Below are 70,599 nucleotides of genomic sequence, written 5' to 3' on the forward strand. Positions count from 1 at the left end.
CTACCTCCGTTTCAGAAAGTTCTTTACAGTTACTATTTGCACGGACTCCAATGCAATATTTAACTACTATTATATCCAATTTCCTATGTGAAAAAAATATAAAAAGTTGATATTCTGAAAATACATAATGAGACCAATCTAACAAGATATTACATGTAAAGTTTTGATGTATATAATAGTGAGAATTTACGGTCAAAGTTTTCATATTTTGGACACATATTCCTAAGCGTAAAGAACTTTTAGAAACGGAGGAAGTATAAAATAACGGGGCATTACAATCTATCCCCTTCAAAAAGTTTCGTCCCAAAACTAAATTTTAGAAAAATATAAGATATTACAAATTCGGTCTCTTTGATCAATCTTCTGAGAGCTAGCACAAAACTGAAATCCTTGAAATTAGGGGTGTTGGTTCATGGTATAATTGTTATTAGCGGCCTTATTCCAGATTTAGCTGTAAGCACTGCATTGTTGACTATGTACTCCAAACTAGGCAACTTAAAGAATGCGAGTTTGGTTCATGGTATAACTAGGAAATGCCTGAAAAGGATCATAACTATTGAGCTGAAGTACTTGAATGGCAGAAGCAAATCCATGAAAATGGCATTAGAAATGGCTTAGATAATCAAGTTTCAGTTCAGAATTCTTTGATGGATATGTATAGTAAATGTGATAATAGTTTAGAAGCTGCCAAAAAGGTGTTTGACTTGGTAATGGAGAAGACCGAGGTTTCTTGGAGTTCAATGATTAAAGAATTTGTAATCCATGAACGATATTTCAATGCTCTGTGTCTATTTACCAGAATGAAAAATGATGGATTTTCAGCTGATCCTTCAACAATTGTGAGTGTTTTACCTGCTTGTGTGAATGTTGGTGCATTGTTGAATGCTGGTGCATTAGAACAGGTGAAATATATTCATGCTTGCACCATCAAACACGGTCTGCTCTTTGTACCTTCTGTTAATATTGTTTGAGAGCTAGTATAAAATAAATTCTTTGAGGTTTTAATTTCATGATCATTTGATTGTTATGAACCTTTAATCTAAACCTCTTCTATCAAAACTTTGGTGATGCTCGTAGCCTTTCTTTGACTCAACACAATAGCAGGGGTATTTCATGCATAATATCATACCTCATGGATATTTGGTGTAATATGTTTTACTCCCTCTGTATTTATTTAAGGGATACACTTGTCTTTTCCGACCGTATTTATTTAAGAGATACATTTGTCATTTTTAGTAACTTATCAACCCCACCATCTAATTAAATAATATCTACACCTCACCCCCACCCCCACCCCCACCCCCACTCCCTAAAATGATATGGTCCCCACTTGTTTTTCTTATTAAATATCTACTCAACCCCACTTGTTTTATTACTTTATTCCATTCAATTCTTCTTCTTAATACCCGTGCCCGGCCAAGTGTATCTCTTTAATAAATACGGAGGGAGTGACTAATTAACTGACTAACGAAGAGTTGACGTCCGTCAAACAAAATGGCATTTTGATATATTATTGCATACGTCAGGGGTATTTGGCGCATTCTAGAAAGTTTAGGGGTATTTTGTGCATTAAGCCAAACCTCAAGGGCATTTCATAAAAAATCTGTAATAATAATAATAATAATAGTAATAATAATAATAATAATAATAATAATAATAATAATAATAATAATAATGGGCATGTACTGGTGTTTCTAAGCTCTACTTTGCTTTGCGTACTTGTCCTCCTGGTATCTTTGAGGCGGCTCAACGCTCTTTCGATGAGGCTCTTCGTTCTTCTTTGGAGCGTATTGTTACTGCTTCAGGGCTTGGCTTTGGTGATTGGCAGTGGCGACTTGCCACCTTACCTTTTTCCTTTGGCGGACTTGGTGTCTATTCCGCAGGTGATGTTCGTCATTATGCTTTTCTTGCTTCTCGTTTGCAGTCTTCTGATTTGCAGTCACAGCTTCTACGGCATGCTGGTATTGTTGGTCCTGGTTGAGCATTTGAGGATGCGTTGAGTCTATATAATAGAACGGTGGAGTATGACATCCTGAGTAACCCTAGTGAGGTCGCTGCCCCTAAACTCATGAAGTAACTGGCAGATATATACTTCACAAAGGTTACTGCATCTGCAGAATCCACCTTCTCTTTATCTTCTCGACAGTTGGCGTTGTGGAAGTCGCAGCAGGGAGATCACACCTCTGCTTGGCTTCGTGCGGTCCCCATATCAGGTTTGGGACAAACGATGAATGCTAAAGCTTACCGATGTGTGTTGTGTTACCGGTTGGGGGTTCCTTTGTTCTCTGTTACGGCGTCATGTTCTGCTTGTTCCAGGATCTTTGCGGGAGACATCTTCGGTGATCATGCGGTGTCATGTGCCGGCATCGTGGGTATTAAACATCGGCATAATGTGGTTCGGGATACCCTTGTTGACGTTTGTTATCGCTCTGGGATTTCAGCGCAGAAAGAGGTTGATGTTGGTCTATCTGGAGGGAACGATGGGGCACTCCGACCATCAGACGTGTTGCTCTACTCTTGGGATCGTGGTTGTGATGTGTGTGTCGACTTGACGGGATCATCCCCTTTGACACAATCTGGGTTGGCTGGATTTGTCCCGGGCCGGGTTGTGGCTGATGCGGCTATTCGGAAACGGGCCAAATACGAAGCACGTTGTAGGGCCGTTGGTTATGGCTTTCTTCCGTTCTCTTTCTCTTCTTTGGGGGAGCTGGATAAGGATGTTGTAGTGTTGCTGAAGCGGATCCAGAAGTTTTCTATGACTCGGGACATTGGGGCTCGTGCTGCTGCTCATATTTTCACCAGGATAGGCTTTGCTATAGCCAGAGGAGTGGGGGCCCAGATTGTATCTCGGCTTCCCACTAACTATTTGTAAATTATTTGACTTTGTTGGCATTTGATTTATAATAATAATAATAATAATAATAATAATAATAATAATAATAATAATAATAATAATAATAATAATAATAATAATAATAATAATAATAATAATAATAATAATAATAATAATAAGAATAATAATAATAATAATAATAATAATAATAATAATAATAATTTTTTAATTGGAACCGTTATAGAGAACCTTATTGGAACTTGTAAGGCCTTATAGGACCTTATTGGAACCTATAAGGTCATGTTCTTTTGAGTTGAACTGAGCTGAACGAAACTGAACTAAATACTCTCCAACTGAACTGAATGCTCCTGAACTGAACTGAATACTCTCCAACTGGGAACTTGCTTCGTTTAAAAGCACGTTTGGTCTGTCTGGGAAATCACCAAGAGGAAGGATTAGACTATAATGAGACATTTGCTCCAGTGACAAAAATGGCGACGGTCCGTACTTTTTTGGCAGTAGCAGCAGTTAAGAAATGGGAGGTACACCAAGTGGAAGTTCATAACGCTTTCTTACATGGTGAATTAGAGGAAGAAATTTACATAAAGATACCTCCAGGATTCCAGAAGGATAACTCAGATAAAGTTTGTAGAATGAGAAAGTCGTTATATGGCTTGAAACAAGCTCCTAGATGTTGGCTTGAGAAGCTATCTACGGCCCTGAAGACATACGGCTTTAAGCAATCATATTATGATTATTCTTTGTTTACTCTCTCCAAAGGTACGTTACAATTGAATGCTCATTTATGTTGATGACATTATTATCGCCGGAAATAATACATTCGCCTTGGAGAGTTTCAAGGCATATTTGAGTGAATGCTTTAAAATGAAGGATCTGGGGGCTCTGAAATGTTTTCTAGGGCTTGAGGTGGCTCGTAGTAGTCATAGATTTTATGTCTGTCAGATAAAATACGCTCTGGATATTATTTCAGAAACTGGACTGTTGGGTGCGAAGCCTGCCGATTTTCCGATGGAGCAAAATCATAAACTGACCTTGGCAGAAGGACCGGAGTTGGTAGACGGGGAGAAGTATCGGCGATTGATTGGTCGTTTGATCTACTTAGCAGTCACGAGGCCAGATTTAGCATATTCCGTATATATTCTGACACAATTTATGCAGAACCCGAAAGAGGAACATTGGGAGGCAGCTTTGCAAGTTGTAAGGTACTTGAAGAAGTGTCAGGGTCAAGGAATACTCCTTCGTTCTGACAGTGCGTTGCAGTTAGAAGGTTGGTGTGATTCAGATTGGGCGAGTTGCCCTTTGACTCGTCGTTCGTTGACTGGTTGGTTTGTGTTGCTTGGTTTTTCTCCTGTGTCCTGGAAGACCAAGAAACAACATACTGTTTCCCGTTCCTATGCAGAAGCAGAATATCGTTCGATGGCAGCATTGACATGTGAGTTGAAGTGGTTGAAGCAACTACTATGTGATTTGGGTGTAGCGCACAAGCAAGGTATGAGTATGTTTTGTGATAGTCAGTCTGCATTACATATTGCACAGAATCCGGTGTTTCATGAGAGGACGAAACACATTGAGGCAGACTGTCATTTTATTCGTGATGGGATTAAGGAGGGATTATTTGTCCGTCGTACGTGTCGACGAAGGTACAATTAGCAGATATATTCACAAAAGCGTTGGGAAAGACACAATTTGAGTTTTTTCTTGACAAGATGGGCATTCGAGACCTTCATGCTCCACCTTGAGGGGGATGATACGATAATATATACGGAGTAACCGATAGCGTATTATGTTAATATTGTAATATTCTTTATTATTGTAATATTCTAGATATACGGAGTACCTAAATTGTCTTCCCAATGTAATATATATACGGAGTAAATTAATGAGAAGAGCAGAGATTGCACGTTATTTGTCAATGCTCCTGAACTGAACTGAAACTGAAATTACGCAAAAAAGAACAAGATCTAAGACCCTGTTATAACTTATAGGACCTTACTTCACCTATAGGAACTTATCTAAACTTATAGGATCTGAAACTTACACGTATTTAAATAAGGTCCTAGAGAACACAGCATGTCTATTGCAAAACCGTAGAAGGCATTAGCGTTATACTGTAATTCAAAGGATTATTATTTATTCGTAGCAAAAGAAAGATGATGGATTATTCGAACAACAGTAAACAAAAATAGAGCGATTGTGGTAAATGGTAATTTCTTGAACAGTGCCATTGTTGAAACAAAAATAGATTAACTGGAATTAACGCGAGGTGAAACCAACAAATGACATCAATTTGTGTAGTAAAAATCTCAAAGATTATCCTCTGGTATGTTAAAATTCTCATCAAAGACTAGTAAACTGAAACTTTCCCAAAAATATTATCTAAAATCAGTCGATCCAGGTTGGATATTGTAGTACGTACTACGACAAAAAGAGAAACTATAGTTACAGATCCCCCCAAAACAAAACAATTGAAGCATTTGAAATGTTGAACACATACGAGGTCACTGAGTAACCTCGTCTACCTGAGCCACCATCTCTGAATGACAGAAAGGGGTGTGTTAAGGAAGGGTGCATAGCGATGAATGGCAGGGGAGACGCTCCTTCCAATCTTAGTCCATACACTTTGGTGATAACCAGCAGTAACAGGGGCGTGATACATGAGCTTTAACAGCTGCATACAAAATTCAGGCACATTGTTAGCTTCCATTACATACATATGTGAAGGGCTATCGCAGCCACGCATTTCAAAGTTACCAAATATTCTACAATTACACAACTTCACAAAAACGACAAAGTTATGTAATATACCTGCCAATACATGAAAATTTGGATGAAGTTGCGCTGCCATCTGCAAGGGTAACAAACAAGAAGGTTATTGGTCGATGGAATAAAATGGAAGAGAGAACGGAGAGATTTGACAAGGGGAAGAGTGATGGAAAGAAAAGTTAACTTACGAGAATAAGGAGATGATGAGAAGAAAACCAAGTCCAACTTCAGCATGTGAGGACAAAATGCTGAGGGTGGTAGCATTAGATTCCACCCATACACAAAGCTCTTCCAAGTATTTTCTGTTCAGTAACAGCAGAGGTTAAGTCATAAGGCCTCACCCAAAAAACAATCTCTTCTTCAACTCTTTCAGAAAACGCCATAATCTACTAAAAAAGGTCTGCTCCAGGAATACTTGAAAGGGAGGACTAAAAGCAGTTTAAGTGATGAATGGAAAGTAAGTTACACCAAACCTTAGTACATACAATAATCTATAAAACCAAGCCGACCACGATGTTTCCTTGATGAAGGCTACTGTTTTAGTAGTTTGGGTAAAGCTCCAATGAAGCTGTTATCACTTTTCAAAATGCGAACACAAAAGCTTAAGCAAATCCCAACTTGCCATGACCCCACAATGTAACAATGGTGGTCCAAAAGAAAGCCTTGCACCAAATCTAAAAAGGCAAAAACGAAGACTTCGACCATAACCTCGGTTAATCCTCAACATCAACTAATTAAATCGTGCTTCTGCTCAAATAAGGGCTCAATCAATCAAACAGTGAAACCAACAATCCATCAGCAGGTCACCTATTGCTACAGAGCCTAAACTAGACTTTAAACTCTGAAATCTAGATCAGCAAGACTCAGTGCCAATTTAAATGAAGCTGCTTGGTTGTAGCCAAATAGCCAATCAAACTAAGACGTTTCAGATAAGTAGCATGCATTTTATGAATCAAGTGTGAAGAATCTGAAGATGAGAATCCCCTACCTGTATAAGGTAGAACTACTGAAATTACGCCTTAGAAACTTGGCAACATGCTCTAGGGATCGGCAGAGAATAGGAATCAAAGCAACTGCAAGAGATTTTGACATTAGCAAGTCATCAAAACCATAATAGTGAAATACACGTGTGCATTACCTATCAAACAATAGACTGATACTCACATCTGAGGCAAATGTTCGATGTGACAAACATGAGGGAGTAGATAAAGTAGATAAAATCCTTCGTCGCAAGTATTGACTGCAACCACATTTGAACAGCCTGCATATTCCAAGCTCTAGGGGTCTGCACAAAAAAACATAGTGGTTAAAAAGCAGAGTAGTCAACCAGATAGAGGTAATGAGAGGAAACTAAAATGTGCTTACCCCATATAGTGAGTACAGGGAATATAATGACGAACACGCAGTGCCCAATAAAGATAGGCGATAAGCCCTGTTTGAAAGATTTGCAGGAATGAGGGGAAAGACTGAAAGTACAGCCAACACAAACACCTGCACCGAAAAGGTAAAAAGTTTTTTACACCATCAAATAGACACTGCATTTAGTAATGGTTTAAGCTTCAAGTCAGACAGGAAAGTACGCGTAAAAGGAAGATAATAGAGTTATCTTTCTTAAACAAAATACAAATGGTTCCATAGTTACAAATGTCATAACAAATTACCAAAAAAAAGTTGCAACTATATACTACCTCCGTTTCGCAATGTTCTACTACTGAGTCTTGTTCTATGAAAGTTTGAGAAAAGTGGTGGGTGTGGGAAAAAGGTGGATAAAGTAAGAAAGAGAATATAAAAAGGTGGGTAGATGTAAGGAAAAGGTGGGTAAATAAGAGATAACGAGTAGAAAGGTGTAAATATTGTGAGGAAATGGGGAAAGATGGTAAAAGGTGTTTACCAAAATTAGAATAAAGTAGAAGTGAGTAGAACTTTATAAAACACCCGAAAACAGAAAGTGAGTAGAATATTACGAAACGGAGGGAGTAGTATTTTGCTAACTTCTATTTCTAGTATCATGGACCGGCATATAAAAAGGAGTCGCAGCCATGGATTCATGGAACCACATAAATATAAAAATGATTAACCTAACATCTAAGAAAAGTGATTGTCTGTAGTTTATCTCTTTCAAAATTTGACTTGGGAAGGGGAGAAAATAACACAGATTGCTAACAAGAAGCAGCCTGATGAGGCTAACTGGCTATACACAAGGTACACACATTTTACAGGTCTTTGACTAATTTGCATACCCAAGCATTCACAGAAAATTGTATGGTCTGCTTATCCCAGCGCATTGCAGTCGGAGCTGGACCAGGAGTGGGAGTTGTTGATGTTCCAGATCCAGAGGTTCTAGTACTAGTACCTGAAAAAAGGATGTCCCTATCGATGTAATTACAGTATTTTTGACAGCTGTGAAGTAACTACAAGTACTTCACTTCAATGGCATACCTGAGCTACGAGATCTTGTTTGATCACTTGTAGGCGTTGATGTTGACGAAGAAGATGATGTTTGCCTTGCTGGCTGAGAGGAACCAGTTGAAGACATTGGCTCAACAATAAGACCAGGGTCCTAAGAATTCAGTGGCATCCAAATAACATCAAGATTGGGTTAATGGAAAAGGTAAATAAAGTGTAACAGAGAAAAGAAACAAGATGCAGGAAACATGACAGATTTTTCATCCCAAAAACAGACATATAACAGGGGATAGAAAGAAAATAATAATAGGGGAGCCAACTATGTCCTTCACATTTCTATAATGCAGAAGTTGGACAAAGCACCAAAGAGTCACAGACAACAAAAACTCATCATGTTTCTTTCATACAGTTGGTACAATAATTCCACAGAATGTGATTCAATTTGAGAGAGTCTGCCTCTTCATTAATAGGGTCCGTCATAACGCAAAGAAAAAAAAAACATAACTGTATTCTCCTTGTTAGTCTATCCAAACCCTTGCTTGAAACAAAATTTAATTTCAAAATGAAAAAGAAACTTTAGCACCCAGTCACATTGGCACATTGCCAAGATCAAACACCTGACCACTCCACCTTTTACCCCCAAAAGGAAGAAAGACTATCAAGCTTCAACTTCCGTCGTCAAAGCAAAAAGGATATACATTGACAGCTAGATTATCCACATGGGTAGCTCCTTAAAGCATGCGCTTCAACGATATCAAACCAAGAGATTGGGTCTCCAATGGTTCTAGAAAGTTACAAATGATAATGGCTTATAAATCACAAGAAACCCGCATCGTATTTATAGGGAACCTATTCAATTCCCTGTAAATTGGTGAAGTCTTTAATGTGATTAATGGCTGTACTTCATGCATTCAGGCTGCACGTAGCGAATGTCAAGCCCAGAAACAAAGAAGAAAGTAGCAAAACAGCCAATCTTTTTGATGGCCCAAAAGTGGACTCTAACTATGCAACTAAGATATGGCATGATAAAATAAGACAACAAGAAAGGCATTTCGATAACTATTCTAGCACTGCCTTATTGTTACACTGTGTCATACTTCGAGGCTCGTTTCAACATACTTCGTATTTCTTTTCATTATTCTACATACCCTATCTTCACTATGCAAATTTGACTTCTGTCAGGAAAGCTTCAATATCGGTACCACTTTTAGGCGCATTTTCCAGGTCTATGCCAACAAAACAAGTCTCTATTGCAGGTTCAGGAAACATGCACCGAACAAACAATTGAATGCATTTCACCACCATGTCAACTATGATTACCAGAAAGTTTCCAGCTGAATATGATGTTATCATCAAGTGGTCGATTTGAACATGGACAAACATGAAAATGAACTGTCTTTGTAGTTCAAGATTAATGAGGACATACATAGCTGAAACTGGATCGCAAGTAAAGGATATACAAATTCCACAATAGGCAAACCCAAACAATGAAAATAAGCAAGAAGCTTTGCCCCATAGAAGGAAATAATCAAATAACTTCATCAAAAGCAGCTCACAAGTCGATATCGAAGTCTGCTATTAACACTCTTAAGGGAAATTGTGTGTAACTAAATAGCACATACAAGCAATTTTGTGCCCAGTCTCAGGCTCCACGTATCATTTTAATTACCCGACGTGGACTCTAACTACGCAACTAAGATACGGAAAGACAGAATAAGACAACATGAAAGCCATTTCAATAATTATCCTTTGCACTGCCTCATACTTTGATACTCATTTTAACATATTGTCGAGAAAGCTTCAATATTGGTTCCAATCTTCAGGCGCATTTTCTATGTCTATGCCAAATTGCCAACAAATTCAGATATTTTTTACAGGCTCAGGAAACAAGCATGAATTGATGCGCCCAATGAATAATTGCCAACCATGATTACCAGGAAATTTGCAATTGATTATGATGTTATCATTAGGTGGTTGATTCAAAAATGGTTAAACGTGAAAACTAACTTTTCTTTGTGATTCAAGTGTTAATGAGGACATACATCACTTAAAATAGATCAAAAATAAAGGATATACAAATTCCACAATAGGCAAATCCAAACAGTGCCAAAATCAATAAACTTTCCCCCATAGAAGGAAATAATCAAGTAACTTCATTGAAAGCAGCTCACAAGTGGATATCGAAGTTTGCTATAACACTCTTGAACTGTGTGTAATTAAACAACACATGCTCCGTACAACAATATTTGTACCCAAACTCTAGACAATAATACAAGGTATACAATCAAAGGTTTCCTAAAACCCTTAATTCTCCCAACTCCCACCAATTGAATATTTAGAAACGCCATTAGATAAAATAAAACATGCAAACCACCACCAAAGTAAAAACTAAAGATCACGTATAATCAAAATCGAACTACAAAATAAAATTGCAGTGTATCCTTCAAATCCAAGCAAAGGCAAATTGAACCTAAGTACGAAATTCTGAAAACCCCCAACAACCAAAACCCTCAAAATCAGCAAAACCACAACTAAAAATATCAAATTGGAAATTACCCACATGCTATAAACTAAACTAATTAAAAGTTGAACATAGAATTCCGAATCAAAAGCAGCAAATTACAAACAAAAAAAAATTGAAATTGAGAAAGGGTAAATACGATGTAACGCTGGTAGAATTTGCGCTTGAAGTGATCAACGACATCAGAACGAGAAGCCATATTAGGAGGGATGAGAATGTTGGACCAATAATCAGCCCATTTTGGGTCCTTCTCATATTCGTATGCAGCTGCTGCGATTCTTTTCATCTTCTGCGCATCGACACTTCCATCTTCTTCTCCCATTGTTTCAGATTTGGTTTGAGTTTTTGGTGATGTTGTGCGACTGAATTTGTGCTGTTCAGTTGACTCACGCCCCTCTCTTCTGCTTTTCCTTCCCAATTTGAGGATTGATGGAAAGAAGAGATGGAAAGAGAAGTATGAAGTATCTGAATCTGATTTCCGAGCAACTTTAATGGGCCTTTACTCGTCTTACGAACTAGTACGAAGTTACGAGTCTTGTCACAAAGTTAAAAATGGGCATGGGCTGTGTTCCAAAATCGTACCTCGGGTTGAGTCCGCGTGGAGTGGGGTTGTATATTTCCGGTGTATGGAATGCCCGCTAGGCTACGTGTCATACCCTGAAGAATAGGGCTTTCTGAGCCCACATGTCCATCGTGCCATGTCATGTTGTGTCTACTCGTCAAAGTTATGGATGTCGATTAAAGTCTTTTAGTCAGTTAAAGTCTTAGGATGGTGCCTAATTCGGAGAGGATGAGATTGTATCTCGTTTATACCATTGTCCTTGTAGCTCTCCGTGCACAAACAAAAAGTGTCATATCCAAATTTCATTTACTTTGTCGTGTGGAATAATACTTCAATGTGTTTTTTTTTTAAAGTGACTTGCGCACATCCGACACGCACACTATGTTCCATGTCTTGCACTCAGTGTGTCCCTGTTGTGCCTTTTCTATTGTTGGTTGTGACGTGTCTCGTTTCTTTAATTATAAGTCTTTTGTGCTAAACCATTAAGGTATGAGTTTAGTGTTTAAGACCAAAGGCATATGTAAAATAGATCAGTGATTCATATCCCCTCCCCCCATTTGTAATTTATATTTCCCATTTTCCCGTATGCTAGTTCGCATCCCAAAAGAAAATTAAAAATATTATGCTAAGCACTAGATGCACATTTTAGAGTGGGAAAGTTTTATAGCAAACATGTCGAACGAAGCAGAGCTTATTTTAGATTATGAGTTTTTTAGATAATTTAACAACACAAATAAACAAGCCAAAATTATTACTCCCTTCGTCCCTTAATACTCGACCTATTTTGACCGGACACGCTTGCCAATGCACAACTTTGACCACCAATTTCTTTAACTGCATATTATAAAAAACTTATGAAAATATATATTAAGAAGAAGCCAACAATATATTACGGAGTATATACTAACATTTGTTTTCATATACTATAAATAAAATAGGGTCAAAGTAAATTATGTGAATAGTGCAAAAAGTCAAAACGGGTCGAGTATATTAAGAGGAAAATAAGTTCAGATAAGTTAATTTCAGTCAAAAACAAATGAACTAAACAAGGTCATGTTCTTTTGATATTTAATTGGATGAACAGGGCTGAATGGAGCTGAAATAAAAGGAAATATAATAAATATATAATGAATAAATAATAAATAATACAGATAATTTAATTTCAGTCAAAATCAAGTGAACCAACACAAAGGTCGTGTTCTTCTGAGATTTAATTGGCTGAACTGGACTGAATGAAGCTGAAATGAATGAAACTAAATTAATAAATATATAATGAATAATAAAATACGTACTAATAAATAATAAACAATACTCCGTACTTAGTAACTAATAAATAATAAATAATACTAATTCAATAATACAATAATAAATTAAATAGTAAATAATAAATAATTGATTATTCTAATAAATAAATAATAAGAAGTAGTAGTAATTAACTAATTATTAATTAACAATTAGTAATTCATAATAATAAATAATATTTAATAAATAATAATAATAATAATAATAATAATAATAATAAAAATAATAAGTACATAAAGATGAATATTGCAATATAATAATAGCAATTTTTAATATTATAATAAATAATAATAAATAAGATAATAAGATTATTAAGACGAAGATGAATACAAAGCCGTTCATTTGAACTGGACTGAATGGAGTTGAACTGGACTGGATGAAGCTGAACTGGACTAATTGAGCTGAAACTATGTCATAAAGAACATGTCCAAAGTCTAAATCAACATAAGTTGACGGGGAAATGAGGGTTTGGCTAGTCTGGTTGAAATCTCTGCTATACATTTATCTTGTATTTTATACAAATTAGTGTTTGGCCAGGGCGTTGCCCCGGTTTACTACTTTATTTAATAATCATTTATTGTGCTGTGTATGTTATACACTTGGATGTTCCAAGTTATACGTATTTATGTGAAATGAAGATCATATTTAATGGTTGGCTAAGATGGTAAGATATCAACTTTTCTTGTGACTGGTCCCATGTTCAAATCTTAATGGAAGAAATTTTCAATGAATGTTATATGTGATACATAATCTTTGTTAAGGAGATGACGTGACATTTTCTAGTGATAAGAGAGTTGTACGTCACATGGTACATTATATTATGAGAGATGCTTTTTAATGTATTATTATATATATCACCATGAAATAATCAACCCAATTAAAATGTCCCCATATGCAATCAAATGTGGTATATTGATTATTGACAAAGAATATGGTTTTTAAACAACTCAAATCAATTCTTCGATAAAAAGAAGTCATACGACATCTACGAAAAGATCTGAATCTATCAAATATATAACAAATCGAATCAGATAAAACTCATTTTTAGCAAAAACTATGATCGTTGAATGTCGAACATCTCCTTTACGGCTTTACCCGCTTTCACGTTGTTGTTTGATATAACCTTCAATGGAGGGGTCTTTCGATCTATTGTAATTTTGAAATTGAATAAAATTTTGATTCAATTGATTGAGACGTAGAACTGATATCTATTGCGACACCACACAAATCTCCATCGACAAAACATTTTTTCCTGCAAAATTAAATAAATCTTTTCCCTTAAATGAGACAAAAAACAATAATCTTTTGAGGAAGAAAAATTCGTCACACGAAAAGAAAAAAAGTTAAAACATATTACACTTGTTTACCTCACAATTTTTGAACTGGGACATTTAAACCATCAACCATGATGAGTACTCCGAGGAAGCATATTCCCATGTCTGATATGTTTTTACAAAAATATATCAGCCAACGAAACGACAAAATAGACTAAAGACTAACTCTAAAGGACAAAATTATTTTTTTGGAAAAATGCTATCGGTTTTTGAAAAATGGCATCGATTTAAGAAAAATGACATCGTTTTTGAAAAATGGCATCTGTCTTGATGTTTGTCTTATCCCTATTTCGTCGTTTGTGGGGTAAGATGTATTTGCTAAATACATCTCTGAGATGAGCCTCTCCGCCCTCTAAGTACTCCAATACTTAGACAATTGACATGCAATAAAAAATTAAAGAGCAATTGTCAAATCATACATGTTATTTCTTGAGGGCGGCCATATCAGATATGTTTTTACAAAAACATATCACCCCACTAAACGACAAAATAGGTATAAGACAAGCATTAAAACATGTGCCATTTTCAAAGAACAAATGCCATTTTTCAAAAACATATGCCATTTTGGAAAAATGAATGCAATGTTTCAAAAACAGATGCCATTTTTAAAAAACGGATTTTATTTTTCAAAAAAAAAAGATTTTGTCCTTTAGCGTTTGTCTTTAGCCTATTTTGTCGTTTAGTGGGGTGATATGTTTTTGTAAAAACATATTTGAGATGGATTTATACTAGCTTCCTCGTTATTTCTTAACAGTAGACAATAGGAAAATGCTTCCATTTTTCATGTAGAATGATAATTCAGGTTAGTCGATGCTTATTGCTCAATAGGAAAATATAATTAGGCATCTATCTTGTTTTAGAGTTATTAATCTATTACATCGTACTAAAACAAACACAAGGAATAAGTATAACACATGTTACTTCCCGGTGTAAATTTTTCCCGCCGAAACTATTTTCCTAAAAAACTCTCTATTTATTTATTATTTTATTTTCTATCCTTTTTTATTTAATGTTTATGTATGAAAAAAAAAATTTGTTTATGTACATGGAAATAATATATGTCACATAATAACAGTTTTCTGAAAATGATTTTTGGTATTCAGTCAAACGTTATATTAATATTTTGGTGAATTAGCATATCAAGCATATAAAATATGCATAGTAATAGGAGAAAATTGCAAACTCCGTATTAAATGATTAAATGAGTACGTCTAACATTTATTAATTATGAGGGAGATAAATATTTTAGTCAAATAATTTTAAAATATCCGTGCATACACGAGATTTAATCCAGTTTAAATAAATATTTCTGTTAAAGTGTTAATGGAAGTTAAACTCACCTTGAAATTTGTGAGATTTCAACGTTCTGCCCCTCCTCCATAACCCAAACAATAATAAATAAATAAATAAAAACCTGTGGTATCTTTTAAATTAGGTACATTTTTCTATTTGTGTTCATTTATGGGACCTTTTAACTCATTTGTTGTGTGAGAATAATATACACTTTATATGTTATAATCTATCCTTGTAAACAATATACATCAACTAATAAAACTTTCTCTCGTATACGAAGTCACTAATGTATTTTTTTTTTTAATGCAGAAATAGGAAATATATTACCAACTGAGGATTAAACCTCAAAGTTTAGGGTCATACATAGAAGCCAACAAGGGAAGGGTACCATCACAAAAACCAATATTGGTACCATTCTCAAATTAAGACCAGGCTTACAAAAGTTATAATATAAACAAACCAAAAAAAAAGGATGTTAGTTCCATTGACATTCTTCTTTATATACTGCAACCCGAGACTAACCAAGCTAGACAGTCGAAGCTTCCTCAGTAACCATCTCCATCTCGTAGTCATGAACTAAAGAAGTTGGAGGTTGAAAGTGGTATATCTTCATTGATTTCATCTTTCTCCCAATCTCCGCAAGACCATGAGCAATCTTATTAGCATCTCTCTTCACGTGGAGAATAATAACCACCCAGTTTCTCTGGAAAAGAGAGGTAATGTCCGTGATGATCGAAGAGAGATGATGATCCTTGTAGCTTTGAGGATGATTCAGCATGAACTTTAGAGCTTCAGCATCAGTTTCCAACTCCAGGTGGGTCATCTTCCTTTCCCAGGCGATAAGGAGACCCTCTTTGATAGCAGTGAGCTCAGCAGCAGCAGCACCTATACTGCTGAAATGGGAAGAAAATCCAATTTGCCATATTCCTTTGCTGCATCTAATGACTCCTCCACCCCCAGCATTGTTAATATCTAACCAAGAACCATCAGTATTGAGTTTGAAGAACTGCTTCTGAGGAGGGGCCCAAATTCTGACTGCAGTAGAACTATTCCTGATGACTGGGTCTTTAGACTGAACAATATTGTTAGTAAAGTTGAGATCGGCCCAGAATTTATTATAAAAAGTTAAGCAGTTTTCCATTTTTTGATTGAAAACTGCATTATTCCTATAGGACCAAATGTGCCATATAGCCATAGTAAACACCATTTGCCATTCAGTACACCCACTTAAATTGAAAGAAATCCAATCATGCCAGTTTAAAGAGTAAAAAGACTGTAAATTCAGATCAAAAGAGGAAGAGTGGTATTGGAAAATCATAGACCAGAACATGGAAGAACTATGGCAAGTTCTGAAAAGGTGAATATTATCTTCAGTAGAATTACAGCATCGAATACAAATAGGGTCAAAATTAGAAATTTTGTGAGAAAGAGTTAGGGCAACAGGGAGAATAGAATGACAGACATTCCACAAAAGCATTTTGTACTTGTATGGCACACTAATTTTCCACAGTTTTTTCCAGTTGACATTAATCAAACATTGACTGAGGTCAGAGTTAGAGGAGGAGTGATAAGCAGATTTAATGGTGAAAGAGCCCTTATTATCAAGTCTCCAACTGATAGAGTCAACACAATCAGTAAGAGTAGGAAGGGGGGTAGCTTTGATAAGATTACAAATACAAGGAGGAAGCAGGTGTTCTACTCTAGACAAATCCCATTGTTTATTAGAGATGATATGAGAAACTCTTAAGTGAGCTATGGAATCAGGAATAACAATGTTAGGAAGAAGATAAATAGGGCAGTCACCCACCCAATGGTGGTACCAAAGAGAGGTATCTTTCCCATCCCCAATCCTTATAATAATTCCTTTTTTTAGAATCTCTCTTCCTTTGAGGATATCCTTCCAGATGATAGAAGAATTAGGGTTAGAGAGACAGTCCAAAAAATTAGAAGTTTTAAGGTATCTAGAAGTAAGGATTTTAACCCAAAGTTTGTCAGGTTGAGTAAGAATTTTCCACCCTAATTTAGCCATAAAGGAAAGGTTCCATCTTTTTAAATCTCTAATACCTAGACCCCCTTTATTAATAGGATCACACACCCTATTCCAGTTGGTTCTAGGCACATATCTAGATCTATCCACTCTGTTCCAGAGGAACCTTTTACATTTGCTTTCAAGATCTTGAATCATAGTGACAGGGAGCACAGAAGTTTGCATCACATAAAGAGGATAAGCATTAAGAACAGACTTAATGAGGGTGCATCTGCCAGCCATATTCAAGAGTTTTGCTTGCCAACCCCTAATTTTGCTAGAAGTTTTGTCTAAAAGATTGAAGAAGTCAGCTTTCTTAAGTCTAGTAGGAGAGATAGTACAACCTAGATATTTCCCAAAGGTGGTAGTGTCTTTGAAGGTGCACTCATTCCTAATATTACAACGAACATTATGATTCATTTTTTTAGGAAAAATAAGAGAAGATTTAGAGAAGTTAACTTGTAAACCTGACATTTGGCCAAAAGAATGAAGAGTCTCAAGCATCGTTTTCATGTTAGAAATGGTGGCAGACCCAAAGAGGAACACATCATCAGCATAAAACAGGTGAGAGATAGACACATCCTTAGACAGTTTAAGAGGTTTCCAATTTTTATTATGAACATTATTTTCTATCATGTGAGATAATCTTTCAAGGCAAAGAACAAAAATATATGGGGATAAGGGGTCACCTTGCCTAATCCCTCTTGTAGGAAGAAAACTATCTGTTATTTGACCATTCCAAAGAACAGAAATAGAAGAGGTAGTGATACAACTCATGATTAATTTGATCATGGAAGAAGGGAGATTAAACCAATGGAGAGTGTCATGAATAAAACTCCATTCAATACTATCAAAGGCTTTACTTAAATCAATCTTAAGGGCCATACATTTTGATTTAAAACTGGCCTTATTAAAAATATGAGCAATTTCTTTGATGATAATCACATTTTCATCAATGGTTCTATTCATGACAAAGCTTGACTGCAAGGGGCTGATAAGATTGGGGAGCAGGGGCTTAAGTCTATTTGAAATAATTTTAGTAATCAGTTTATAAATAGAATTACAAAGCCCAATAGGCCTGAATTCTTTCATACAACAAGGAATATTAGTTTTAGGAATCAGGCAAAGATAGGAATTATTAATGTTATGGGGAATAGTACTTGAAGTAAAACATCTTTGCACAAAAGGAGTGATAGAAACATTTAAATCATTCCAAAACTTTTGGAAGAAAAGAGGCTGTAAACCATCAGGTCCTGGGCTTTTAATAGGGTTCATTTGGAATAAAACATCTTTAATTTCCTCAGCAGAAGGGCAGCTATTTAAAAAACTAACATCAGAACTAGGAATAATAAATAACGAATTGGGAATCTGCATGATTCTAGGGCTAGAAAAGTGAGAGGAAGTAAAAACCTTAATAAAATAATCTCTAGCCATAGATTTCAACATGTTCTGGTCATGAATCCAAGTATCATCATCATTTTTTAAACAAAGAATTTTACTTCTAGACTTTTTAACTTTAGCAATAGTATGAAAGTATTTAGTATTCCAATCAGCATACTTTCTCCAATTCAACCCAGCTTTTTGAGCCCAAATGATTCTTTCTTTCTGATAAATATTTTTAAGTTCAAAAAGAAGTTTCTTTTCAAGGTCAAAAATGAACTGGGAAAAACGTTTAGCCAAACTAATTTGACAACCATCAATTCTTTTCAGCAGATAAGATTTTTGTTTTCTTAAATTCCCAAAAATGTTGGTGTTCCAACTCTGGATAGAACTCAGAAAATTATTGCGGCCAGCTATAAAATTCATATCAGCAGCTGTCCAATTACTAAGAAAATAATCCTTAAAAGCTTCATGAGAAAGACATAGTTCTTTGCATCTAAAGGGAAAGGGACCAGCTAATTTTTCAGGAAAAATATTGACTAAAAGGGGACAGTGATCAGAATAGATTTTAGGTAAATGTAATACCTGAGTATGAGGATAAGTGTTAATCCAGCTTGGATTAGCAAGAGCCCTGTCCAAACGTTCACAAATCAAATCCATGCCTTCACGAGCATTGCTCCAGGTGAACGGGTTCCCATTGAACCCAAGATCAACCAAAGACGCAGCATCAGCAAGCACATTAAGGTCAGCACATTGACTTCCCACAAACCTTCTTCCCCCAGACTTTTCAGCTTGACTTGTCACCTCATTAAGATCTCCTAAAACTAACCAAGGGGTAGTAGGAGGAGGGAGAGAGGATTTTAGGTCTGCCCACAGCTCATGTCTCTTAGTGCTAGTGCTTGGGGCATAAACACCAGTAATAAGAACTTCAGGTTGAGATGGGTTGAGTTTAAACAGGGCATGAAAGTAATTAGGGGTTTTTTCAGTGTGCATGATAAGAGAAACAACATGAGGATTATAGAACATCCAAAGCCCACCCATTCTGCCTTCAGCTGGCACAACCAAGACTTTATCAAAACCTAAGTGTTTAGCCACACAATTGGCTCTGTCTTCATTATTTTTAGTTTCAAGTAGAATGAAAATGGATGGTTTGTGATTGTTAATGACATCCCAAGCATAAGGAATAAACTCATTCTTAGTAGCACCTCTAATATTCCAAATTACAATCTTCATATTAAGGTCAGGAAAAGAAGAAGGGGTGAAACCTGAAACTTTGAGATCATTGACTGGAATCCATGGAAAGAATCCCTCCCAGTCTTTCCACTTCGGTAGCATCTCCATCAGCACAATGTCCTTCATCTTGAGGGGTGACACCATTGCCTGTATCTCCTTCTCCCCTCCATTGATCACTCCCCAGTAATGGAGTTCTAGCTTGACACCCACTACCCCTTTTTGGATCGAGTAAGTTGTCGTATGGTTTGCTAGACGTTCTAAGTCTAGTTCTACTGGATTTGACTCCAATGCATAGTCTGCTGGGTTTCTTGGAGGTGGAATGAATGGTTGTGGAAGAAGAGCGGGTGGAGTAGGTTGAATTGGTTGTTTCAGGGAAAGGTTGGTTGGTGGGTTGGTCAAGTTGGAGGATCGTGTTTGGAACTCCTGAAGACGGAGAAGAGAACTGTGCATTAATGCAATCTTTTGTGGAGTAGGAGGTGTTTCTATCGATGCCCATGGGAGTCGGAGCGTCGGCGCTGATGAGCTTCTTGGTGGAATGAATGGGTTGGCTGTCGGGTCGAGAGGTTTGGTTCTTCGAGTTATCGGTTTCTGCAGGTTGTAAGGAGAGAATGGAAGTCGAAACATTAGGGAAGTTCTGGAGTTCCCCGCATTGTGATTCTCCAAGTTGTTGAAGTTGGTCGGAGTTGATGGTGGAGACAGTGGGGGTGGAGTTGCTGCATTGATGGGTGATGGGGATGAAAGCGGTGGGGGTGATGATGGAGTTGGGGGGCGAGCTTTGGCTCTCCTTGATGCTCGTTGCTTGCGAAGGCGAGGGAATTGGGGTTTTCTCTCCATGGTTGTTTTTTTCATTGAGTTGTTGGGAAGACAGGGAAGAGGAGAAGACAGTGATTGAAGTTTTTCCAGGATTATTTGAAGGCGAAGATGAAGTGGTAGTGGAAGGGGCACCGGCTGAATTGGCCATTGTAGGTGATGCAACGTGGCTTTGTAAAACTGGGGATTGAAAAGTTGGAGCTGAAGATGAAGGGTTTTCGTTCTCTTGCTCAGAAGAGAGATTTAATGAGGGATTTTGATCATTCCCAAGATTTTTTTCCCCAATTGCAGTAAAGGCAACTTCCTTTTCCATAATATTTTTCTCTGAATTTTCATTTTCCAGAATCTGCCAATGATTTCCTTTCCATGGAACTTTCGATTTATTTTTGTCTTTGTTTTTGTTGGGTTGAGGGATCAATGAGTTAGATTTAGTTTGGGTTATCGTGTTTTTTGGCTGGGTAGGTTTGTTGGGCCTTGGGCCTCTCTTATTTATCACTGTAGTCCTGTAATCCCCCGTAATTTTATACATTTCATTTATATATTTTACCGTATATTTAATATATTTAAATAAGAATTTATGAATTTTGGAAATAAATATATAATTAACATATATTTATTTATTACATATTAATATTTTCAACGATTTACGAAATCGAAAATGATTTTAGAATTTTAAGTAGAAAAGAATTTGAATTACGAAAATTGATTGAATTTAGAAAACGATCCTATTCAGTTTTGGATTCGAATCATAAAAGCTAAATCCTAATTCTAGCCCACTTGGGAAAGCCCAATATTAAAACCCAAAACTCAAACCCTCCCTTTACTCTAATTCACGTAAAACAAAAATAAAAAAAATAAACAAAGCCAAAACCCCATTTGAACTTCACGTGAAAACGCAAAAGAGAAAAAAAAAAAAAAAAGAAGCAAAACCTATCTCTCATTCAAACTCACGTAAACTAGCAAACCCTCAAACCTTGGTACTCTCTGCCCAGCCGCCAGCCACCATACACCCGCCGGACCTCCACCGTCCTCGTCACAGCCGGTAAGCTCTTCTCCGTCGTCCTTCCTTTTCTCTTTCGTTCCCCTTTTCTTTTCGTTCTTCTTTCTTCGTTTTCACCCCTCCTCACGTGATTATGCTTGAACCTCGCACAGCCCCAGCCGCCGACCACCTACCGCCGCCGCGACCGCCAGCTGCACGGTAACCTTCTTCTTCTCCTTCGTTCTTCTTCCTTTCTCTTTCGTTCGTCTCTTGCAACTTCGCTACCCTTCTCACGATCTTTTTCGCTCTTGCTCTCCTCGCTCGTTTTGGTTTTTGCGCAGCAGCAACCGAGTCGCGCCACCCTCTCCTTGCTGTCGCCGAGCAGTGCTGCCGCCTCCGGCCGCGCCTCACCGCCTGCCGCCGTCGTCCTCTCTCGTCGGTTAACTCTTAAAACCCAAAGCTAATCTTTTTATATCATATGTATTAATTTAAATATTGTTGGAGTGAATTAAAATTATGATTTTTAAGATTTATTTACTTATTTCAGATTTTAATATTTTATGATTAAATTATTAATTTTCAGATTTCATACATTGATTGAAACGAGAATTTAAATTAGTTAAAGCGGGAATTCTAAGTTTTTAATGATGTTGGATCATGGTAGAATGATTTGGAATGATTAAAACTATTATTTTTATATTCTAAGCGTGGTAATTTGGTGTTGGGGAAGTTTTTAAACAAATTTATATGCTTGAAATTTAAAGTACGATGTTTGCAAAGAATTTTCAACGGATTTCAATCACTAATTCAATAATTATGATGCTAAGAAATCAAATACTCAAGTTTTGATATTGGGGAAAGTTCTAAATATGTTTAGGATGTATTTAGAATGCTTTGTTATTGTTGTGAATGTTTAGAAGTTGATTGTGAATCCTTGTTGGTTGTTTTAGGCGGAGAATTCTCCTTAGGCGACTTTTGAATTATTAAAGTGGTCTTGCAGTTTGTTTACACAAGGTACGTACATACCTGTGTGCTTGGAATGTGTGCTAATTGTTGAAACCATGTTGAATTATTGATGAACTTGGTTATGTTGATGTTGTTGATGAACTTAGTCAGGTTGAAATTGCATGTTTGATACTGTTGGATGAACATATTAAACCTTTATTGCATATTGAGGATTATAACATGTTAGTATGGAAGATTGTTGCAAACATGTTTGATTGGGAACACTAGATTATTTAGTATATAATTCAGATCAGTTAATTGTTGTTCCCTTTTTAGCTTTTCACTACTTTATGAGGGCGGAGGACCTTATTTAGTAAGTTGAAACCTTATACCCATATTCAGGGGTTGATCAGTATTAAAGAAAAGATTGGAGTTAATTGGAATGAGTCTTGTTTGATGCCTTTGTGGTCACTTACTCAATTCCAAGATAAAAACAGTTATAAATAAATGTGAGTTGCATGCCTTATGTGATTGTTGAGTCATAACAGGGTGTCAATTTGTAAATCATGTAAAGTGAAACTGAGTAGCAATAGCTTTAGACTGTGCACGTCTAAAGTGACGGACAAACAGGAGTTGGGGTTCATGGTGGTAGCCCATGGCCTTTCATTCGGACCGGATTGATCACCGCGTCCTATTTTCAGTCAAACGTTCCTCGATATCGCAGGTCACTGAGGTTACGGAGTCGCGCCCGTACCTCGCTTAGCTAGAAAACTCGGTCCATTGCCTATTTCAATTAAAATAATATTATTGTTATAAAAGTCTAGTCCAGTCTAGCCTAGTCTAGTTAAGTATGGTCGTCAGATTATCATGCTTTGTCTGCCCTTAATTATGTTTAATAGTATCATGTTAGGATTATTATTGTTTTAGTATGTAGTACTCAGCTTTGCTGATTACGTGCTTTGTTTGTGTATGTTGATCATGGCTATGCCTTATTGATCCTGTGATGACCCAACTTTGGTGAGCAGTCTCTAAGGATCAATAAGCGTTGCCCATCTACAGGTTTGAAGATGATGCATCATTGGGATCGGGATTAGAGAGCTTGTAGTTATATTTGTTTTATTAAGTGATTTGGGTTGTTAACTTATATTTGAAAGTTGTCGTACTATTCGTATTTCCTTATTTCCGTTAATTGGTTTTGGACTTAGTATGTAATCGATTATTTATGAACCTAAAAGTTAGTTTTATGTTTTCCGCTGCAAAATTCTGAATAAGCCGTACGTTTTCACACGGGCGATAATGCCTTAATAATTCTCTATAGTTATATTTATAAAAGGGTTGTTTTAGAAAAAGGGAATTGTCGGGGTGTTACAAAGTGGTATCTAGAAGCTAAGGTTTTACTTAACAATTTTTTAGGCGCCTAACTATCTAGTTATTTAAAATAAACTTCTTAAAAATCGAGCTTCTACGTATTATAGTGTTCAAAAATTGGTACTTTTTTTTCGGGGGCCGATTTCCTTTTATCTTGTTTGAAAGTATATAATATTTCTTATTTAAGTTCAGAATTAACTTATTTATTCGAAACTTTTCGTTTATGTGAATTAAGTACGTTTTTCGTTATTTTCGAAATTAAATTAAATATATTCGGAAAAAAAAAAAAAAAAAAAATCTTATTCCTTAAGTATATTTATTCGTTTAATAAAAAAAAAAAAAATTCTTATTAATTATTCGTTTGAAAATAAAAATAATAATAAAATTTCTTTATTTTATTTATTCGTTTATTATTAATTCGTTTAATAAACTTTTTCTTACTAATCGTTCTTGTTTTATTCTTTAAATTCTTCAATGTTTGACCTATTATGATTTATTATGAGAGATGGGTAATATAGGAAAGGGCATATAGGATAGAATTATATGTGCATTAGTAGTTAATTGCTAGCATAAGAAGTTGATTGCTATGTGCATATGTTAAATGTTTAAGTGTTGCATGTAAATGTGCATAAAAATTGTTTGATTACACCAAACTTATTGTTTTATTGAATTCTGATTATGCTTTGGTTGGGAAATCGTTAGTAAGATCTTAAGTTGTTTGTTTCATGAATAAAACGCTTCTTTCCAAGTACACCAACATAGGATCCTTTGAGAAGATCGACGAATACTGAGGATCTAGATTTCACTTCACAAATTTCCAAAGAAAGAACAGATAGACAAGATGCCTTAAACATTTGAAGTTGTAATAGTTAGTTTGTTCTTAAATGTTTTGGAGAATAAGTAGCAAAGCTACAACAGTTTAAAGTTAAAGCAATAAGAGTTTGAGTTATTCTTTATTCTTTTCAAGGATGTATTAAACCTTTATAGAATTAGCAATAAAAGTTAAGGCATTCGTTTCCAATGTGAGAATTCCATAATTCGCCAACAATAGTTTATGTTTATGCCATAGAACTTTTAATTTTATTTTGAGGACATGTGTGTTGTGGATATTTAGGATTGTTATTAACATTCTTTTGAGGAATAGAGTTAGATCATTGATTATCCAAAGGATCAAGAGTTTATTTTGGGCACGCAAAGAGAATGTTTTCTTCTTTTATTCTGCCTTATTATTCGTGATGATTGAATTTGTTCCTTGTTTCTCAGTTGAATGTCATGTATGCGAATATCATTCATAAATGATTGTTTATGTATGTGAATTCTGGATGCTGGTGTGATATTACATTGCTAGGATAATGTTAAGTGAAGTTTTCGAACGTAAAATAGAATATATTACGTACAGGTCGCGCTTTAGGATGGCCAACAATAATGACCTAGCTGCTGCTATTCGCCTCTTGGCGGAAAAACTAGCTCAGGAAAGAACTGAGCGCCCCGATTCTGCAGGGGACATGTTTGAAAGGTTTGCGAAAGTTAAGCCACCATACTTCAAGGGGCAAGCAGACCCGACCTTCCTAGAAAACTGGATTAGGGAGTTTGAAAAACTATTTTGGGCGGTAAATTGTCCTGAAAATATGAAAGTAGGCCAAGCTGTCCTTTACCTAAAAGATGAGGCCGATCTATGGTGGAAAGAGAATGGAACTAGGCTAAGTGTTGTTGAAGGATTTAATTGGGACTCATTTGTCGTTGCGTTGAGGGAAAAGTTTTATCCTCCTTTCATAACAAAACGAAAAGCGCAGGAATTCATAAACCTGGGGATGGGGAGTATGACCATCGCTGAATATTATAGCAAATTTATAGCGCTGTCGGAGTTTGCACCTGAGGTTGTAGCCACAGAAGAGATAAAGGCTCAGAGGTTTGAGCAAGGGTTGACCGATGAGATCCAGTTAGGATTAGGTGGAGAAACCCTTACACCTTTAGATAATGTGTATGAGAGAACCGCTCATATTTATGGTTTTCAGTCCATAAGGGACAAGAAAAATGTTGTTGGAAAGAAAAGAAAAGTGTTTAATGTCCGGGAAAACCAAGGGAATTTCAAAAAGAATATGAATGAGAATAGGAATGGGAAAGGAAATGGAAATTATCGAGGAGGAAACAGTCAGGGGCACAACAATAGGAGTCAATCCGTGAGAATGTATCACTGCAAGAGGTGCAACAATAATCACCCTGGTAAGAATTGCAAAGGAGAATTAGTGACCTGCAACTATTGTCAGAAAAGGGGGCATAGGGAGTATGAGTGCTTCACTAAGCACAGAAAGGAACAAAATAGTAGTGGAGATGGGAACCAAGTGAGATTTAACCAGTCTGGAGGTCAAAATTCAAAGCCTGGAGGGGCACAAAACAATCAAGAGAACTATAATAAACCTGCAAATGATAACAACAACCAGAATAAGGCTCCAGGAAAACCGTTCATGATGACTAGAAATGAAGCTGAACATTCTGCAGACGTAGTTCATGGTACTTTTTCTATTAACTCCGTGCTAGTTAAAACATTATTTGATTCGGGAGCAACCTATTCTTTCGTTTTGTCATATGTTATTAAGAGTCTGAAGTTAGTAGATTTTGAAATGATTGATTTACCTGTTAGTATACCTACTGGTGTAACCTTAAGGTGTACCAAGTTATTTAAGAACTTTCCTTTGAAGATAAAAGATTGCGTTTCTGACTTGATAGAGTTTAATGGGAAACCTAGATGTAATTCTGGGAATGGATTGGCCAAGTTTTTACAAGGCTAAGGTAGATTGTGAAATTCCGAAAGTAAGTTTAAGGAACCCTATGGGAAGGTTGACCTCATGTGAATGTTTTGAGAAGTCCAAGAACCTTTAAGTGATTTCTATAATGCAAGTGAGGAAATTGATGAATAGAGAGTGTGAACTATTTTTCTGTATTGTGCTAGATGTGAGTAAAGAAGTTGGAGTGAAGATCGAGGATGTTCCCATGGTGAATGAATTCGTTGGTGTGTTTCCGAGTGAAATTGCGAGTACGTCACCAGCTAGAGCCCTTGAGTTCACAATAGAGTTGAATCCCGGACCGACACCTATACCCAGAGCACTTGATAGAATGACACCTCCTGGAATGAGTGAATTGAAGACATAGTTTCAAGAATTGTTCGATGAGGGGTATATTAGGCCTAATGCATCACCACGAAGAGCCCTGGTGTTGTTTATTAAGAAGAAAGATGAGAGTGTGAGATTGGGTATCGATTTTAGGGAGCTAAGCAATGCAACCATCAAGACCAAGCATCCTTTGCCTAGGATAGATGACATATTGGATCAATTGAATTGGACGAGTGTGTTCTCGAAGACTGATTTGCGTTTAAAGTACCACCAATTGAGAATAGCTGATAAGGGCCTAAGACCTCATTAGGATTCGTCATTGTCATTATGGGTTTAGAGTAACGTCTTTTGGGTTAACCAATGCACCTGCATTAATTATGGATTTGATGAATGAGATTTTCTACGAATTCCGAATTTAGTTCGTTATGATGTTATTGATGATATCCCTATTTATGCATAGAATGAGAAAGAGCATGACAAACACTTGAGGATTACTTGGAGACGCCTAGGAAAAATCTAGTTTTATTAAATGAAGTATACAAATCTTGAAGTCATATGTGTATAGTGACACCGACGGAAAAGTTAAGGACTAAATTAATTGAGAACTATGTTACGTAAGGGATTAAATTTAAGAGAAGATTTGAGTGGTCCAGGATCGTTAGAATCATTGTTGTCTGGAAAAGATGAAAAGAAATATATGAATTGGTGCAAGAGCTAAGAGTTAAGCCCAAAAGTTATACACCCATGAAAAGTGTAATGAGGTTCGGTAACAACGAAAAGTTGAACAGAAGGAGTTTATATAGATCATGCTAAGATTCAAGCTGTGAGTGAGTGACCTACTCCAAAGAACGTGTCTGATACTTGAAGTTTTCTAAGCCTAGATGACCATTATAGGAGGTTGTGAAAAACTTTTTGAAGAGAACAAAACCATTGACCAACTTGTTGAAAGAGGAATCGAAATTCGAGTGGAGTGAGAAATGTGAGAAAGCTTTCTAGATTTTAAAAGAGCGTTTGACCTCCGCACCTTTTGTCGCGTCAATTGAAACTTTATGAAACCAATTACCCTACCCATGACCTAAAGCTAGCTGCTAGTGCGTTTGTTTTGAAGATTTAAAGACATTATCTTTATGGGAAAACATTTGAGATTCTTACCGACCATAAAAGTCTGAAACATTGGCAAAAAGGTCTAGTGAATCTTGGGGATGACATTGAAAATGAGTACTACTTTCCACCCTGCGATTGATGGACAACTGAGATTACTAACGGAATATATGTTGAAAGCTTGTGTTATTGACTTTAAGGGTAATTGGAAAAATCACCTAGGTTCGATTGAATTTTCGTGCATCAATGGTTACCATGCAAGCATTACGATGTCACATGTTGAGGCATTGTATGGAAAGAATTGTAGAAGTCTTACTTATTAGAATGAGATTAGTGAGAATATTGTATTGAGGACATAATTCGTTGAGGAAGAAATACCCAAAGTTATTCCCTGAGATGAGTTACGAGGGCGTAACTCGTTTTCTTTAAGAGGGGTAGAATGCGATAGAAATTCGCGCTTTTTACCTATTTTTATAGTATTTTTATGCATTTTATGCTTATTTTTAGCAACTTATATATGTTGATGCAAGTAAATAGATTCTCCGCATAAGAAAATGTGTTTTTGAGTATTACAAGTAACTCTTAGTTGGCAAAATAATGCACAAGAGTGGCACAAAGTACTTCTACAATAAGAATAAGTTGAAAAGTTTGGAAAAATACGTGAATTTTCGTGTCAAGTTTCGGGGCGAAACTTCTTTTAAGAGGGGTAGATTGTAATCCCCCGTAATTTTATACATTTCATTTATATATTTTACCGTATATTTAATATATTTAAATAAGAATTTATGAATTTTGGAAATAAATATATAATTAACATATATTTATTTATTACATATTAATATTTTCAACGATTTACGAAATCGAAAATGATTTTAGAATTTTAAGTAGAAAAGAATTTGAATTACGAAAATTGATTGAATTTAGAAAACGATCCTATTCAGTTTTGGATTCGAATCATAAAAGCTAAATCCTAATTCTAGCCCACTTGGGAAAGCCCAATATTAAAACCCAAAACTCAAACCCTCCCTTTACTCTAATTCACGTAAAACAAAAATAAAAAAAATAAACAAAGCCAAAACCCCATTTGAACTTCACGTGAAAACGCAAAAGAGAAAAAAAAAAAAGAAGCAAAACCTATCTCTCATTCAAACTCACGTAAACTAGCAAACCCTCAAACCTTGGTACTCTCTGCCCAGCCGCCAGCCACCATACACCCGCCGGACCTCCACCGTCCTCGTCACAGCCGGTAAGCTCTTCTCCGTCGTCCTTCCTTTTCTCTTTCGTTCCCCTTTTCTTTTCGTTCTTCTTTCTTCGTTTTCACCCCTCCTCACGTGATTATGCTTGAACCTCGCACAGCCCCAGCCGCCGACCACCTACCGCCGCCGCGACCGCCAGCTGCACGGTAACCTTCTTCTTCTCCTTCGTTCTTCTTCCTTTCTCTTTCGTTCGTCTCTTGCAGCTTCGCTACCCTTCTCACGATCTTTTTCGCTCTTGCTCTCCTCGCTCGTTTTGGTTTTTGCGCAGCAGCAACCGAGTCGCGCCACCCTCTCCTTGCTGTCGCCGAGCAGTGCTGCCGCCTCCGGCCGCGCCTCACCGCCTGCCGCCGTCGTCCTCTCTCGTCGGTTAACTCTTAAAACCCAAAGCTAATCTTTTTATATCATATGTATTAATTTAAATATTGTTGGAGTGAATTAAAATTATGATTTTTAAGATTTATTTACTTATTTCAGATTTTAATATTTTATGATTAAATTATTAATTTTCAGATTTCATACATTGATTGAAACGAGAATTTAAATTAGTTAAAGCGGGAATTCTAAGTTTTTAATGATGTTGGATCATGGTAGAATGATTTGGAATGATTAAAACTATTATTTTTATATTCTAAGCGTGGTAATTTGGTGTTGGGGAAGTTTTTAAACAAATTTATATGCTTGAAATTTAAAGTACGATGTTTGCAAAGAATTTTCAACGGATTTCAATCACTAATTCAATAATTATGATGCTAAGAAATCAAATACTCAAGTTTTGATATTGGGGAAAGTTCTAAATATGTTTAGGATGTATTTAGAATGCTTTGTTATTGTTGTGAATGTTTAGAAGTTGATTGTGAATCCTTGTTGGTTGTTTTAGGCGGAGAATTCTCCTTAGGCGACTTTTGAATTATTAAAGTGGTCTTGCAGTTTGTTTACACAAGGTACGTACATACCTGTGTGCTTGGAATGTGTGCTAATTGTTGAAACCATGTTGAATTATTGATGAACTTGGTTATGTTGATGTTGTTGATGAACTTAGTCAGGTTGAAATTGCATGTTTGATACTGTTGGATGAACATATTAAACCTTTATTGCATATTGAGGATTATAACATGTTAGTATGGAAGATTGTTGCAAACATGTTTGATTGGGAACACTAGATTATTTAGTATATAATTCAGATCAGTTAATTGTTGTTCCCTTTTTAGCTTTTCACTACTTTATGAGGGCGGAGGATCTTATTTAGTAAGTTGAAACCTTATACCCATATTCAGGGGTTGATCAGTATTAAAGAAAAGATTGGAGTTAATTGGAATGAGTCTTGTTTGATGCCTTTGTGGTCACTTACTCAATTCCAAGATAAAAACAGTTATAAATAAATGTGAGTTGCATGCCTTATGTGATTGTTGAGTCATAACAGGGTGTCAATTTGTAAATCATGTAAAGTGAAACTGAGTAGCAATAGCTTTAGACTGTGCACGTCTAAAGTGACGGACAAACAGGAGTTGGGGTTCATGGTGGTAGCCCATGGCCTTTCATTCGGACCGGATTGATCACCGCGTCCTATTTTCAGTCAAACGTTCCTCGATATCGCAGGTCACTGAGGTTACGGAGTCGCGCCCGTACCTCGCTTAGCTAGAAAACTCGGTCCATTGCCTATTTCAATTAAAATAATATTATTGTTATAAAAGTCTAGTCCAGTCTAGCCTAGTCTAGTTAAGTATGGTCGTCAGATTATCATGCTTTGTCTGCCCTTAATTATGTTTAATAGTATCATGTTAGGATTATTATTGTTTTAGTATGTAGTACTCAGCTTTGCTGATTACGTGCTTTGTTTGTGTGTGTTGATCATGGCTATGCCTTATTGATCCTGTGATGACCCAACTTTGGTGAGCAGTCTCTAAGGATCAATAAGCGTTGCCCATCTACAGGTTTGAAGATGATGCATCATTGGGATCGGGATTAGAGAGCTTGTAGTTATATTTGTTTTATTAAGTGATTTGGGTTGTTAACTTATATTTGAAAGTTGTCGTACTATTCGTATTTCCTTATTTCCGTTAATTGGTTTTGGACTTAGTATGTAATCGATTATTTATGAACCTAAAAGTTAGTTTTATGTTTTCCGCTGCAAAATTCTGAATAAGCCGTACGTTTTCACACGGGCGATAATGCCTTAATAATTCTCTATAGTTATATTTATAAAAGGGTTGTTTTAGAAAAAGGGAATTGTCGGGGTGTTACAAGTCCATGGACCATAAGATTCAATGTTTTGCTTAGATAAATCCAACAAGGCAACAGAAGAGGAATTGGGTTGACTTGTTGACATAAGGCACGTGGGTTTGTTAATGGTTGGTGGGGCCTGGTTTGTAGTGGAATTTTCGGTGGATTGAACTTCAGAAGGTGGGCTTGAAACATGCAGCATCAAATTAGGAAAAGGCGGTTTAGGATTAGGATTAATTGGGTTAAGTAGACACTTATCTTTTAAGTGTCCAATCTTCCCACAGGAGAAACAAAGAGAATGAATATTTTCATATTCAATTTTCTGCCACTGATTCCCAACCCATACCTTTGAAACAAGAGGAAAATTGAGATCAATAACCTGACAAACTCTAGCATACCTTGCGCGGGTTAGATGGTCCGTCGCATAAACGACCCGAATTGGTTGGCCAGCCTTTTTTGCGATTTCAAAAAGAGCTTGTTTATCATAATATTCCACTGGAAGTTCTGGAAATCGAATCCAAACTGTCATCGAGTCGAATGGATTCATTGAAGGCCTAAAGTTAGGTTTCCATTTAGTTATCATCAGGTAATGGTCAAGAACAAACCATGGACCTCCCAAGAGTGCCTTATCATAATCATCCTGGAGTGAGAATCTAAAAAGATACACATTTTGGCCAAGATCTATGACCTCCAAACCTCCTTTTGGCCTCCACATAATTCTTACTCTTTGAGTAATAAAGGAAGGACGAACTGATATTCCTAGGCATTTACCCATAAGAGTGAGTTTCCAGGGTTGTCTAAGCTTGTTCAAAGTATCTCTTGGGAATTGAACAGCTTTAGAGATGTCAGGAGGATCAACATCTTGATCTTCCCATTCCAGAGAAGTGATTTGAATTTTTTTTTTTTTTTTTGCTTCCTCGAACCATTGTGAATTTCCTGCTACTGCTTCTTTAAAAGACACAGGAAGCAAGGCAGGGGATGAGTGAGGTTGTTGGGCATCATGATCGATCATATTAACGTCGTTAATTTGTTGATCCTCACTAGGATCATGACCCATGTCGATTGTCGTTGCTGCTTGATTTGTTTCCATACTGAAAGACGAAGCTTGAAATGTGAACGAAATGGACGGGCACCTGCAAAACAAGAAGGAAAAAACATAAAAGAAATTGGAGAAGGAAACCCCTCCTTGAACCTAAGAAGACCCCTAGAGGCCTTCTCGCCAGAGGCGAGAAGGATAATCTCCAGTAATCAGACTTAGATCAAGAGAGAAGGTAGAGAAAAGATTTTAGAGAGAGAAAACATCATTTTTAACTTTAGCCTTTCTCTTTCTTGTCACTAATGTATTTGGGGTGGACAATGTTTTTTCATGAAATGCCCCTGAGGTTTGCAATAATGCACCAAATACCCCTGCGCGTTTCAAAATTCATAGAATACCCCTATTTTTTCTAAACTGTTCATCAAATACCCCTATTATGACTTTCCGTTAGTCCTCCGTTAAGTCATGTTTATAATTCACCAAATACACCTATTTATAAACTTTTTGCATAATATACATCTATTTATAAAGTTTTTTGCACCAAACACCCAAACAGCTTATACCATTAATAAATGAATTTGAAGCCCAAAATTAAAGATCAATACATCTGGAAATTGAAGAACAAAACCCATAATATTTTTTTTGGTAAATAAGGCAAATTTTATTACCAAAATGGTAGAAACCAGTTAAGAACAAACCCAAATAACAAGGAAACAAACAGCAAGGGGAGCACAACCGCATCCCTAACTAAAACACAAAAAAACTCATTGACTTCTCGGGTTTATGCCTCAAAACTAACAACAAATGAGCCAGGTCCAATTCGGACCTCGAACAACCCCTCCTTAACCCAATCAACTTAAAATAATCCACATTGCCTGTCTCCCCCATTGCAATCCTCTGCTTCAATTGCTGAATTTTCGAACCCAGAGAACAAAGCCGGCCCGGAATTTCTCTATACGGAACCGCCCTCGGTTTCCACACTGGGCCCGGTGGTTTACGGTCTCTTAAAATAGAATTATAAATCAACTTCACATGTTCAAGATCATGAACAGAATCAGTAATACACCCAATGAACTCAAACAACCCGGCCCGTGATTGTAGGGCCACGGTTGAGGTCGGTTCCAATGCAAGGGCCCGGTTTAAGTCAGCAATACTCTCAGCAGTCCGGCCCGCTGATTTATAAGCAGAGGCCCGGTGAAGGTAAGACTCCGCAAGAAACGCCTGTGGGGCCGGGCGGCGACCCTCTAATATCTTGGAAAAGTGTCTAATCGCCTCCGTGAAGAGGCCGGCATCTAAAGCGGCAAGGGCGGCGGCACGGCGGCGGAGGAGGAGCACCCTCGATTTAGTTATGTATTCTCTCTTAATTGTTGCGCTACCCTCTATGTTCTCTACTCTATCTATTTTTGTTCTCCGTCCTTCGTCATCGGCTTAAACCTCCCCTTCTTCATCAAACTTCAATTCACGATTTCAATTCACTAGAAAATTTGGGTTCGATTATTTGGGGATTTGAGTTAGCAATTGATGTTTGATGAAGATGGTTTAAAGAAGGAAAAATTGTGGTTGGGTTCACCATTTTGATACCCAGGAAAAAGAGATGTGAGATTGAGAGGAGAGAGGAGGGTGAGGGGAGAAGAAAAACGATGAAGAAGAAGAAGAGGGACGAGTATTTAAGAAGGGCCAGAAACAACAGAGGAGATGAGAGGAGAGAGAAGAAATAAGATTTTTTTTTTTTTTTTTAAAAGTTAAAATGTAGAATATTGGGTGAATAAGGGCATAAACGTAAATTAACGTTAACGGAGTACTAACGGCCGTTAAATCCAAGGGCATTTGGTGCACTTTAAGTTTAAATAGGGGTATTCTATGAATTTTGAAACGCGCAGGGGTATTTGGTGCATTATTGCAAACCTCAGGGGCATTTCATGAAAAAACCGTTAGATTTTTGTATTGGTTATATACTTATATTTACAGTATTATCCGATTATCTCTATTACATCCAATATAACATATAACAAATTTTATGTTTGAAATGAATAAATCATTCACACCCATTTTGTTCTTTTGCTTTCATGATTTTGATATTTTGACATGGAAAAGAAACCACCCACTTACAAAAGAACACAAAGCTTCCACATTGGGCCCACCTCCACATGCCCCCACACTAACGGACAAACCAACCGAATACGAGAGTGTTACCGGTTTTACGAAATTAGTTGGGCCCACATACAGGCATACAGCTCAAACAAGATTCGTTCTTTCTCTTTATATCGATCGATCCACCCACTTTCTCCATTCTCTCTGCTTCAACCATGGAGAACGATACGGCGTCGTTGCAGGTGTCGGAAGAAGTTTCCTTTTTGGGCAATAATAGAACAACTACCTTAAAGGAAGAAGAGAGAGAAAGTATTGAAATGGGTACCAGCGTCGACCGGGAACCGGAAATTACCAGTCCTCGCCGGAGAATTCCCGGTCAAGGGATCCAATCTACGACCGGACAGTCGTCGTTTCGAAGGGATTTTGAGCATGCTGCTGCTGAGACTTACCTGATGTCCGGATTTGCCTTCAAACTTCTTAGCTATCTTGGGTAATTTTTTTTTAATTACTATTTAGGATTTGATGAATTGTTTGAAGTCGTTTTTGTTTAGGTTATTAGATTATGTTTTATTGATCATTTTGAATTTGTGGAGTACTATGTTGGAATGTCCGGAAAGCATAATAGTCATAAATGAAATGTCCGACAAACGGTTGTCATCCTTTTCAAAATAGTAATGGTTAGAACATTGTTAAGAGTATTATTTAGTAGAGGGTTTGTGACCATGGACTCCACAATTAGTTATAGTATGCTGGTCTACTTGTAGGATAGAATTTTCGGAAAACTCAAGAGTTGGGTAACTTTTCGAATATGTGATTGGTTTGAGGGTAGGTTGATGGGGGTACTCATGTGAAGTACATACTACATAGTAGTTTTATTTTTTGTTGTGTATTGGGACTAAGTAGACAACTGTTGTTTGTTATTTGTTAGAAGTAGTAAGGAGTAGGAAGTAAGGTTATGTGCCTATGAGTTTAATGAGTATATGTCTTCCAGTGAACTTTCTTGGTGTGAAGTGAATGAATGGAGGAAGGGTAACTCGGGTAGGATACACACACACCAGGCTATGGTTTTGGGTTGGCATATGTAATCCTTTGTACTTTGGAGAATATGGAAATGGTGTCTCCAGAGAGAAAATATGAAAGCTGTACCTAAAACTGTAAATGTAGTGAAGATAGTGTTCAAGTGAGTGACTGGCGACAAGACTTAATATGATGGGGACTCGTGAATGGTGTGGTAAAGAATGAAATTTTGAAGGGTTAAATGGTGATTCGTAATTATGAGAGCCGGAACAAGAACACAGAAGAGAGTTCTATATAAGGAAACTATCACCTCACATCTTATTCACCTTTAGCTTCTTGAGAAGCTGCCTTCTAATTGTTTGGCCGTGATAGGTTGTTTCTAGCCTTTCGGTTTCAGATTACTTTCGCGAGCTTGTATGACTTTTATGTTATTGACGTGGATGTTTGAATTGAAGTTTGAGTTAGACTTTCTTATTTGGGAGTTATTTTGGTTTCTAATCATTTGCTCATTCAGGGTAGGTTACCGCTGGATTACTGGATTACTTGCACTTCTCTGTTACGCCATGCTACTTTTACCTGGTTTCCTTCAGGGTAAGATGATTGTTATGAGTAAATGCAACAATCTGATGTTTTTAGTAAATTGAAAGTTGTTTTCAATTGTCAGGCATAGTATATATTAGGGGCATATGGACAATTCATATCAAACAATACTAACAATACACCAATTTGAGATACTAACTACTTTGTATAAGCCTAAGTATTATCAAAGTTGGAAAAAAAAAGTACCTTAACTGTCTGTGACTGTGCAGAGCTGATCAATTAGCATATACATGCTCTTTTAGCATTTACCTTCAGCTCATAGTTTTTATTCTTAACCTTGTGATTGACCATTGTTTTGTTTATTTATATAAGTGTTGCAATAAACTTCAATAAATCTTCGTGCAGTTGCCTATTATTATTACTTTTCAAGCCAAGTACATAGGAGTATCATTTATGGAGATCAACCAAGAAATAGGTATGTCTTCACTTTATATTGTTGCTATTATTGGTTTTGAGGAGTGTGCCAACAAATTTAATAATATCGTTACATGGAAATACCTTGTGCAGTATGCTCAACTAAGAAAAATGAATTAGGACTAATATGCATAATTACCATTTATCCTACTTATTTCTTACTAATATGTTACTAAATGATTGTAATTGTCACTATGCTATGCAGGTTAGACCTTTATTTGCCGATGGATCCTCATGGAAAGAAGCCGGTTGTGATATTTGTAACAGGTGGAGCCTGGATTATTGGGTGAGTTATGTGTCAAGAACTCACTTTGAGTTATTGTTATTATTAGTTTTGTTTACAGGAAAAAGACATTTCCGTAGTTTGTCTTAGTAATAACAACATTAGTTGACTGTATCAGTAAAAAGTTTAGGAGTCAAAACTGCAGAGGCACATGAAGTTTGTTCTTATTGATTGCTCTGGAGTTATTGTCTAACAAAGAACTGGATCCTTGAAAAAAAAAAGGGTTTACAAGCTCTATTATACATCTATTTTGACGAGTAGGAACATTGGGAGTTGGGACTCTGCTATAAGTTGGCTTTCTTTTATGCTCTGGTTGAACCATTCAAGCTAGTCTCCAGTTATTACTGGTTGAGGAATGTGTGTCTTCTTTCCTGACAATTCCTCCTTCTCTTTGTCAGTTTCTCCTTTTGCTGGGTTGTTTCCTTGGAATTGGGTAATTGGAACAAGGTCTAGGGCCTCAACAGCTCTACCTTGTTACTGTTATAAGCTGTTCATGATATTTTGAGACGCAACATGTTGTTGCCAACAACTTAAAATGTATCACTCTAATTATGACTACGTATGTTCTTATTCTCTGGAAATGAGAAGTTTACCCCTTTTCAATCATAGTCGTCGTGGTTCATGTATGTACGAGCATTTGTGTTGTGAGTGTTTTCAAGGATTTGGTAAGAGTAAGTAGTAGTTATGTCACGATGCATTCATGGCCATTTTGTGGAGTTATTGTCTAACAAAGAACTGGATCCTTGAAAAGAAAAATTATGTTTACAAGCTCTATTATGCTTCTACTTTTACGAGTAGGAACATGGGAGTTGGGACTCTGCTATAAGTTGGCTTTCTTTTATGCTCTGGTTGAACCGTTCAAGCTAGTCTCCAGTTATTACTCCTCCTTCTCGTTGTCAATTTCTCCTTTTTCTGGGTTGTTTCCTTGGAATTGGGGAATCGGAGCAAGGTCTAGGGCCTCAACAGCTCAACCATGTTACTCTTTTAAGCTGTTCATGATATTTTGAGACACAAAATGTTGTTGCAATAACTTAAAATGAAACTTCTAGCCTAATTATGTACTACGTATGTTCTTATTATATGGAAAAAATGAGAACTTTATGCCTTTTCAATTATAGTCATTGTGGTTCATGTATGTACGAGCATTTGTATTGTGAGTGTTTTCGAGGATTTGGTAAGAGTAAGTAGTAGTTATTTCACGATGCATTCATGGCCATTTTGTGGTGTGTGTGGTTGGAGCTAAATCTCTGATCTTTCACGTGTTTCTTTGTCTTCTGATTAGTTGTGGGACAAAGTTAGTTTTATGACGGGCTAAGGGGGCGGGGGGTTTTCTGGGGAAATTCAAAGGAACTGGTTGATCTGTAATTTACTTTTAGAAGACAGCTTGTCCTCTTTTGCTTGTACTCCTTTTCTGGAGGTGCTATAATAGTACTTTTTTCTTATAAAAAAAATTGTTGCTTTAACTTGTGAGTGCAACCCCTTGGATTTCTGACTCGAATTTCCAGCAATGTGGTGGCATTGACTAATTATAAATACATCAGTAATGTTGTCAAGATTGAACAATTTTTTCCGTTGTGTATAATTTTGTCTTTTGTTGGTCATGCTGATTTAGATACAAAGCATGGGGTTCCCTTCTTGGGCTACAATTGGCGGAGAGAGACATCATAGTGGCCTGCCTTGACTATAGGTAAGGATTATATGCATATCCATATATCTTTTGTGTGATGAAAGACACTGATTTATTCTGCCAATTTGGTATTCAATTCAGGTTGATTGAGCTGTATATATTACTAAGATAGTTCACAAAGGAGAAGTGGAAACAATAGAAAGGCCTATTTTTCGTGTGTGTGTGTGTGTGTGTGTGTGTGTGTGTGTGTGTGTGTGTGTGTGTGTGTGTGTGTGTGTGTGTGTGTGTGTGTGTGTGTGTGTGTGTGTGTTTGTTTGTTTGTGTTTCTTTTCTTCCCCCTGTGTGTAAATGTCCACGTAAAATGATTAGCGAGGCATTCTTACCACCAAACTGTTCATGCAGAAACTTTCCTCAAGGAACCGTCAGTGACATGATCAAAGATGTTTCTCAGGGTATCTCATTTGTGTGTAATAATATTGCCGCTGTTGGAGGGGATCCTGACAGGTAGTTGACTTATAACTTCAATTCAAGTTTTGCTTCTTGTCATATTGTTGATGATTTCTGCCTTATTTGGGTATAGAGTTTATCTTATTGGGCAATCAGCTGGTGCACATTTATCAACATGTGCTCTCCTGGAGCAGGCTACCAGAGAGTCACAAGGAGAGAGCTGTTTTTGGAGTGTCTCACAGATAAAAGCTTATTTTTCTTTATCTGGCGGGTATGCAATTATCTAAAATTTTCAATCTTGTCACTCTATTTCGTTGAATTCCGAAGTAATTTAATACTTCTGCACCGTTTTCTCTCGAAAGACTTACATTTGCTTATCATATACTTCCAATGTTTTGCTTCTCATCTTCCATTAACTTAGCCTTGGAACCTCCCTGTGGATTTTTTTTTTTTTTGGCAAATAAAGTTATTTTATTACCAAAAGGAGAGGGCTAGTAAAAGAACTAGCACAGTGTTAGGCACAAGCCACCAGAACACCAAAACAACAAGCACAAAGCTAAACACTAGCAAAAAAGGACACCTCTAACACAAACTCAGCATAGCAGCTTCTGACTGTCAGTGGCATTACAAGCCACCCTAAACTGGATATCATGCACTAACTCAGCAGGGCTTCTGCATTGTTGGTTAAACACCATCTCATTTCTCTGAAGCCAAATGTCATAAACACTTTCAGAGAAGAACATCAACAGCAATTTATATCTATCACCAGTTCTTTTAGTAGCTTTCAATATCCAAGCAAGTTCCTGATCAAATGGAGCATGATTTCTGTGAAACTGCAACTGTTGAAGGATCTTTCCCCACACAGCAGCAGAATATGAGCACTCAAAAAATAGGTGACCAGTAGATTCAGGCATGGTTGAGCAAAGTGGACAACTGTTAGCAGTGACAATCTTCCAAGCTAGCAGCCTATCTCTGGTGGGAAGTCTGTTCCACAGTGCAAGCCAAGTGATAAACACACTCTTAGGGGAAGCTTTATTATTACAGACCACTCTTTTCCAGGGAACTTTGTCATGAACACCAAGGAGATGTTTATACATCAATTTAATGGAGAATTTCCCTTTCTGCACAACAGCATCCCATCCACCAACATAATCAATCAGAGTGTGAGAATCCAGAATCTTCCTCAGTGACCAAGAGATTGTAGTTGGCCATTGAGTGGAAAGAGGCCTGTTTTTAATGTAATAGGTGTGAACCCATCTGCTCCACAATCTGTCTTTTTGTGAGTTAGAGCCCAAAGCAGCTTAGACACAGCAGCTTTATTCCATAACCCCATTTCCTTAAGGTTCCACCCACCAGCACTTCTAGGAAGACAAAGAGAGTGCCATGCCACCAGGGATCTTTTGGAAGGATCAGTAAGACCAGTCCAAAGGAAAATCCTACAGAAGTTCTGGATTTCCTTTAACACTTTCTTAGGTAAAATAAAGATTTGACACCAGAAAGCTTGCAAACTAAGCAAGATTGCTTGAACCAACTGAAGTCTACCAGCATAAGAGAGATGCCTAGCTGTCCAAGACTTAGCTCTAGCCACCACCTTGTCAATCAAAGTTCTGCATTGGTTATAAACCATTTTTTTAGTAGAGAGTGGAACACCAAGATACCTAAAGGGGAATTGCCCCTCTGGAATATGAACTGCATCAAGAATAACAGCTTTGGTAGCAGCAGAAACCCCACCAATGTAAATGTTACTCTTGTCCAAATTAGCTTCAAGACCTGAAGCTCTTGAAAAATTATTGAAAGCAGCAAAAAGCATCTCAACTGACAGAGTATCAGCTCTTGAGAATATAAGAAGATCATCAGCAAACATCAAGTGTGTAAGGGCCAACTTCTCACACTTAGGGTGGAAATTGAAATCTGACAAATTCTGCAGCTGTTGTAAGTGTCTTGTAAGATATTCCATACCAATAGCAAAGAGAAATGGAGACATTGGATCACCCTGTCTCAATCCCTTCTTTGCTCTGAAGGGTTGTGATGGCTTCCCATTGATCAAAATGCTATAAGAAACAGTAGAGATACAGGTGAAAACCCATCTCACAAAGCACACAGGAAACCCAAGTTCCACCATAACACTTTTCAGATAAGACCACTCAATGGAATCATAAGCTTTCTTCAAATCCACCTTTATGAGACACCTTGGAGAGATGTGAGTTCCGGTATAACCTTTGATCAGCTCAATTGCTAGGAGAATATTATCAGAGATTTGCCTGCCAGGAATAAAGCCAGATTGAGCTTCATTCACAACATCACCAATAACACTCTGCATCCTGGTTGTGAGAATCTTTGCCACTAGCTTATAGATAACAGTACAGCAAGCTATAGGCCTAAAATCCTTAACCTTAGAAGGGTTAGGAACCTTAGGGACAAGAGTAATGGAAGTACAGTTGAATTGAGGCAGCATAGTGTTAGTTCTGAAAACTTCAAGTACAGCTTTATACACATCAGCCTTAATAACATGCCAAGTTCTTTTAAAGAAAACAGCATTGAACCCATCAAGGCCAAGGGCTTTGTCATCACCAATCCCTTTAAGAGCTTGGTCAATTTCTAAAGTGGTTACCTCTCTGGGTAGCCATTGTTTAGCAGGAGTACTGAGAGTACTACCACTTCTCAAAGTAGGAATGTGAACTGCAGGCAAGGACTGAGCAGCTGACCCAAGCAATTTTTTATAAAAACCAACAATTTCACCCTGAATAGCATCAGCTTCAACCAATTTGTTTCCACAATCATCAAACAGAACTGTAATCCTGTTTTGCCTATTCCTTTCCTTGACAGAAGAGAAGAAGAAATGGTGATTAGAGTCCCCCACTTGGAGCCATTGAATTCTTGATTTTTTCCTCAAAGCAATTTCATCCACCCTAAGCCATTTCCTCAAATTATCAGTGAAAGTTCTCTCTTGTTCAAACAACTCAGGAGAAGGAGTAGTTTGAAGAGAGGTTTGAACTATCTCTAGCTGAGATCTAGCCATTTCAATTCTCTCTTTGATGCCAGCAAACTCTTCAGAATGCAGAGCTTTCAACTTGTGCTTCACAAGGTTCAAATTAGACCACAAACTAAACATAGCAGAACCTGTTTTCCCTCTGGTACCCCAACTATTCTCTATCAGAGAAGCAAACTTACTATGATCTGCAAGGTAATTCAGGAATCTAAAAGGTTTGCCTCCCTCCATTTTATCAGGTAAACAGTTCACCAAGAGTGGAGAGTGGTCAGAAATGGAAGAGTTGAGATATTGAACAGGAACACCACTAAACTTATGGATCCAACCAGCATTACCAAGCCCCCAATCAATTCTACTAGCTGTTTTCCCATCACCAGAACCTTTATGCCATGAGAAATAGTGACCCACACTTTGTAGGGGACAAAGACCAGCAGTCAAAATGAACTCATTAAAATCTTTGGTTTCAGCAATAGAAACCTGAGAGCCATTAATCCTATCAGTGTCAGACAAGAGGGAATTAAAGTCACCAGATAAGAGCCAAGGGTGAGAACCAACACTAGGGAGAATAAGCACAAGGGAGTGCCAAAGATCCTTCCTAGTTTCAATGGTATGCAAACCATAGACTGCTGTAAAGAAGAAAGAAATATCACCAGTTCTATCCCTAATCACACAGTGCAAAAACTGCTCATGAGTATGCAGAATTGACAGATCAACTTCTGATTGTTGCCAACCCAACCAGATCCTGCCTCTAGGATTCAAGCTATAATTGTTCTCCCAACTCCAGTGTCTACCAAGTTTAGAAGACAACCTAGGAAATTTAGCTATTTTTACTCTAGTTTCTAATAAAGCAATGATATTAACATTGTTAACTTGCAACAGATGCTTTACCTCAGAAGCTTTAACAGGATCATTAAAGCCTCTCACATTCCAAGTACATAAGTTAACCTTCTTCATGAGGTTCATGTGAGGTATTCTGCACAATCACACCATCACTATCCATTTCTCCAGAGATCTCCTTGAATCCCAAATCACCAGAAAGCACAGTGAAAGGATTACTAGGGCTCAAATTCCTCATCCTGCTAGGTCCCCTAGTTCTCCTTGTTACAATGTTCCAATCTTGGCCACTAGTTTGAACTACAGGTGGATCATGATGGGGAGTAAGGATCCCCCCTGTCTGTTGCTGTGGGGCTGAAACATGCTGCTGAGTTGGCTTAGCCACCCAAACCTTCTTTACAGCTGGTTTAGGAGCTACATTAGAGGGCTTGGTACAATCATGGCTTGCTGTATTGCACTTTTTACAATAGAGGGGTTTCCAATCATACACTACAGCCTGTTTGAACACAACTCCCCTAGCATCTTCAATCCAAACATGGTCTGGTAACACAGTAGTAATATCCATCTCAATCAAAACCCTGGCAAATGAAACTCTCTCCTGCTTTGTTGTACACTCATCAGCACACAAGGGAACCCCCAACAAACTACTGATCCTACTGAGAGAATCACTCCCCCAGCAATGCAAAGGCAAATTAGGAAATTTAACCCACAAGGGAATCACTTTGAGAACCTCCTCATAGAATTTGAAATCTGCTGCCCATGGCTTAATGATCACTGGCTTACCATAAAAGGTGTAAGGACCCCCTGCAACAATGCGATTCTTATCCTCAATGCACTCAAATCTAATGATAAAGTACCCTTCATCATGAAAAAACACTTGAGGAGTAGCAACTTCACTCCACACAGCAGCCATAAATCTCCTTACAGAGGCCAAAGTTGGTGATTCTCCTACAACATACATAACTAAAGAAGCTTGCCATTTATCAGCCATAGTGGCAAGCTCAGATTGCTGCAGTTGTGCTACTTTTTTCCCATCTTTAACCAAAGGTGTCACAAATTCCAGGGGAGCTCCTTTGGAAGCAAGCTTAGCCCCAGCAAATAGATTCACCCATGGTTCCTTAACAGTTCCCCCCTCCTTAGGAACCTGTGTCGAACCACTAGGAGAAGCTTGATGCTTCAATGGTTGACCAATAACACCCACATGACCAGAGTTTCGAAAAACAGAGTCCGTACTACACTGAGGAATCAAATTCCCCTCCCCAGTGAGCCCCAACGATTGATTCAAAGCAATAATGGTGTCATGAAGAGCTTTAGGAATCATACCAGCCGAGGAGTGCACTAGATTGGAGTAAACAAGTTCTTCATTCTCAGAGTTCGTCGCGCTATTTGCAGCAGCTGGGTTCGATTTTTGGCCCCCTTCTGGAACCAAAAGAGACTCATTTCTAGGGTTAGACTGAGCGGAAACATCCTCCGAAGCCATTGGTGAAGTTACAATCAAGCTAGCCTTCTTCTTCTTCGCCATTGGTGAAGGTGGCGCACGTTAGTAAACACCCTTAACGTACACCCTCTCAGCTTGGGGGAGAAGAAAGCTTGAATTGTTATGTTTCACCTCCCTGTGGATTTTGTCTGTCATATTTCATATCTATTGCAAGTTCAAAATGTGGCATGTAATCCTGTAATTTCCTCACCCTTATTTCCGATTGATTCACAATTTCACATGTAACTTGGTTTGTCGTAGTATTGTAAACGCTTTGTAAGGCAATTAATTCAGGCAAAATGTCCTATATGTCCTAATGAACGAACTGTAGTTAGACTCAAGTAAGGATACTACTGATATTTCGAACCCTATTAGTTTTCTAACAGTCAAGTAATTAGCCGGATTCGTGGTAGATTTGTAGTAGAGTATGCAGAGCATGCATGCCTTAATCTGATTGGGATTTTAAAATAGTGGTGTTAGATTTCTTTTATTGTCATCAATCCAGTTTTTGGCGGATACTATGCATGTCTTGAATATTTCTTTATCTGATAATCTCCTCCCCTCCTTAACTGTGGAATAGGTACAACTTGCCAAAATTAGTTGATCATTTTCACAACCGAGGCCTCTATCGATCCATATTCTTGAGGTATTCCCAATCATACTTCTGTATGCTCTTTTTTTTTTCCAGTTTCATCTTTGACAGCTTGATGTAATGGGGTGTTAAATGCACTTGCAGCATTATGGAAGGAGAAGATTCCCTGAAGAAGTATTCACCTGATCTTCTGGTACAGGATAAAAGCAATGCAAAGGCTGTTTCATTGTTGCCCCCGTTAATTCTTTTTCATGGAGCTAAAGACAAGTCCATCCCTTCAGTGGCAAGGTCTATACTATTTTCAAGCATTATATGATTTGGTGTTGTTTACCGTACATCAACTCTTCCAGCCAAAAGTTACACATCTCTAATATCTGTGATCTTCTTTTTGTGCAGCGAAAGTTTTGCAGATGCTCTCAGAAAAGCTGGTGGTGATGCTCAACTGGTTATTTATGAAGGGAAAACACATACTGATATGTTTGTCCAGGTTGGAACTTCCACACTCCTTTTGTTTGTCATACTTATGCACAGAGGCATTTGTTTTGATTTTATGACATTTTCCTAACCAAATTGGGGGGGCATGGCGTACATTTTCCTCCTGATCTATATCGAGTATACTGTATGTGACTGTACTTGTATGAACTCTACTATGAACAGCTTAAAGCTTCTGTGGAATCTCACTACTTCAGTGTACCTGAGTGAAATCTGGGCTAATGATGCGCTTGCATTGATAATAATCCTCTTTCCTTATCTTTAGCTAGTTTCCACTGCTTTCAAAGATCTCAATAAAGCAGAAATACAGTAATTTATTCCACAAGTCCTAAAACAGAAATCATTGAAAAAAAATCATGTTCATACACAAAAGTAGTTGTAATACTAGTAACTCATAGAGTCGTAGGTGACCTAAAAAGAAAACGGAAGCCATTGAGTTTTGTGGGTTTGAGCAACTGTGTTTTTTTGTTAACGTTACACAATTAACAATGCAGGATCCATTAAGAGGCGGTAGAGATGAGCTGTTTGAACATATGGTTTCTGTGATACATGCAGATGATCAGGAAGCTCTGGCGAGGGATGCAAATGCCCCACCAATGAGACGCCTTGTCCCTGAGATATTGGTCAAGTTAGCTAGGGAAATAAGCCCTTTTTAGACTTTCTTGTTCGTAAACTGGGGCATCGGTTTCTATAACTGATTGGTCTGCCACACCCACATTCTTTGTTACCCTAAGTATATCTTCTTCTGTATAGCATTAGGAGCTTATTGCATTCTTTGATCCATCATTATAGGTAATGTAGTTTACAATCATTTCTTAATTTTTGTAACTATATTTTGTAAAACTCTGGTGTTAATAGTTGTATTAAATCCGAGCTGTTAATACTAGGGATTATATGTTATTTACTCATTATATTCACCAAGAGTCAATTGATGAGTAGTTGGATTATCTATACTATTTATTAAAAGATGTGTATGAGAAAGTATACGTGACACATGACCCTTTGTTTAGGGTCGTTTGCTCCATGTAATTTTCATATACATAAAAGAAAAATGTCAAACATGGTTTGCGTAAGGTTTGAACTCTTGACGTTTAAACAATAGAAACCACTAATCTATTACATGTTATCGACTTATCGTTGCAGAGAGTGATGGGTAGCCCAGTTGGTTAGAGCTTTCATCCCGGTTTCAACCTTCCAAGTGATACTAGGATCGATTCACATCCCCCTTGTGGCTCATTCGCGCCCAAAGAAAAAAAAAATTATCATTGCAAAAATAATATAAGTAAATGTGAATATTTAATGTAGTAACGCGGGACATCGCCCGGACCCAAAAACTAATTTGAATTAAACGAACTACTCCCTCCTAGTTGCATCATTTTGATGAAAGAAAATCGCAGATTTCAAATTCTATTATCAAAGAAAATACAAATATTTCAATAAGACCGTCTGACACCGTCAGACCACCCACGGGTGTGTCGCGGGTCAAAAATATGGGTAATGGGTCAAAAAATTCGGATCATATAAAAAGTATATTTTCACCCCTTTTTAACCCTAATTCATTTTCTGTCTCCTCACAATCTCTCTGTTTCTCTCTCCTCCTCTGCCTCTCTCTCTCCTCAAAATCTATTTCCTCCATTTTCGCCGGCATCAACGCTACAACGAAGGTGAAGGTGCAAATCTGTCTTCGTCTCGTCAATCTCATCTCCCTCAAACTCTCCGCCTCTCCGTGAATGGCCGTTGCCGTCCGTAACTCGTCGCCGCCATTCTCCAGCTCTTCGTCGTTGTCTCAAGGTAAAACTTCCATCTCTCTCTCTTCCATTATCCTTTGTATCCTCCATCGTAGTTTTAGGTTTTTGATTTCAGTTCCTTTTTTAATGATTTTGTTGATTTTACATTTAGGTTCTTTAAATTTTGTTTTGATTTTGTTTTTGTTTAGGGTTTCGTGAAAGATTTGGTAACATCATCGACCATAGCCTTCGACGTGGCCGGCGAACGACGACCGAGGAAGCGAAAGAGCACCAAAGGAAGTAGACGAAAGAGAAGAGCCGCCTACACAACCACCTTTACCTCGTCGTGCATTTGAGAGGCAGCCACCTTGTCTGGAGGATACGGCGGTTTTCTCTATGTATTAGGACTAAAAGGACTATTAGTTTAATTTTAGTTATATTTAGTTACGAAAAGAAAGGGTTTAGTTACTTACTTTCTCAATTATTGTTTTCGTTAATGATTTGTTATGATTTGTTGTGTTTAGTTAAGAAATAAAATATTTTGAGTTATTCATTGTTTTAGTTTAAAATAATTTGGTTTTAGTTATGATTTATTTCGTTTTAGTTAAGTATATATTCGTTTTAGTTATGATTTATTTTGAGTTATAAATTCAATTCGTTAAATTTTGGAACCAATTAGTTAAGCAATGAAGTCAATTAGTTAAGCACTGAAACTAATTAATGAAACGTTGAAATTCAATTAGTTAAGCATTTTAACCAATTAGTTAAGCAATCGAACTAATTAGTTAAGCATTTGAACCAATTAGTTAAGCACTGGAATTAATTAGTTAATCAATCGAACTAATTAGTTAAGCATTGAACCAATTAGTAAAGTAATGAAACCAATTAGTTAGGCAGTAGAATTAATTAGTTAATCAATCGAACTAATTAGTTAAGCATTTGAACCAATTAGTTAAGCATTGGAATTAATTAGTTAATCAATCGAACTAATTAGTTAAGCATTTGAACTAATTAGTTAAGCAGTGGAATCAATTAATTAAGCAATGGAATGAATTAGTTAAAGCAATGTAACTAATTAAATTAGTTAAGCCTAATATTCAATTAGTTAAGCCTAAAATTCAATTAGTTAAGTCCATAATTCTTAGTTAAGTTTTGGAACCAATTAGTTAAGCAATGAAATCAATTAGTTAAGCACGGTAACTAATTAGTGAAACGTTGAAATTCAATTAGTTAAACATTTAAACCAATTAGTTAAGCAATCGAACTAATTAGTTCAGGATTTGAACCAATTAGTTAAGCATTTGAACAAATTAATTAAGCATTTGAACCAATTAGTTAAGCAATCGAACTAATTAGTTAAGCACCAAAATCAATTAGTTAATAAATGGAACAAATTATTTAAGCAATATAACCAATTAGTTAAGCATTAAAACTAATTAGTTAAGCAATGAAACCTTAAGTACTGGGATCAATTAGTTAAGCAATGAAATTAATAAGTTTACAGATATAGAGAAAGTGTTTGTTAACGTTGAAATTCAATTATTAAACTAATTAGTGAAGCGTTGAAATTCAATTAGTTAAGCATTTGAACCAATTAGTTAAGCAATGAAACCAATTAGTTAAGCACTTGAATTAATTAGTTAAGCAATCGAACTAATAAGTTAAGCATTTGAACCAATTAGTTAAGCAATGAAACCAATTAGTTAAGCACTTGAATTAATTAGTTAAGCAATCGAACTAATTAGTTAATCAATCGAACTAATTAGTTAAGCATTTAAACCAATTAGTTAAGCAATGAAACCAATTAGTTAAGCACTGGAATTAATTAGTTAATCAATCGAACTAATTAGTTAAGCATTTGAACCAATTAGTTAAGCAATGAAACCAATTAGTTAAGCACTGGATAATTAGTTAATCAATCGAACTAATTAGTTAAGCATTTGAACCAATTAGTTAAGCATTTGAACCAATTAGTTAAGCAATGAAACCAATTAGTTAAACACTGGGATTAATTAGTTAATCAATCAAACTAATTAGTTAAGCATTTGAACCAATTAGTTAAGCAATGAAACCAATTAGTTAAGCACTTGAATTAATTAGTTAATCAATCGAACTAATTAGTTAAGCATTTAAACTAATTAGTTAAGCAATGAAACCAATTAGTTAAGCACTGGAATTAATTAAGCACTGGAATTAATTAGTTAATCAATCGAACTAATTAGTTAAGCATTTGAACCAAAGCATTTGAACCAATTAGTTAAGCAATGAAACCAATTAGTTAAGCACTTTAATTAATTATTTAGCAATCGAACTAATTAGTTAAGCAATGAAACAAATTAGTTAATCAATCGAACTAATTAGTTAAGCATTTGAACCAATTAGTTAAGCAATGAAACCAATTAGTTAAGCACTGGATAATTAGTTAATCAATCGAACTAATTAGTTAAGCATTTGAACCAATTAGTTAAGCATTTGAACCAATTAGTTAAGCAATGAAATCAATTAGTTAAACACTGGGATTAATTAGTTAATCAATCAAACTAATTAGTTAAGCATTTGAACCAATTAGTTAAGCAATGAAACTAATTAGTTAAGTACTTGAATTAATTAGTTAATCAATCGAACTAATTAGTTAAGCATTTAAACTAATTAGTTAAGTAATGAAACCAATTAGTTAAGCACTGGAATTAATTAAGCACTGGAATTAATTAGTTAATCAATCGAACTAATTAGTGAAGCATTTGAACCAATTAGTTAAGCAATGAAACCAATTAGTTAAGCACTGGAATTAATTAGTTAATCAATCGAACTAATTAGTTAAGCATTTGAACCAATTAGTTAAGCAATGAAACCAATTAGTTAAGCACTTTAATTAATTAGTTAAGCAATCGAACTAATTAGTTAAGCAATGAAACAAATTAGTTAATCAATCGAACTAATTAGTTAAGCATTTGAACCAATTAGTTAAGCAATGAAACCAATTAGTTAAGCACTTGAATTAATTAGTTAAGCAATCGAACTAATTAGTTAAGCATTTGAACCAATTAGTTAAGCAATAAAACCAATTAGTTAAGCACTGGAATTAATTAGTTAATCAATCGAACTAATTAGTTAAGCATTTGAACTAATTAGTTAAGTAATGAAACCAATTAGTTAAGCACTGGAATTAATTAGTTTTAGTTACGTGTTTCTGGGTACTAGTTTACAGATTAAATTACGAAAGTAGTTGTTAAGCCTGAAATTCAATTAGTTAAGTAATTGAACCAATTAGTTAAACAACAAAACGAAATAGTTAAAGCAATGGAATCAATTAATTCAATTAATTAAGTCTGAAATTCAATTAGTTAGTTAATAGAACGAATTAGTTAAGAAATAGAACCAATTAGTTAAACATTAGAATCAATTAGTTAAGAAATGACTTATTTTTAACTAAAACGAACTTCTTTCTAACTAAAACATCACAAATTTTACCCAACTAAAACAAAACAAAATAACTTTCTATAGCATTTAAATGGAAATTAAACAGCCACAATTAGTGTAATTGAACTCAAAACAACACTCTTAACAATTCCACAAAGTCAACTAGTGTAATTGTAATTGAACAGCCACAATTCCACATATCAATCCCTTAGTGTAATTGAACTCAAAACAACACTCTTAACCATTAATCGCTAAAATATGAGCACTATTCAAAGTCAACTAGTCACCAAATCAACTGCAAATTCGTTATCCTTCTCAACAACATGTGCTAAATGAGTAACATCACCAACGTGGTCTTGGGTTGTTCATCACCAACCCTACCTTCATCGCAGTTCCTACTGCCGCAAATCAGCCAAAAACAACAAAACCTAATAACCTCAGGGACATTAGCGGTGGACTACGAAGGAGCCAGCCGGAATCTCTTTCTTAAATTCAGAGAGAACGCTGACGAGTTTGAGATCGCCGTACACCGCCGCCGCTCCTCCGCCGTCGCTCCTCCATCATCTGATTTTCTTTGGGGTTTTGAGCAGAGGAACGAGGAGGAGCTCCTCGGAATCTTCTGATGGTGGTGGTCGTCTCCGACGAGAGAGAGGAGCGCAGAGAGGAGAGATGGAAAGGAGAGAGAGAGGAGCGCATAGAGGAGAGAGAGCGAGAGAGCAGGAGAGAGAGAGAGATAGGAGCGCAGAGATAATGAAGGAGGAGGAGAGAGAAATGAAATTTCCTATCTGTAAGCGCGTGAAAGAACCTGCGCGTGGGCAAATAGGCTGACGTCATCATGGTCTGACGCGCGCGTGCGTCAGGCCATGTGATACAAAAGCAGCTGCAAAGAAAATCATAAAAAGTTGATATACAAATAAATACTTCGTACAAATAACTACAGTATCTGGGCACTCTTCTCAAATCAGTGACTATGCAAAAGTTTTTTTTATTTATGGAATGCCATAATTATTGCCATTGAGTTTATCTTTTTAGGGGAAAAATTGCCGTTTATTATCTACAACTAACAAAGTAAACTGCAAATAAAATATCTGAACAGCCAAACCCCTCATTCAATAATTAACTGTTTTATTCATCCTTTCCATTTCCTGATTTTCCCTCTACTTCCTTTACTTGTTTCATTTAATCTTGCGTTTTGAATTTTCTGAATTTCTCAGTTTCTAATCTTCTCCACACAAAATTTGCATGTCTTAATTTTGTGCTAATCATATGATTAAATGCTGTAAACTTTAGTGCGACTATTATTATTATTATTGAACAGTCAAAATAACTGTTATTTTTCTGGAACTACCAAACAATCGCAACCTACTTCTTCTTCAACAAAGAGAGAACAGAGAAGACAAGAGAAGAGAAAACAAAGAGAGAACAGAGAAGAGAAGAGATGATGTTTTATTGAATTTGTTTGGGCCATTGGAGTATGTACATTCCTTCTTCTTCTTTTTCATTTAAATCTTTCATCTTTAATTTAATTTAATTATGTTGTGATTCATATACATTCAATGTCAGTTTTCACCGTTTCCAAATTCAAGCCTTGCACCCCTTGATTTGGCTGTTCAGATGTTATTCATTCCTTAAGATTCACGGAGCACTATACACGGATGAGCGCGATTATCTTAAGCCATGGATGAGCCCTACAAAGGATCAAAATTCATCTTTTCTTCTTGGTGAGTTCATGTACCACACAGAGGATGAGTAGCTATCTTCCTTGCTTTTGAAGTTTTGATTTTGCTTTGGTATTATTCCAGAATTTCATCTTATTCTTTGATGATTTTCTTCGTCCAGGGTCGTCTGCTATCAGATTACTAGACTTCTTGCACTTACATGTTATGCTTTGCTACTTCTACCTGTTTTAATTCAAGGTATGATGATTCTTGGTACACCCTCCTTCCCATGTTATTATCACGTTGGTAGTGTAATTTGAACTAGTAACATGACAACTAAATCCAGACGAAGGTAGCATTAAATTGTTAGCATATGGCAAGTGTTCTTCAACAATTGGGTAGTTGAATCTATATTTGTCCAAAATGGACCTTAGTTTTCCTCTTTTGTAATTAATAATTAATGGATTTGCTAAGAATATTCTGAGGAATGTGCATTGTGTATTTGTTCAAGCTGAACCATGGAGAAGGTCTACTTCTAGGCTTGGGAAACCACTGACTGTAGATGATGGAATGATATATTCTTGTTCTGGGAAATTCTTGTATGTTTTTACGAGTAATGGGTCCATTGCTTCGAATATACACCTCAATTATACATGCAATGGTAGCATCACCCCAGTTTATGGGGGTAAAGGGAAGGTAACTTCTTTTTTAATCTTTTGAGTAATGTGGATTATGCAATGATTTCAACAATTCAGTTGCAATAACTCGAAACTGGCAATTGGCTGCAGGTGTATATCATTGCAGAAAATAAAGTGCTAAGGATCAATTCTTTGAGTGTTGTAGCTTCTGATCCTGCTGTTGAGCTTTTATTTGGTAATGAAACGACAGGGGGAACTTCAGACGAAATCCTTGGACTTTCTGCAAGTATGTTAACATCTTCTGTCTATGTAAACATTAAAAATAAAGGATTCTTTGCATATTCTTTGAGGGGTAGACTGCGTTGGAGTGCTTTACCGGTGCTTAACCAATTCGGGTATTCTCAAGGTTGCAACAAAAATGTTACAGATTGTTACTTCACTTCTTCTCCCGTTTTTGATAGTTGTGAGAGCAGTGTATATGTAAGTAATTCTCTTGTTCTACTCCATTTCACATAGTTACAGTAATATCATTGACAAGTTATTGTGACTCGAGTTTTGGACTTCAATTTGGTCATGGATTGAATTATGGGATGGATTATCAGCTTCTATGCTTGCTAAGTTGATATAGTATGCTTTTTTTTTTTGGTGTGCAGATTTCAAATAGTGAGGGAGAACTCTATTCTATATCAGCTCGCCGTCCTCATTTTAAATGGATTCAGGATTTGAGTTTATTTGACAAAGTATTCACTGCAACTCCAGGAAACAATGGCTTCCTGTATGTCACAGTTCCTGCCAAGGCCATTTTACTTGGCTTAGATGCTTTTACAGGTGATGTTTTGTGGGAGGTTAACATTGGACCATTAAGTTATGCAGAGCAGTCACCTGTTGTCGATTCCAATGGTAATGCTTTTCTACTGAATGATGAATGAACAAGCAACTGATCATTAGTATTAATGTTCCACTAACAACATTGCAGGGTGGGTATCTATTGGTTCGCTTGATGGATTCCTGTACTCAATCTCACCAGCTGGGATCCTAAAGAAGTTTGCAAAGGCATCTCCATTAAACTCTGTGATTCAAGTCAGTCCAGTTCTTGATTGCTCCGGCTATGCAGTTTACATTTCTCAGACAGAAATGGAAGGGAAAAGCAGCCGTGTAATCGGTAATTACACTTTTGTCTCTGCAATGAAACCCAAGAGTGTTGTTTTTTCATTGTTGGTTCCTGCCACTGAAACTTTCTACTGGTCTGAGACATATCCTGGTAAGTTGGTCTAGTGTAGAATTCGCAGTCTGGATTTTTCTGTATCTTTCCAACTAAAATTGCTGAGTGGTTGTATTAGGTGAATTTGTATCAAACCTATCTCAAAGTGACCTACAAAAGTTCAATGTAGACGAGGAGATTGTCCTCACTTTTATCGCTGCAGCAAGTAAGGCTCTTCAATTCACTCTTTTACTTAATGGCCTGAAACTGATATGTGTATAGCCCTTTCCAATCGCCTGATTCTTTATAGCTCAAATTTTGTGAATTTTAATGTTAAATACTTCCTCATTGCTCATAACCTCTTTGATCTTTACGCGTAAGTAATCTAAGGCTAAAGTGGCGCCTGATTCTTCTGCTGAAAATCTATTAATAATTTCCATCGTGTATCACTTCCTACTAGAATGGTCCGACTGACAGATTTGCAATATTAAAATGTGATGCAGAGATTGGAAACCCACTTCCATGCAGAAGCAACAGTAAATCATCTCTGACACTTAATTCTTTTAAGCCTATGAATTTCATACATCTAGCATACTAAGTAGTAGTTCATGTTTGTGGTTGCAGATCTGAAACTTGCATTTAGTTGTTCCGAGTTGAGGCCTAAGAGCATCAGTGTTTATACCGGTACATGAGCTGTATTTTCGTTCTGTTTAGATCGACTGCAAACTGATTACAGTTTACGACTAGTTGAGATACTAATTCTCTCTTTGTCTAGGAAACGAAAGAGCCATACTTTTATTCTTGCTGTTTGAAACTATTATCTTGGTTGTCTTGGCAATTATTGTACGATTCTGCTGGATATTTTGGGGTAAGCAGAAGCTTCGAAATCAAGATCTTGGAAAGTTCCTCGACAAAAGAGTAAGCCTAGTATTAGTACTATGCTAAATTCTGTAAGAATTTCCATTAGCCACTCCAGAACTACTTGATTAAATCCAGGAATAATGAATATGCAGTGACTTTTGACATGTTTTATTTTCTTCAGCAATCACTGCGGCTTAAAAAGAAAGAGTATGATAACACGATTTCAGAGCTAGAGAAGAAGGCAGCAAAGGAGGCAACAAGCAGCAACGTTTTGGAAAATTTAAGCAATTTAGTACGCGAAAGAGAAGGCATAGAGAGGAAGCTTTCCACAACTTACAGTTTAGGAAAAGACGGCATCAGTTCATTATCAAAACCTGTACTTCCAATATTTGATAAGAAAACAAGGAGCTATTCTTTTCGAGGTTCAAAGAGCGAGAGTGTCACTATTTTTCACACACACAGCACTACTTCAGACGATGAAAGTGGGCCAGAAACAAACTCTGAGCAAGATTTTGATTTTCCTAAGGAAATAGAGTTGGTTGCTAATGATGAAAAGGGAAAAGGGAAGGCGATAGAAGAAACTGAAATAAGTTCTAGTGAAGATAATAATGAATGGGAAGCCTCTTATGATAGTTCCTCAGGAATAAGTCCGGGCTTTCATGACTCTTTTCATGATGTAAACATGCTACCGAGTAGGGGTGGAAAGACATGGTTGTTCAGGAGAAGGTCTTTATCCTCAACTACTTAAACATCATTTATGTGTTTGTAGTAGTTTAACCATTTTATTAATGGTATTTTAGTACGTGAGAGAGCCACAAAGTGCAATGATGTAGACAATATTTTATTTTACTTTTTTAGTACCAGTAATAGACTTGCTATTGTAATTATAAGCTTCAAAGATTGATCGATCATTCGATCATTGGATTTTGATACTGGCTCTTGGTTTTATGGAAAAAAGTAGGGTTTAGACTTGGAGCTTTAGGATACCACGCCACACACCTCATCTAGGAATCGAAAGCGAAAAAACCTATACTGGTTTGTTAATGTGGTGGAAGTCAAGCTTGTTGCGGTTCCCCAACTCATACCGGAGGTTGGCCCAGACATTTGCGAGGTCACCGACGGTCGGGGGCTTCTCAACCGACTGCTCTTCCTTGATCAAGAGAGTACAGTTTGATGTGTGCACTAGAGTGCAACAGCTGATTGGCAGGAAGTGGACGAGGCTGATAGGTCTTGGTTTGATCAACTGATGTCTATGATGCATATTGTTCTGTCATGGGCTTATTCCGAGACTGTTGGGAGCCAAAAACTGGCGGAATGCTCTCGAAACCAATTCACTTGGGTGATACAGAGAAGAGTGGCTTCTTTCTTCCAACGTCCAACGGAGGTCACTTCGCTCGCCTAAGAAGGAGCTGTGGGACTTTTTGGATCAATTGCTTAATTCATTAATACAATAGTCATACGACTTATACAATAGAACCAAAAATAGGGGCACGGGCAGCTGCCCACATTTTCAGCAGGATCGGGTTCGCCATAGCTAGAGGAGTGGGGGCCCAGATTGTATCTCGGCTCCCCACCAACTTCTTGTAGTTTACTTGATCTTTGTAGCTTGTTAAGCTTGTAACGTTTTGGTGGTTTCCCATAATAATAATAATAATAATAATAATAATAATAATAATAATAATAATGACTCTCAACCGACCTTGTATTTCTTGATGCCCAAGTTCAGTTTGATCATGCTTTACGTATCTCCTTGGAAAAGATTATTACTGCGTTAGGGCCAGGGTTCGGTGACTGGCAATGGCGGTCACCATTCTCCCAATCAAGTTAAGCGGTCTTGGCATCTTTTCCTTGGGGGAAGTTATCCGTTATGCTTTTCTCGCTTCCCACCTTCAAACGAGCACACTGCAGGCCTAGATTATGTCGAACACGAGTATTGTCTCTTCTGATTCTTCTTTTTAACATGCTCTTGATGATTTCAATGCTTTCTGCAACGTCGATGTTCTCTCTCTCACCACGGGATCACCTGCCCCCCAAATGTCGAAAACTCTGGTAAAGTGTTACTTTGGTGTCATTGAGAATAACCTCGTTGTGAGGTATACATGCTTAGACCAAGGCAGGTTGTTGTTCTTAGTTGTATCCGTACCCCGCACGCGCATGATTTTCTGTTTACCATCCCTATTGATGGCTTGGGGAAGACGATGAATCATCGTCAATTCCGTTCTGTATTGTGCTAAAGGTAGTCACTGCCCGAGTTGCAATACTCCCAGGATAGATCAATGAGGAGATGATGATGTCCACTACTCTAGTGAAGTGGGCGTTAATTTCAGGCATAATTTGGTGCGTGATATTCTTTTTGATTTTGCTCCAAAGTTGGGATTATGGTGCGTAAGGAGGCTCCCATGGGATTCCTTTCAAAGGTTAGGAAGGATCGTAGGCCTGCAGACCTATTACTATTTAATTGGTACCGGCATAAAGATGCATGTTCGACATCTCTCCCTTTGCTGGTATAGTGGTATAGGTGTAATTTCTTGCGGCCTGGGGTAAGGTGGCCTTGCTGTGGAGAAGAAAAAGAAGAAGTATGCGTCCAAATTTGAGGAGAATAGTTACAAGTTCATCCCTTTTGCTTCCTCTATATGTTCGGGAAATTGGATAAGGAGGCTTTGGGAACGCTTTCACGTATCAAGTCTCTCTCAAATAGTCACTCTAACAATGTTAAGAGTGGTACATTTATCTTTCATCGTTTGAGTTTTTGCATTCAGAAGGGGGTGGGAGCACACCTTGTTTCTAAACACCCATCCAACTTTATGTGAATTGTTTACACGTTTTCATAATAATAATAATAATAATAATAATAATAATAATAATAATAATAATAATAATAATAATAATAATAATAATAATAATAATATTAATAATAATAACAACTTGTTTATCTTTTACAGATTGAGTTTTTGCGTTCAACAAGGGGTGGGCCTGTCTTTGGGAAGTTATTTTGATGGTCTTCAGTTTGGTGTTGGGGTTTCTGCAGGTGGTGAGGCAACTCTTCACGCTATGAATCGATTGATTGAAGATCCCGGTACTGATGTGGGTCTTTCAATGTTGTTGGTGGATTTTCGAAACACCTTCAATTTATTTGATCGAGCGGTCATGTTGTGTGAGCTTCGTCTTCGTTATCCGGCCATTTCGCGTTGGGTTGACTTCTTCTACTCTACTCCAGCCGCTTTGTATTATGGGGAGCACACCTTATGGTCGTTTCAGGGGGTGCAGCAGGGTGATCCCCTGAAGGAAATAATGCCCTTGGTCCAAGTATGCATTCTATGTTAAGTCTAATAAATGCGGTTCAGTATTAATTAACAAGTTAATAATTCAGTGAGATCAAGTGAGCTGAATGCCTAGCTAGAGGCCGCTTCAGTTCAAGTGGAATTAATAATATTAATCCACAGCTTACTCTTGACTGAACCCGTAGGGTCACACAAATAGTACGTAAACGGATCAAGTATTTAATAGCATTAAATACTCCATCTATGAATATTCGGAACCGACGGATCTTGGTTTCAGTGGGAGCTAAGATCGTCACAGGCAAGGAATGAATACTCCGGAAACGATGATATTGCCGGAAACGGAAATATGGATCGTATCGGAAATATAAATATTATCCAAGTCGTAGATGTTGCCGGAAACGGAAACATGGTACGTGTCGGAAAATATTATCGGAAATGGAAATATTGCCAGAATCGGAAATATTGCCGGAAACGGAAATATTGTCAGAATCGGAAATATTACCGGAATCGGAAAATAATTCCGGAAACGGAAATATTAAATATTTGTTCGAAACGGAAATTAATTCCGGAATCGGAAATATTAAATATTGTTCGTATCGGAAATGAATTCCGGAATCGGAAAATTTAATCGGAAGCGCATCGTACGAATAAGCATCGGACGAGGCCTGCCGGACGAGGCCCAGCACGAAGCCAGGCCATCGCCCAGCAAGCCAAGCGCGCCGCACAAACAGCCACGCCAGGCCCAGCGCAAGGCCAGGCCCAGCAGGCTGCGCGCAGCGCGCACAGCGCGCACAGCACGCGCAGCGCACAGCGCGCACAGCGCGCACAGCACGCGCAGCGCGCAGCGCGCGCGGGCGCTGAGTGGGCTGCTGCTCGCGCGCACGCATGGGGCCCATCGTGGCTGCCGTGCGTGTGTGTGCAAGTGTTTGTGTTCGTGCACGTTTCCTAAAACATGCAGAGTTCGGTTAATGATTAAATTCCTAATTCTATTTGATAAATTAATTAAATTAGAGTTCTTATAGGATTCTAGGTTTAATTAATTTGTATCTGAATAGGATTTCGATTCCCTTTCCATACCGCTATAAATATGAGGCTAGGGCTCACAATTTATAACACAAGTTTCAAAGTATTCAAAGTGAGTTTTTGAGAGAAAAATTCAGTCACACATTTGCCTATAAAGTGCCGAAAATAATAGTACCTTAAGGGCGATTCTAGTTGGTCAATCTTAAGGCGGATCCGGACGTGCTGTGGACTATCTACGGAGGGACGACACTTGGAGTCCTAAAGACTTGTTCTTGTTCGGTTCGGGCGCAGCTAGGGAAGGCACGCAACAAAGAGTATGCATCTAATCTATGCTAAATGATTATGTGTAAATAATATGTTTTCCTGGGTTTATGGTTTTTCCGCATGATTTATGAATTGTCATATGTATCATAACCTAACAGTGGTATCACGAGCCCCTTATTATTTTCATAATCTAAATTGCATGAACATGGTTAAATATTACAAATTTGCAAGAATTAAAAGGGGTGATTAATTTTCGTAATTGTTAATTAATTGCAAATTGCGTTTATTTAATTATACGTACGCAGTTTTTCGGCAGTTTCTTCGTTACTCATCCGAATTGAGTGATTTTTGTGTCAATTCCGCATGTAAAAGGCATTCTAAAATTTTGACAAAAATAGTATTTTTCTGCCGAACCCAGAATTCTCAAATTCGAAGCCTAACTATGACTTTTCGAAGGTTTTAGTTTTTCGAATGCAAAATTTCGTAAATTTAAGATGTTAAATTAAATATTTGCGATTCTTGTTGATAAATCTTGAATTTTTGATTGACCTACTGCATATGTTTAACAAGTTTGAATGCCTAGTCTTGTTAATTATGCAATCTAATTTGTAATTATGATTAATTTGTTGAAAATTAGAATAATTTAGAATTAATTTGATTTTCATAATTAATTGTAATTTAATTAGAAACCTATGATTAAAAACCACCATAAAAATTGTAAATTTACGATAAATTTTAAATTTTTATGACCTAGACTTGAATCCATAACAATCGGAAATCAATTGGATAATAAATTTTCGATTTTTTCGCCCTAAAATTATGAAATTAATATTATTTATTAATTTGTCATTAATTTTAAATATAAATTTTAAATTTTTATGCGATTCGTTCATATAACTTGCACGCACGAAGCAATGGACGCTTCGTGTTACCCTTAAGGGGTGTTGTATAATGCGGGCATGCGACGACGAGCAAGGGAGCTCGTCGCCCGTGCGGCACGAATGCAATGAGCAAGGGCGTAGTGCACGAGCACAAGGCAGCAGCCCTGCCTTGTGTCGTGTGCCACGACCAATGGACGAATGGGCATGGGCGTAGGGTGAGCCAAGGCAGTCGCGTGTGGGCAGCAAGCGAGCTGCGCCACAACGCGCGCTGCCTTGCACAAGAGCGCGCAGCCTCGCGCGCAGCGAGCGCAAGCTCGCGTGCCACGAGCGCTGCGCCTAGCATTGCTCGCGCGCACAGCGAGCGATGTCGCCCGCCCAGCGAGCGATGTCGCGCGCCCAGCGAGTGATGTCGCGCGCGCACTGCGAGCGATAGCCCGCGTGCGATGAGCGCTGGCGCGCGCAGCGAGTACCAATGCGTGCGGAGGCTTGCGATAGGGATGCAGCAGCTATGCGACGAGCGCATGGGCTGCGCGCACATGGCCAGCAATGGCTGTGTGCGTGCGGCCCATGGGCGTGCAACGCGTAGGGTGTTTGCGTTACGATTAGATCGTTCTGAATGTTTAATTTGAAAATTTCAGTTCACGTAATTTTAATTAATTTTAAAATTAATAATTTAAATTATTTTCTTGGATTTTAATTTTGAATATTATAATTATAATAAATGTTATTTATTCTAATTATTTTACTAAAATTAAAATCATGAATTAATTTAAATGCGACTGAAATTAAATTAAACTTTTTGGATTCAATTATAAATTTATATGAGCTTTAAATTTTAATTAAATTTGTATGTTTCCGGTTAGACTAGAAATACATTTTTATGTTTAAAATTGGTAAAGCATATGAATTTATTGGTTTAAGTGGGAGCGCTTTTTAGTCATAAACTCTTGATTAGGTCTACAAATCCTTAAGGTTAAAACAACTTGATTAGAATTAATAAGGACTGAATAATTGGTAGATTATTGGTGCCCTTGATTAATTGCTGCAAATGTTTACGTGATGCATAATGTGTTTTACTAACCAGCTATGTGGGCCATTCATGATAATGAATGGGTGAATGGTATATATTGTATATGTACTGTTTTGCAGGTTATGAAGTGACTAGTATGGCCCAAATAGGATAGAAAATATGGTCTGCGTACCATTAATTTGAATGTAATTGGTCTAAAGTACCAAAGTTATTTTTCAATTCAAATATGGTCTGCGAACCATCAAATAGTTGTAATTAGTTATAGCTTATCCTATTTGAAGAAAATGGTGCCTCCCACGGAGATTTTCAAGACGGACTTTGAAGTCAAAGCTTCAAGATGAAGTCGGGCCATACTAGATCACAAATATCTTATGCATGTTTTAAGTTATTTATTGTTTTAAATATGTCTTAAAATGCATGAGATCAAAAGCTTGATTATGTTGCATGATTAAGGATTTTAGTTCACTTAAAATCTAACCAACATAGTAAGAGCCTTAAGTTCCAAACTTAAAAATTGAGTTAAAAGGTGCCATGCCAAAATATACACTTGCTTGGATATCCTTTACATCAATCTAGTAATAGTTTTCGCTCAGCGAGGTGTTACTTATTGGTCCTAAAGGGGCAAGGTACACAAATAATTGTGAGTACATGTTAGTTTTGGTGAAACTCAACGATATAAGTAAGGAGTCCTTTTATGTCGTGGCAAATTCGATAGGTTTACCTAATAAGTTCTTAGACGTACCTATCAACCAAGAATAGTTTCTAGACTATTAGCAAAAGGCTTTTGCTTACCTAAGATGTTCTAGGATTAAGTCGACAAACTGTGCTTAGTTCTTCAATGATTTTAGGATCTTGGAATCATTTTATTCACACCTGCCGGAACACATAATTTGAATAAAATGCTTAATAAACATTGAATTATGCATGTATGCTAGAATTTAAGTTTATTAAGAGAAACTGTGAATGGTTATTTATTTGTTTATTCTTTTCAATTGTAGTTTTTAATATGGCAAACAACAATTCATTCAACATTCGATCAATTCTCGAAAAGGAGAAGTTGAACGGGAAAAACTTCCTTGACTGGCAAAGGAACTTGCAAATAGTTCTTATGCAGGAAGAAAAGGAGTATGTCCTAGATGAGGAGATGCCCGAAGCCGCAGGCGACGGGGTCACTCAGGTAGCCCTCAATCGTTGGATTGATGCCAACAAGGATGTGAAATGTCTAATGCTCGCCACCATGAGTGCGGATCTGCAGAAAACGTTCATCAACTCAGATGCTTTCACAATCATCAGTGAGTTGAAGAACATGTTCCAAGATCTGGCTCGAGTCGAAAGATTCGAGACTCATAGGCAAATTCTTGAGACCAAGCTTAAGAAAGGCGAGCCCGTAAGTCCACATGTTCTCAAAATGATTGGACTCATTGAGAATATGAGTCGGCTGGATCAGCAATTTTCTCAGGAAATGGCTATAGACACCATCCTCCATTCTCTTCATAGCGGGTATGATCAGTTCAAACTGAACTACAGTATGAATAGTCTGGACAAAACGCTCACTGAGCTTCATGGTATGCTGAAGACCGCTGAAAAGACGCTCAAAAGTGATAAGCAGGATGTGCTTATGGTGCGTGGGGGCAAGTTCAAGAAATCTGGAAAGAAGAGGAATGCTAAGAAAGGTGGCGACAAGGCCAGCCCAACTAAGCAAACTGGCGCCAAATCTGTAAAGAGGAAGGTCAGTCAACCCACTTCTGAATCCGAATGCTTCTACTACAAGAAAAAGGGGCATTGGAAGAGAGATTGCTTGAAGCTAAAGGAAGATCAGAAGAACGGAACAGTCGTTCCATCTTCAGGTATTTTCGTTATAGACTGTATACTTGCTAATTCAACTTCTTGGGTATTAGATACAGGTTGTGGCTCACACTTATGTTCCAATCCACAGGGACTAAGAAGAAGTAGAAAGTTAAGCAAGGGTGAAGTCGACCTACGAGTGGGAAATGGAGCACGGATTGCTGCATTAGCTGTAGGAACTTACTATTTGTCGTTGCCCTCCGGGCTAGTTTTGGAACTGGAAGAATGTTTCCATGTTCCAAGTCTTACTAAAAACATCATTTCAGTTTCTTGCTTAGATGCTAAGGGATTTTCTTTTTTAATAAAAGACAATAGTTGTTCGTTTTATTTTAAAGAGATGTTTTATGGATCTGCTAGATTAGTCAATGGACTTTATTTATTAGATCACGACAAACAAGTATATAACATAAATACCAAAAAGGCCAAAAAGGATGATTCAGATCTCACCTATCTGTGGCATTGTCGATTAGGCCATATAAACTTGAAACGCTTAGAAAGACTTCAAAGAGAAGGAATTCTAGAACCATTTGACTTAGAGGATTATGGTAAATGCGAATCATGTTTACTTGGCAAAATGACGAAGCAACCTTTCTCTAAAGTTGGAGAAAGAGCAAATGAACCATTGGGTTTAATCCATACAGATGTATGTGGACCAATGAGTACAAATGCTAGAGGTGGTTTCAGCTACTTTATCACTTTCACTGATGACTTCAGTAGGTATGGTTATGTCTACCTAATGAAGCATAAGTCTGAATCCTTTGACAAATTCAAGGAATTTCAGAGTGAAGTAGAGAATCAATTAGGCAAGAAGATTAAGGCACTGCGGTCTGATAGAGGCGGTGAATATCTGAGCTATGAATTTGATGACCATCTGAAAGAATGTGGAATTCTATCAGAATTGACTCCTCCTGGAACACCACAATGGAACGGTGTGTCAGAACGGAGGAACAGAACCTTGCTAGACATGGTCAGGTCAATGATGGGTCAGGCCGAACTTCCATTAGAATTTTGGGGACATGCACTAAATACAGCTGCACTCACTATAAATAGAGCTCCGTCTAAAGCTGTCGAAAAGACTCCATACGAATTATGGTTTGGAAAGCCTCCAAATGTGTCTTTTCTTAAGATTTGGGGATGTGAAGTATACGTCAAACGATTAATTTCAGACAAACTTCATCCAAAATCTGACAAATGTATCCTTGTGGGCTATCCAAAGGAAACAAAGGGGTATTACTTCTACAATACATCTGAGAACAAAGTGTTTGTTGCTCGAGATGGTGTCTTTTTGGAGAAGGATCACATTTCCAAAATGACAAGTGGGAGAAAAGTAGACCTCGAAGAAATTCGAGTCGAACAACAAACTCTAGAGAATGCTCAAGATGACATTCAGGATGAAACTCAGAGATCTTTAGAAGAATTTGGTGAGAATCATGGTCAATCTAGAAATGTTACCCCGCGTAGATCGCAAAGATATAGATCTCAACCGGAAAGGTACTTAGGTATTTTGACGAACGAGAGCTATGACGTTCTATTACTTGAAAGTGATGAACCTGCGACTTACAAGCAAGCTATGACGAGCCCTAGCTCCAAGCAATGGCAAGAAGCCATGCAATCTGAATTAGACTCCATGTCTGAAAACCAAGTATGGGATTTGGTCGATTTGCCAGATGGCTACCAAGCCATTGGAAGCAAATGGGTTTTCAAACTGAAAAAGGACAAGGATGGGAAACTTGAAGTTTTCAAAGCTAGATTGGTTGCAAAAGGTTACAGGCAAGTCCACGGTGTGGATTACGATGAAACCTTTTCACCAGTTGCAATGCTAAAGTCTATTCGAATAATGTTAGCAATCGATGCATATTACGATTACGAAATATGGCAGATGGATGTCAAAACTGCTTTCTTAAACGGCGTTTTAACAGAAACTGTGTTTATGACACAGCCTGAAGGTTTTGAGGATCCAAAGAATGCTAAAAAGGTATGCAAGCTAAAGAAGTCAATCTACGGATTGAAGCAGGCATCCAGGAGCTGGAATATACGTTTTGATGAAGCAGTCAGTGACTTTGGTTTCATCAAGAACGCGGACGAATCTTGTGTATACAAGAAGGTCAGTGGGAGCAAAATTGCTTTCCTAGTATTATATGTCGACGACATATTGCTTGTCGGAAATGACATTCCTATGTTGAACTCTGTCAAGATTTGGCTTGGGAAATGTTTTTCGATGAAGGATCTAGGAGAAGCACAGTACATATTGGGCATCAAGATTTACAGAGATAGATCTAAAAAGATGATTGGACTTAGTCAAAGCACTTATATCAATAAGGTGCTTGATAGGTTCAAGATGGCGGACTCCAAGCGAGGCTACCTACCCATGTCTCATGGAATGACTCTAAGCAAGACTCAGTGCCCAAAAACACTTGATGAGCGTAGACGAATGAATGGGATTCCATATGCATTATTGATTGGTTCAATAATGTATGCTATGATATGTACACGCCCGGATGTTGCGTACGCACTCAGTGCTACGAGCAGATACCAGTCAGACCCAGGAGAGGCGCATTGGACTGCTGCCAAGAACATTCTGAAGTACCTGAAAAGGCACAAAGATGACTTCCTGGTCTATGGTGGAGATGATGAATTAATTGTTAAAGGCTATACGGACGCAAGTTTCCAAACCGACAAAGATGATTTCAGATCACAGTCTGGGTTTGTCTTCTGCCTCAACGGAGGAGCAGTAAGCTGGAAAAGTGCTAAGCAAAGCACCATTGCGGATTCTACAACTGAAGCGGAGTACATTGCTGCACATGAAGCAGCAAAGGAAGCTATATGGCTAAGGAAGTTCATAGGAGAACTTGGTGTAGTCCCCTCCATTAAAGGACCAATAGCCCTGTATTGTGATAATAACGGAGCTATTGCACAGGCAAAAGAGCCTAGACACCACCAGAGAGTCAAGCATGTACTTCGTAGATTTCACCTTCTACGAGAGTTCGTTGAAAGAAAAGAAGTCGAGATAAGCAAAATTGGAACTGATGACAACATATCAGATCCATTAACTAAACCTCTGCCGCAGGCGAAGCACAACTCGCACACTGCAGCTATGGGAATCAAGCATATTGGAGAATGGCTTTGATGTCTCTGTTTAATGTTTTAAAGTTTTAGAGTTTAAATCTTTGTAAAACATTATTGGTTAATCATTCACAATAAATGAAAAGAATTCATTTTTCCATTTAATTTGTGGTTTATTAAATGATGAGTCCCTTCAATTTGACGATATATTCAAGATAGACTGTCAGGACCAGTCCTGTGACTAAGAAATGTCTATCAAGTGAACTTGAATGTCAAAGGTTGAAAATGGTCCCTAATCGGAGTTTTCTATAAAATTGGACGCATAGAAAACGTTAGACGATTAGAATGCAAGATGACTAGTAGTTCTGTTTCTTGAACTATGTGGACATGGCAATGTCATAATCATTTGCATAGATACTTACTTTGGGAAGACTAGTATCGGACGAGACCTATGAAACTTTACTGTAAGAGATGAAAGTCTGTCATAAGTAAATTTCATTAAATTATTAGACACTAAATCCTCAATACCTGAGTGATTTGAAGATTACTTGTTTGAGAACTGGTTGCTTTGACGTTGACCAACCGTCGCACCGTAAAAGGAGGCTATAAAGGCAACGCTCAGGTAATCACCTATCAAACGAAGTCTAATCTCAAGATCGCAAGATTGGGATTGTCCTCCCATAAATCGGGATGAGATGCTTAAAAGTTGTACAAGGCCACTCGGAGAGCTAGAAACTGTGAAATGCATGGCCGTGCTCGGATGAATCATAGGCTATGATTATCTGTTTATTTGATCAGTTGAACTCTGAAACCGAGGAACACCTCTGGACATAATAAGGATGAAAACTCTTACCTTATGTTCAAGAGCAAGCATCGAGTGACAAAGGAATTAGGAAATGCACACTTGTCCCTAAGGACAAGTGGGAGACTGAAGGAAATAATGCCCTTGGTCCAAGTATGCATTCTATGTTAAGTCTAATAAATGCGGTTCAGTATTAATTAACAAGTTAATAATTCAGTGAGATCAAGTGAGCTGAATGCCTAGCTAGAGGCCGCTTCAGTTCAAGTGGAATTAATAATATTAATCCACAGCTTACTCTTGACTGAACCCGTAGGGTCACACAAATAGTACGTAAACGGATCAAGTATTTAATAGCATTAAATACTCCATCTATGAATATTCGGAACCGACGGATCTTGGTTTCAGTGGGAGCTAAGATCGTCACAGGCAAGGAATGAATACTCCGGAAACGATGATATTGCCGGAAACGGAAATATGGATCGTATCGGAAATATAAATATTATCCAAGTCGTAGATGTTGCCGGAAACGGAAACATGGTACGTGTCGGAAAATATTATCGGAAATGGAAATATTGCCAGAATCGGAAATATTGCCGGAAACGGAAATATTGTCAGAATCGGAAATATTACCGGAATCGGAAAATAATTCCGGAAACGGAAATATTAAATATTTGTTCGAAACGGAAATTAATTCCGGAATCGGAAATATTAAATATTGTTCGTATCGGAAATGAATTCCGGAATCGGAAAATTTAATCGGAAGCGCATCGTACGAATAAGCATCGGACGAGGCCTGCCGGACGAGGCCCAGCACGAAGCCAGGCCATCGCCCAGCAAGCCAAGCGCGCCGCACAAACAGCCACGCCAGGCCCAGCGCAAGGCCAGGCCCAGCAGGCTGCGCGCAGCGCGCAGCGCGCACAGCGCGCACAGCACGCGCAGCGCACAGCGCGCACAGCGCGCACAGCACGCGCAACGCACAGCACGCGCAGCGCGCAGCGCGCAGCGCGCGCGGGCGCTGAGTGGGCTGCTGCTCGCGCGCACGCATGGGGCCCATCGTGGCTGCCGTGCGTGTGTGTGCAAGTGTTTGTGTTCGTGCACGTTTCCTAAAACATGCAGAGTTCGGTTAATGATTAAATTCCTAATTCTATTTGATAAATTAATTAAATTAGAGTTCTTATAGGATTCTAGGTTTAATTAATTTGTATCTGAATAGGATTTCGATTCCCTTTCCATACCGCTATAAATATGAGGCTAGGGCTCACAATTTATAACACAAGTTTCAAAGTATTCAAAGTGAGTTTTTGAGAGAAAAATTCAGTCACACATTTGCCTATAAAGTGCCGAAAATAATAGTACCTTAAGGGCGATTCTAGTTGGTCAATCTTAAGGCGGATCCGGACGTGCTGTGGACTATCTACGGAGGGACGACACTTGGAGTCCTAAAGACTTGTTCTTGTTCGGTTCGGGCGCAGCTAGGGAAGGCACGCAACAAAGAGTATGCATCTAATCTATGCTAAATGATTATGTGTAAATAATATGTTTTCCTGGGTTTATGGTTTTTCCGCATGATTTATGAATTGTCATATGTATCATAACCTAACATCCCCTTGGTCCTCTAGTTTTTCTTTGGGTTTACAACCCCTGGTGTGTAAGATCAGAGACGCTTTTGATGTATGTCTTCAGGCGTGGTATTTGGATGAGGACACTATTATTAGTGACACCTTTGTGGTGGGGAAGGTTCTGCAGTTGATTATGGAGGAAGGGCCTCGTTTCGATTACATCTCAATGTGGACAAAATAAAAGTATTTTGGCCTATAGAGGACCCTCGAAGCAGGCTTGTGGATGTCTTTCCCCCTAATATTGTTCGACCTTTGTATGGTGTTAAGTTGCTTGGTGATCCCGCTAGTTCCAGTTCCATTTTTAGTTGTGAGTTTGTGATGCAAAGGGTCATTGTATGGGGTTATTTTGAGTTGTATTTTTCGTATTTCGTATTACTTGTATTTTGGATTTTTTATGTAAGTTATCAGTGCTTGATGAATCTTGTTTAAGACTCACCAAAGGCTCTAACTTGTCCAATTTTTCAAGAGTATGATCAACTAAACTTGACTTGATCTTCTCAATCCCACCCCTAAAAGGGGAGCCAAATTATAGGTTCACACAAGTGATGTAATATATTTAACTTGAACATAGAAAACCAAAGTTCAAAATATAGGAAAATGCGTAAAATACCCCTACGACTTAGGAATTTTGAACATTGATGGATTCGCCACCAAACAATTTTCAGGGTCCGGTTTGGAATATGACTCGGATAAGACATTGGAATTGAAACCGATTGAAACTCGGGTAAGGGAACAAAACACTAATTTGAGTGAATTTTGCAATCGGTTCATACAATACAAGCATCATATTCGGAGTAAAATCCTAGCATGACACACTTTTAGGTGGGTGAGCATGCATAATTAGAACATTGAAATTGCTAAGGGCCCGTTCGGTATCACTGTTAGTTTCCAGATTTTGGTTTTTTGGTTTTATAAGTCATATGATTTAGATTGAATTATGAACTAAAAAATAGTCATACCTATTGTAATCATGTTAATTTTTTGAATCTGACAACAAAAAACTGGAAACTACTCTTTGTGGTTTTCATATTTTGGTTTTTAGTTTTGTAAAAAACAAAAAACTAGAAACAAAAAACAAAAAACGATATCGAACAAGTCCTAAGTTTTTATAGTGATCACTTTACTTTAAGCCAAATTTAGGGAGCCTAAACCGGTTGTCCAAAAATTATCTTTGTTAAGCGTGATTAGAACTTGTATTTTGTTGATTTAATTAGCATGTTGGGTGATGAAAGCAATAAACAAGTAAAGCCTCATCACAAATTCACAATAGAAGGTAAAGTGCGTAATTAGTAAAGGTTGTACATCACCACCTAGAAAAGGACTAGGTGTGAACCACATTGCCTAGAAGGACTAGGCAAGTAAAGTTGCATAAACAGTAAGTGCGGAATTGAAAGGTGCAACATTTAAAGGCGCGGAATTGAAATAAGCAATAAAAAAGCAATTTAGGCATTGAACTTGTATGATAAAAATTGAATAACTTGGATATTGAAAATCCGATTGAGGAACACTTACTCAAAAGTGATTTGGCTCCCCTACGAATCCAATCGTGTAAAACAATCTCACTTTAAAATGAGTTGCTCATTTTAAAGTATCATTGATTTTGCATATTGAATATTGAAATAAACATGAATGTTGAACTTTGAATCATTAAATATAGAACTTGAACTTGAAATCAGGAGATTTCATTCTTAAAAATCAAGACTTTTATGTAAAGCCTTCACCTTTAATAAACTCCATGTATGTATTTGATTCTAGTTTTAGGGAAATGGTTCCCGATAAAACATCATTGAACTTGAAACTTGAATATGTACATGAAATTAGATGATTCATGTGTTCTAACTTAAAGAATGGGTTGCACTTTTTCAAGTATTGTAGAACTTTACATAAAGATTAAATCCTTTTTTGAAAACTTGCACCATGATTG

General features: G+C 37.4%; 3 protein-coding genes and 1 long non-coding RNA gene across 9 annotated transcripts; 3 read left to right on the top strand and 1 right to left on the bottom strand.

Annotated features, from left to right (window-relative positions):
• Nucleotides 1-5,118: 5,118 nt before the first annotated feature.
• LOC110786853 (uncharacterized) lies at nucleotides 5,119-11,021 on the bottom strand. Its single transcript, XM_021991428.2, has 9 exons — nucleotides 10,684-11,021; nucleotides 8,057-8,177; nucleotides 7,858-7,970; nucleotides 6,983-7,108; nucleotides 6,782-6,902; nucleotides 6,606-6,690; nucleotides 5,806-5,919; nucleotides 5,660-5,699; nucleotides 5,119-5,522 (listed from the first exon to the last, which is right to left on the bottom strand). Exons 1-9 carry the CDS (start codon nucleotides 10,864-10,866, stop codon nucleotides 5,370-5,372), a joined length of 1,056 nt encoding a protein of 351 aa, XP_021847120.1. The 5' UTR covers nucleotides 10,867-11,021; the 3' UTR covers nucleotides 5,119-5,369.
• Nucleotides 11,022-28,288: 17,267 nt separating this feature from the next.
• Nucleotides 28,289-31,401, top strand: LOC130470450 (uncharacterized). Of its 2 annotated transcripts, none has more exons than XR_008930802.1 (5): nucleotides 28,289-29,233; nucleotides 29,344-29,389; nucleotides 29,512-29,609; nucleotides 30,121-30,184; nucleotides 31,141-31,401. It is a non-coding gene; the product is annotated as an uncharacterized lncRNA (long non-coding RNA). The 2 variants fall into 2 exon arrangements; XR_008930803.1 differs by having other exon boundaries at nucleotides 29,515-29,609.
• Nucleotides 31,402-34,757: 3,356 nt separating this feature from the next.
• LOC110786854 (isoprenylcysteine alpha-carbonyl methylesterase ICME) lies at nucleotides 34,758-46,248 on the top strand. 2 transcript variants are annotated; one of them, XM_021991430.2, is made up of 11 exons: nucleotides 34,758-35,080; nucleotides 36,122-36,198; nucleotides 36,553-36,622; nucleotides 36,827-36,907; nucleotides 38,517-38,591; nucleotides 38,934-39,035; nucleotides 39,112-39,249; nucleotides 44,859-44,924; nucleotides 45,015-45,158; nucleotides 45,267-45,357; nucleotides 45,918-46,248. In XM_021991430.2, exons 1-11 carry the CDS (start codon nucleotides 34,806-34,808, stop codon nucleotides 45,960-45,962), a joined length of 1,164 nt encoding a protein of 387 aa, XP_021847122.2. In that variant the 5' UTR covers nucleotides 34,758-34,805; the 3' UTR covers nucleotides 45,963-46,248. The 2 variants fall into 2 exon arrangements, with proteins under 2 accessions (XP_021847122.2, XP_021847121.2); XM_021991429.2 differs by having other exon boundaries at nucleotides 34,759-35,080; nucleotides 45,857-46,248.
• A 4,336-nt stretch (nucleotides 46,249-50,584) lies between these two features.
• Nucleotides 50,585-55,799, top strand: LOC110786855 (protein GAMETE EXPRESSED 3). 4 transcript variants are annotated; one of them, XM_021991433.2, is made up of 13 exons: nucleotides 50,585-51,981; nucleotides 52,073-52,230; nucleotides 52,349-52,425; nucleotides 52,679-52,863; nucleotides 52,956-53,091; nucleotides 53,212-53,285; nucleotides 53,459-53,705; nucleotides 53,782-54,066; nucleotides 54,146-54,232; nucleotides 54,510-54,542; nucleotides 54,631-54,690; nucleotides 54,782-54,924; nucleotides 55,049-55,799. In XM_021991433.2, the coding sequence occupies exons 2-13, from the start codon at nucleotides 52,187-52,189 to the stop codon at nucleotides 55,613-55,615; spliced, it is 1,938 nt and encodes a 645-aa protein (XP_021847125.2). In that variant the 5' UTR covers nucleotides 50,585-51,981; nucleotides 52,073-52,186; the 3' UTR covers nucleotides 55,616-55,799. The 4 variants fall into 4 exon arrangements, with proteins under 4 accessions (XP_021847125.2, XP_021847123.2, XP_056696594.1 ...); XM_021991431.2 differs by having other exon boundaries at nucleotides 52,956-53,285; XM_056840616.1 differs by having other exon boundaries at nucleotides 52,956-53,285; nucleotides 53,782-53,967.
• Nucleotides 55,800-70,599: the final 14,800 nt, after the last annotated feature.

Source organism: Spinacia oleracea, chromosome 1 (assembly GCF_020520425.1).
Source record: "Spinacia oleracea cultivar Varoflay chromosome 1, BTI_SOV_V1, whole genome shotgun sequence".
NCBI lineage: Eukaryota > Viridiplantae > Streptophyta > Magnoliopsida > Caryophyllales > Amaranthaceae > Spinacia > Spinacia oleracea.

What these genes read in the sequence shown, in the direction of transcription:
- LOC110786854 (XM_021991429.2), top strand. Translation starts at nt 34,806, where the DNA reads ATGGAGAACGATACGGCGTCGTTGCAGGTGTCGGAAGAAGTTTCCTTT. An exon ending in GGTGGAGCCTGGATTATTGG is followed by an intron (nt 36,908 to 38,516) that starts GTGAGTTATGTG and finishes ATGCTGATTTAG; the next exon opens with ATACAAAGCATGGGGTTCCC. An exon ending in GTGGCCTGCCTTGACTATAG is followed by an intron (nt 38,592 to 38,933) that starts GTAAGGATTATA and finishes CTGTTCATGCAG; the next exon opens with AAACTTTCCTCAAGGAACCG.
- LOC110786853 (XM_021991428.2), bottom strand. Translation starts at nt 10,866, where the DNA reads ATGGGAGAAGAAGATGGAAGTGTCGATGCGCAGAAGATGAAAAGAATC. An exon ending in CCCTGTACTCACTATATGGG is followed by an intron (nt 6,903 to 6,982) that starts GTAAGCACATTT and finishes TTTTTTGTGCAG; the next exon opens with ACCCCTAGAGCTTGGAATAT. An exon ending in CTCATCATCTCCTTATTCTC is followed by an intron (nt 5,700 to 5,805) that starts GTAAGTTAACTT and finishes TTACCCTTGCAG; the next exon opens with ATGGCAGCGCAACTTCATCC.
- LOC110786855 (XM_021991431.2), top strand. Translation starts at nt 52,187, where the DNA reads ATGGATGAGCCCTACAAAGGATCAAAATTCATCTTTTCTTCTTG. An exon ending in AAATTCATCTTTTCTTCTTG is followed by an intron (nt 52,231 to 52,348) that starts GTGAGTTCATGT and finishes TTCTTCGTCCAG; the next exon opens with GGTCGTCTGCTATCAGATTA. An exon ending in GAAAGTTCCTCGACAAAAGA is followed by an intron (nt 54,925 to 55,048) that starts GTAAGCCTAGTA and finishes TATTTTCTTCAG; the next exon opens with CAATCACTGCGGCTTAAAAA.